This window comes from Coturnix japonica, chromosome 1, assembly GCF_054131305.1.
Source record: "Coturnix japonica strain WE chromosome 1, WE-NBRP24, whole genome shotgun sequence".
NCBI classification, from domain to species: domain Eukaryota; kingdom Metazoa; phylum Chordata; class Aves; order Galliformes; family Phasianidae; genus Coturnix; species Coturnix japonica.
Genome location: NC_140663.1, coordinates 168436093 through 168507583, shown reverse-complemented (window position 1 = coordinate 168507583; position 71491 = coordinate 168436093). Strand labels below are relative to the sequence as shown.

Sequence of the window (71491 nt, the reverse complement as noted above, 5' to 3'; positions counted from 1 at the left end):
TGCCCGTTTCACCTGAATCCTGCTAACAGTAATAGTGAGAATATAGTAGGGGATTCTGATGCTATAAACTGGATTACGCCACCTGCACCTTTCCCCTTAACTGTGACTGCTATCTCTCCCTTCTTTCTGTGGATTATGCTTAAACATAAATTAGGATCAGGCTAACATGAATCACAGGTAAGTTTGCCCTATCAGCTGTCTGCACTGGCTTTCTCATGTTATACTTCAGTAGGATTTTGTAGGGAAAGGGGCTTATGTTTATGGTCCCCTTTGCAGAATGAAACAATCACAGAATGACCCGGGTTGGAAGGGACCTCAAGGATCATGTAGTTCCAACCCCCCTGCCTGGCAGGGCCACCAAACATACACATTTACTAGATCAGGTTGCCCAGGGCCCCGTCCAACCTGGTCTTGAACACCTACAAGTACGGGGCATCCACAACCTCCCTGGGCAGCCTGTTCCAGGGCCTAACCACTCTCCTAGTGAAGAACTTTCCCCTAACATCCAACCTAAATCTTCCCTCTTTTAACTTAAAACCATTTCCCCGTGTCCTGCTATTGTCAGCCCTTTGCAATACAAGCTAACAGCCATCATGTTACCAGCAGGTGGTCTGATGGCAAGGTGATGAGGGTTATGTTACAGCTGCTTTTTTTCTCTGATGGGTATAGTAGAGCTTTAAGCAATTGTTGGAGTAGGGAAGGGAACAGAAGGTGGGGAAGTTGGTTAACACACACCCTCTCTGTGCATTGTAGGCATGAGGGGTATAACAGGTGTAGCAGAGGTATAGCAGGTTAACTGCTTCTTGGGGAGGTATCTGACCTTTATTCTCCTCTGTGGTTATGAATAGGAGTTTTTTCTTCATTCACTTGTGGAGGTATAATAGAACAGAGGCAGAGAAGTCGCTGCTGCTTTAATTGTTCAGCTGTCACGTTTAATTCCCAGTTGATAAGATAGGAGGTGTCCTGTTTGCACTTTATCAACAGGATATTTGCCTGGCTCCTGCTGAGCAATGGGAGCTTCATTCATGGAGGCAATCCTGGCTGGTGGGGGGGAGCACTCTCTTTCTTATGTAGCAAACCTTTCAAGGTAACATCAAACTTGAACCATGCTTATAATAGCAACTAACAAAAGCTACTCGCTCAATTACAGCAATATTTTCTGCTCTGAGGAATCTTCAGGAGAAAATTCGTCGGCTGGAGTTGGAACGGCTTCAGGCAGAGGAGAACGTCAAACACCTCAGCAGAGAAACAGCAGACTACAAGAAAGTACTGAGTGAGCAAATGAAGCACAGAGAGCGTGACAGAACTGAAGTGTCAAAGAAAAATCAAGGTTGGTTGCTGTAGGTAACACTGAATGTTGATGTGGATGAAGTCTGGGCTTCATCAGTGCATGAAGCTGACTTTGTTCGGTCTCTATTTGGTAGCAAAGCATGGAGTTTTGTTGATTTAAAAGCTGACTTTGTTCTGGGGGGGTTTGCATGTGTGTAAGAGTTGATTTGGCTTTATCTGAGTTTTAGATGAGCCTTTCCTTGCTTGTTTTTGAAGCGTCCTGAAGATGTCAAAAAACAACCCCAACGAGCAGCCCTTAATCTCACTTTTTGGCCTTCTGTTACTTGCAGAACTGGCTTCTCAGCTGGCGGCTGCTGAGTCTCGGTACAGCCTGTTAGAGAAACAGCTGGACTACATGAGAAAGATGATCCAGCACGCGGAAAGGGAGAAGACGCAGCTCTTGGAGAAGCAGGTGTGTTCTCAGGATTGAATGGGCAAAAAACTACAATCGTATTAACTCTGTCCTTATATTTTAGAGTTAATGCCTTCAGGTGTGGATGTCTGTTTGAGATGGCCTTTATATTCTTGGCTGTGAATAATTGCCCTGTTTAATTTTCAGTATTGTTAGGACCCTGGTATTTATTTGCTTTTTACCTTTGTACATCTGTCTCTATGGCGATACCAAAGGCTCCGGTATTACTGTGTCATGCACCAGCAAGTAATTCTCACTTGCCTTAGCTCATCCTATGCCTTGGAGTAAAATAACTGACTGTCAATGGACAAACCTTCCCTTTTGTCATTGGCTTTAAAATCTATTGAGATTTTATCAGGGAAAGTACTAATTGAAAGAAATGATGGTGAATTATTTTTCCTGTCATTGGCTATTGTGGGATTTGCCCTATATCAGAAATGAACTTAAACTTTCTCTTGTGGGTGTGTGGATCACCCAGGGCTCTCTGTTCATTAGCTTCTGTGGCTCCCCTATTTCAGACTATTAAACATTTACTGAAGGATTAAAATAAAGAAAATTGCCTCTAATTGCTGAGTAATAGTTTTTTATTTTTGTCATATTTGGTTTGGAAGGAGGAGAGGCTGCAGAATCTTTATCTGATTCTGGCTTGGTGTGAGATTCCCAGCATGGGTGGAGTTCCCAGCTGTGGCAATGCCTTATATTACTGTGCCAATGCTCCTTAGTTGTAGCACCACTTAACACTGGATAGATGAAGTAGTTCTTCTGCAGTCCTTCCTTGTGTTGCAGTTATAAGGCCGAGGTTAACAGCATGAGTTTCAATAGGGCCAAGTGTTGGGTCTTGCATTTCGGTTGCAACAACCCCAGGCAACCCTACAGGCTTGGGGAGGTGTGGCTGGAAAGCTGCCTGATGGAAACAGACCTTGGTGTGCTGATGGACAGCTGGCTGAATATGAGCCAGTGATGTGCCCAGGTGGCCAAGAAAGCCAATGCCATCCTGTCTTGTATCAGGAATGGTGTGGTGAGCAGGACTAGGGAAGTCATCCTGCCCCTGTACTCACCATTCGTGAGGCCTCACCTCGAGTACTGTGTTCAGTTTTTGGCACGTCAGTACAGAAAGGACATGGAGGTGCTGGAGCAGGTCCGGAGGAGGGCAACAAGGCTTGTGAAGGGCTTGGAGAATCAGCCCTAAGAGGCTGAGGGAACTGGAGCTGTTCAGTCTGAGGAAAAAGGAGGCTGAGGGGAGACCTTATCGCTCTCTTCCAGTATCTGAAAGGTTCTTAAAGTGAGAGCGGGACAAGTCTCTTCTCACCGGTGACAGGATGAGGGGAAATGGCCTCAAGTTGTGTCAAGGTAAGTTTAGGTTGGATGTGAGGAAACATATCTTTACAGAAAGCATGGTTACACACTGGAATAGGCTCCCCAGGGAGGTGGTTTAATCACCATCCCTGTATATGTTTAAGAGCCATTTGGATGTGGTGCTCAGATATGATTTAGCAGAGGGTTGTTAGAGTTAGGGTACTATGGTTAGGCTGCGGTTGGACTTGTTGATCTTAAGGTCTTTTCCAACCTGGGTAATTCTCTGATTTTATATGTGTGCTTGTTTTCCTGTGCTTATAATCATTTGCCCTTTTACTTCTCCTTCAAGGATTTGTTGGAGAGAGAACGGCTCGATCAATCACGTGTTCAGTCAAAGCTGGAGAAGCTGGATTTGTTGGAGAAGGAGTACACCAGGCTTACTACAATGCAGTCCATGGCAGAGGTCTGTTGTGTGTGCTGTAACAGATAAAAATCTTGCTTACTGTATGCAGCACTTTGTAGCTATATGACAATAACAGAGCTGTGTGTGTTGTTGGTTCTGTTTTCAGTTGGTTTGGGTTTGTTAGTTCTTTTTTTTTTTTTTTAATTGCCACTTGCCTTAAGAAATGCAGTTATTTTGTGGGCAGAATTCTGCAGTCTGGCATTGCCTGCCCTCCAGCCCTGGTTGGCTGGCAATGCATTTAATCTGCTTTTTCAGGATACATTTTCAACCAATAGCTTTTAAAAGTTCAGCATGGCCATGTTTGGTCATATCTCTTTCTTTGTACCATCTGTGCTGTTGGCTTCTGAAATCCAATCCTCATCCTTTCTACTGCTGGAGAGACACCACAGGACTCTGAAGTATGAGAACTACAAAAGGCTTTAAAGAGGGAGAGGCTTTCACCTGCTGATTTTCTCCCCCCTTTTAGAGCAGGCAGTGTGTTGTTAGAAGGTGGTACTGGGGATAGTTCTGGACTCAAACATGTTCCAGTTTTAACCTTGCTGTGCAAGTGTTATCCAGACTCTGACTGAACAGAGGTTGTGTGTGTGCTTTTTAGTCGTCGAGCTGTTACTCAGTATTGCCTTCAAGCCACATAAAGATGTAAAAAGGAGGTACTGAGATTCACATTCATGTGATGGTCTCCTCATCAGAGCGTGCAACTCCCAAGTGCATTAGTGTAAGAGCAGTGTAATGGTAGTCCTGCAGTGCCTGGACAGCTGACTGAGAGGATCTGAGCATGCCTGTGTCTGATGATGGAGGCTGTTCTCTATAAGCGTGGCATGGGCTCTGGTTTTTGCATATCATCTGTAATTTGAATATATGTGCATGTTGTGTGCTTTAAAGAATTGTTGTTGCTAGTCATCTTGTCTTAATGCTAACCATGAGACAAAACCAGAGCGCTGTTCTGTGAGCAGCAGAAGTGATGAGCTTCCTGTTGTGGCTGTGTGCTGCCTACCCCTCCTGTTTTTCTTATCTCCCCTAATTGCCAGGTGGTGAGAAGCAGCAGCTGCCCTGCTGAAGCCATGCACATGCTGGCTTCTCAGCTGCCAAGCAAATGCTGATTCGCAGGGCACTGAAGCACAGAGGTAGAGCTGTCTTCACACCAGAGATGTTTTCTGCCTTGTAGACCTGGTTGGGTGTTTGTTCTAGCAGCCAGCTACTAGGAAATGAAGGCATGCTGTATCTTTGAGCTCTCGTACCTTTCCATTTCAGGTTGTTTGAGACTTAGTTCAGTGCTTATCTCTTGGTAAGCACAATTCCTGTGTGACATGGTGTAGGGAGCCTGCTTTGGCAGAGGGGTTGGACTCGATGATCTCTAGAGGTCCCTTCCAACCCCTACAATTCTGTGATTCTGTGATTGGTGATAGCTGAGGATTCTACGTTACCTGTGGGATATAACCATTCTGAGAGCTGAGCTTGGAAGGGGGATTTCAGAATACTATTTGATTGCAGGAAAGGAGAAAAATGCTTTGGGAATATCACTGAATTTCCACAGTGTTTCTGTCACTGAAGATGTAGTGAGACACGTTCTTGCTGCACAACTTGAGCTATGCCCTCCAGCTAAAACAACTGACCAAGTGAATGCTTGGTCTGTTTTTGTGCCAAAGCATTGGTTTGGCTTCCTGTCAGTCTTCAGCTCAAACAAAAGGTTTGCTTCAGCATTCGTGTATTAAAGCTGTCATACGCAGCAGGTTAAACAGTAAACTTTGCCCATGTGGGAGTCAAGAACTGACACGCTGTCATGGGTGGACGATGTTAAGTTGCCTTTCCATTCTAATCTTCATTAAGAAAGTGACTGTATGGTCAAAAAAAATCCCTTATCTCAGAGTTCAGCCGCATAAATTACTCTTCCTGTAGGCTGCAACTTGAATTCAAATACCAATTCTGGAAGTAAAAGTGGAGAAATGATTTCTAACTAAAGCATAACCACTGCTCTGTTGCATTTATGCCTGTATAGGTGGCATTGCTTCAGTGATTTTTAGTTCTAAAGTCTTAACGTAGCAAGTTGAGCTGCTAAACTCCCGCTGAACCTCTCGGTATTGTGAGCTTCATAAAGAATTTGCTTTGCTAGTAATGCTTTTGTTTTCGTTCAACTTTGACTAGAAAAAAATGAAAGAGCTGGAACAGAAACTTCAGGAGGAAGAGCACGCGAGGAAGCTTGTCCAGGAAAAAGCAGCTGAGGTAACAGCAGGAGAATTGTGTTGTACTGCTCTGCACTGTAAGAAGCTCTTCTTGATTTATCAGATCTCGACTACATTTGCTGGTTATGTCTTCTCCATACAGAATGCAGGTTGCACCTTCACCCTTAGGTGTCTTCACCCCATCCTCTCACCTGATGTTCTGAGTGCCTTGGAAACCTTTTTCTCACAGCATCTGTGCACTTAAGCCTTATTTTTTTGCAATAAGAGAAGCTGGTTGGAAAAGTAATTCAGACTAATTTGTAGCTGAGGATGAATGAAGATCTCTGCTTTAAATAGATCAATTGGTTAAGAAGTGTGTTCCCTTTATAACTGTAACTAGGAACACTGCATAAGGAGGCAAAGAAAGAGGCTGTGAGTCTGTAAGGAAGGACACTGGCCTCCTTCTGTGGTCATTATGTACTCATCAGTTGTGTGTTGAATAAGTATTTCGGTAACATGGCAGGCTCTGTGACCTCTCCAGTAAGCGATAAGCTCAAGTCAATCATAAATGTTTTGTGATTGCTTGAGAGATGATTTCTAACGCCATAAGAAGGAACAGCAGAGCATATATGCCACAAAATCAATGGAGGAGGGCTCTTCACTTGAATTCCTTACTGTTTTATTAAGTATAAAACACAGCATCTGTTTCGATGCCTGCCTGCATGGGAGTTATTCAGTACAGCTCATTCTTTAACTTACTGGGATTAGCCATGAGAAGTGTTGTTGAAGGAAATGTTCTTATCTGGTGTTTAGATTTAAGCTGCAGGAGCATCTGCGCACTTGCAGCCCTTGCTTTCAGAGAGCTTGTGTTTTAAAAGATGCTCTGTTACCAATCTGAGCACCTCCTGTCTGATAATCCATTATATGATTTTAATCATTTCTCTCATTCCCTTCATTGCAGCTTCAGACAGGCCTGGAAACCAACAGACTGTTAATTCAAGCAGCATCACCACTGCTTTCTCCAAAAGCAAGAAAACCCAGGAAGAAAACTAAGCAGCCAGAGAAGGTAATGGGGAAGAGAAGGGTGGGTACTGAGAAGTGAAATCAACGTGTGCATGCAGTCAGAAAGTAGGCTGCCTCTTATCAGAAAGCTGAGGCACAGTGGGTTTGCTGTAGTGTCATCTTTGATAAACATTTCTCTCTTCTTTCCTTTCAGAAATGCTCTCTTACAAGCCATCTCACTACGCAGCCCCATTACAGACTGTGTCTGGGTGATGTACCCTTTGTAGCTGGGAAGGTGAGCTGCTGAATTCCAAGGCTTAATGCTCAGTAGCTGCAGCTCCTTAAATGGCTTTGGCACGGTGCACTCCTGACACCCAGTGGTCAGATCTTGTTTTCCTTGGCTCTTTTGTCTTCAAAAAGCTTGTTAATCTGGTGTTTTCTAACACGGGTCTTTTGTGCTGCTTTCTGGTCAGGCTCTTCCTGTTATGTATATCCACTCAAAGAAAAAAATACATTGGCAGCAAATAAATTCTCATTTACGTTTTTCACTAAGATGAGTAGGTTGATGACAGTGTCACTTAAAAGAGGTATTTTCCTTCTAGTCTACCAGTCCCAGCCATTCAGTTGGTGCCAATGTACAACACGTCCTACACCTCATGAAACATCACACAAAAGCTTTGTGCAACAGTCGCGTGGTGAATGATGCTCCTCTAGCAAAGCCCATCAGTGCGGGTCATCCTGCCAGCAGAAGCAGAAAGGCACCTCTGTCCAATGACTGTTCTTCATCGCAGGAAGAGCTCTCAGAAGTTCTGCAGACTTTACAGGATGAGTTTGGGCAGATGAGTTTGTAAGTCTGATATATTTAACGCTGCAGACCACAGATGCACGTGCTTTATATTCTTGCTTTGAAGTCGGAAAGTTTTGCTGGGGGAAGCATTTATGTTGGGAAGTCTGTGGCATGTGATCTGGTTGTTGTAGCTGCAGAGATTTTCCTTTCTCATTGCAGTTACAGATTGAGTCTGGTAATCCATTGGGACTCTGTATGTGTGTTTATGTGCAGCAGTGTTGTGTTTCTGGGGGCCTGGGGGGAAGTGTGGTAACAGCCCCCAATGCAATGAACAAATATTCCATTGGAAGACAGCTTGACTAGCTCTCTTGCTCATCCTGGCTAACAGGCGATGAACTGTCTGCCAGCACAACAGCAGTAGAAGCAGATGTATAAAGTAGTAACTGAACAAGTGCTGAGTTCTTTTCCTTAAGGGCTCTTTCATTTAATTTTAAATGTGCATGTAGAAGTTGTTGGTTATGGACAACTTCACGTTGCAGCAGCCTGCTGCCAGGATATGCAAACTCAATGAAGCTACTCACTACCATAAGTGTTCTTACTGGTTCACTATTGCATGCTGAATTTGTTAGGCTGCTACCATGGCTGTGTATGCCAGCACTGAGTCTATTGCAAGCTTTGATCTGCCTATATTTTATGTTAGTGATCACCAGCAGCTGTCTAAGCTTGTCCAGGAAGCTCCAACCGTTGCAGTAAGGGAAGATCTGGAGAGGGAACTGGAGGTGCTAGTGGGAAAGATGGAGGCAAAGGCAGACCAGATCAACAAAGTTCGAAGGCATTGGCTGCAGGTGAGTTACTTGCCTGTGATCATACTTGTGCAAAGGTGCTCTTTGTTTTTTTTCTGTATTGTTTATTCTAATGTAGCAACCATAGTGTGAAGCAGAGATAAGTATTAGATTCCCAGCTTTAGCTTCACATCCCAAAGTCAGTCTGCATGCCTCTGTCTTTCTATTCCAGTATTCCCATAGAAGGATGCTTTCTGCCTTACCATGTTGCCCATGTGCCTGCTCTCTGTTCTGTCCTGGGCACAGCTTTGCATTAGACATTTCATTACATTTTATACTTCTCTCATCTGCAAAACAGGGGAAAGATCACCTACAGTACAGTTGCGTGTTGCACAGCTGTTAAGTCTGTAAACATGCTGTAAGCTGGGTGAGCAGTGTGCAAGTTGAGCATATAGAGTGGGAATGGAATGGGAGAGGTGCTGGGCCCCCAGTGTCCAGTCTGGGAGGTATTTCTGGTCGTGCCTCCTGATGCATTGGGTTGCTGCATGTTTGGATCGGTCCCACTCTCACACCCAGCATACGTAACAGTTGTGGTGAACTCCACCAACTGTTTTGTGTGAGGGCCAGAGTGACAACCAGCTGCACGTGGCCTCACATGATGCTATTTCTTTGCATTGGAGAAAACTCTAAACTTCTGATAACCTCAGCTGATACCCATGGGCTTTCACTGACACTTACCAGCTCTATGTCTCGGTGGTGTCTTGGTGTTCTCCCTAAGGCTCCATTCCTGGCAGTGACGTAGTTGCTAAGATCAGAAGTGTGTATGTGGTGAATCTTTTGTCTGTTTTTAAATCACTGGATTTTAACAGTGACAAACCAACACTTTTATGTTCATGGTTCAGTCCCCTTAAAACCATAATCGACTGCTTGATTTTTAAAGAGTGACATTTGTAATTCACACTGTAAGCTGAGCACTGCTCTGAAGATGTGAATATAGCAATGCCATGTAAGGAAAGTAAAGTGTTTCTTATTCAGGGCAGTGCAGAAGCATCTCTTTGTGTAGCTGATCGAGCTGAGGGGTGGAATTTCTCAGTTGAGTGGAAGAACTGCAGAACTTAAACCAAAGCAATGTTAGTGACTGATGTTCTCATTTGGGCTTTCCTTTCAGCTGGGAAGACTGAAAAGAGAATGCAAGTCCAAGAAGGCTTCTGCTAAACACAAGAAAGGCAGCAAGTTCCCTGTGAGTGAGGTTAAAGTAACAACAAAGATAACCACCAAAGGGAAGGATGCTGGTCCCATCAAAGTGAAACCTGGAGAGAAGAGCCGTAGAAACCTTCAGTTGTTGAGAGACATGCAGACTATACAGACATCACTACAGAAGGATGATATCAGCTGGGACTACTGACTGTTGTGCAGGAGATGCTTTTGAAACCATCCCAGTCACGTTCTGGGTATAAAGCAGCTGCCATTCTTGCCATGTGAGAGACCGTTGTATGCTAAGTGTGGTTTTGAAAAGGAGGTCCTTAATTCCTCCATCTGTGGGTGATTGTGTGGTCTAATCTAAAACTCAGTCCATGTTAAGGTATCTGGCCACTGGATCTAAACGTGGGTTTCTACCATTTCCCTTTGTGTCAGGATTGCAGCAGTCCCTCCCTTTTCTCTGTCAGCACTGTTTATGTGGGCTGGCTTGTGTGAAATGCCACTGTGAATATCCCACTGTTGTGGAACTCCTGTGCTTTGGGAGGCTTCTTCAGATGCATCTTGAAAACAGCAGCAGGTCCTTAAGCCTTGAGGGCTTCTGTCTGTTCTGTTGTGTGCCTACCTGCCATTATTCAAACTGCGATTGTGAAAGGGAGGACAGGTAAACTCCTTCACAAGTGTTTTTCCATAGTTCTCAAAGAGCTTTCCTAGCTCTGCACGTTCCATTAGTCAGCATTAATGGCGATGGATGCTTAAGGATGCAGAAGTGATTTCACAAATCATTTTGCTTTAATGATGGAATTGCTTTCATTCTGAAGGGTGAAATATTTCTCCAGAGCTCATACTTGATGTAAAGGCTATAGGATATGGGGTTAATATCCCTTCTTGTCCATGGCTTTGGGAGGTAAGGGACGGAGATATGTTTTAAATTGCAAATGCCAAGTCTTGCTATTTGGTCCTGGCATCTTGCTTTTAACTTGAAATATGTGCTTTAATGAGAGATCTATTTTTGTTAGTAGTGCAATTTGTTTTGCGCTCGCACAGCTGAGTAAATGTTATTTATTATCTAAATAATGTAAAGAATTTCGTATTAATGCATAGAAGACCCAGGTTATCTGTTTATACAGTTGAGAAATAATAAAGCTGGCTCGTCTGATGAGTGAATTGTGGGAACAAAAGGAGGGTAACCTTCATAGGCAACTTCCTTCTGAGGGGAACAGAGGTTGGATATTTCTTTGAAGAAGCGGTCAGGAGCTGGAATGGGCTGCCCAGTGAATTGGTAGAGCCACTGTCCCTGGAGGTGCTCAACAACCATTTAGACGTACTGAGGGACGTGGTTTAGTGGGGAAATATTGGTGGTGGTTGGATGGTTGGACTGGATGATCTCGGAGGTCTTTAACAATATTTATGATTCTTTGACTTAGCCACCATCACTGAAATATGACTGGAGTGTTGCAATGGATGGCTATAACCTCTTCAGGTGGGATAGGCAAGGAAGGAGCAGCAGTGGAATGGCTCTGTGTCAGAGATTGTTTTGATTTTGCAGAGCTCAATGCTGGTAACAATCAAGTCCTTTCAGGTAAGGATCAGGGGAAGGCTGATGAAGCTGACATCCTCAGTTATAGACCCCACCCAGCCAGGATGAACGGATAGATGAAGCATTCTACTACTGACTGGCAAAAGCCAAACTGTCATTAGCCCTTGTTCTCTTGGGGGGCTTCAACTTACCCAATTGTTTCCTGGAAATAAAATACAGCAGAGAGAAAAGTCTGGGAGGTTCCTGGGGTGTGTGGAAAAAGAGAACAGCCTGACACAGTCGATAAGAGCCTACCAGGGAAGCGCCCAGTTAGAACTGCTGTTCAGTTGTAGAGAGACGTGGTTGGAAGCTGTCTTGAGGATAACAACCATGGAGTAATGGAGTTCCATTTAGAACACTGACTCTCAAAGAACTCTCCCAACCAGTCCTGAAGGTCAAAAGGGGTCCAGGAAGGCTGGATATTGTTCAAGAAGGGAACCTTAAAGGTGCTGGAGCCAGCTGCCATTGTGGGAGAGAAGACTGACCTGGCTGAACAGGGAGATTTGCTGAGACTTCAAGGGGGGAAACAGAGAGTTTACCAACATTGGAAGAAGGGACAGGCAACTCGAGAATACAAGGATGATGATAGGATATATAGAGAGGCATATGGATGTGTTTATAAAGTGTGGCAGGTGGGTTGAGAGTTGTGTTCATCTCCCTCTGCCTTGGTGTAGCTACTAGCTTTAGCTTGTGGTAGCAATGGTAATGGGAGGACAGCTGGACTAGATGATCTTGTAGGTCCTTTCCAACTTTGTGATTCTATTATCCTACATCTGGAGTACTGTGTACAATTCTGGGCTCCTCAGTTTAAAAAAGCAATCAAGGGAGCCCACCAGAGGGCAACAGATGATGAGGGGCAGGGCTTTAAACTGGATATGATGGGGGAAGGGAGGTGCTGGGTGACAGGAAAGAGTGTGGGAACGCTGTCACCTTGGGAGGCAATAAGGGAAAAGGTACCCAATGAGTGCTTTGCTTCAGGCTTCTCATATCTGCCGGGACCCTGAGCCTCTAAGTGAGGGTGTGGGGAGCAGATTCTGTCCCACTGTAACGATGGAACAAGTCTGAGACCTCCTCACACAACTGAACGTAAGTAGGTCCATGGGGCTGGATGATATCCATCCTAGGGCTCAGAGAGAGATGGCTGATGTGGTTACTGAGCTGCTCTCCATCATATTTGAAAAATCCTGGCTGTCTGGTGAAGTCCCAGAGACTGGAAAATGGGAAAATATTACTCCTATTTTTAAGAAAGGGAGAAAAGAAGATGCAGGGAACTACAGGCCAGTGAGCCTCACCTCTATGCCTGGGAAGATCACGGAGCATATCCTCTTAGAAGCTGTGCTAAGGTACATACGAGACAAAAAGGTGATTTGAGACAGCCAGCATGACTTCACCAAGGGCAGATCTTGCCTGACCAATCTGGTGGCCTTCTATGATGGAGTGACGGCTTTGGTGGATGAGGGAAGGGCGATGGATGTCATCTACCTGGACTTCTGTAAAGCCTTTGACGTGGTCCCTCACCACATCCTTCTCTGAATTGGAGAGATGTGGATTTGAATGATGGACAGGATGATAGATTAGGAATTGGCTGGGTGGACATGGCCAAAGGGTTGTGATCAATGGTTCTGTGTCAGGGTGGAGGCTGGTAACAAGCGGTGTCCCTCAGGGGTCAGTGTTGGGACCAGTGCTCTTCAGCATCTTCATCAATGACACAGGCAGTGGCATTAAGTGCAACCTCAGCAAGTCTGTGGATGGCACCAAGCTGGGCAGTGCAGTTGATACACTGGAAGGAATGGAAGCCATCCAGAAAGACCTGGATAAGTGGGACCATAAAAACCTAATGAGGCTCAATAAGGCCAAGTGCAGGGTGTTGCATCTGGGACAACCCCAGGTATTTATACAAACTGGGGGAAGAACTCCTTGAGAGCAGCCCTGCAGAGGAACCTGGGGGTCCTGGTGGATGAGAAGCTGGACATGAGCCAGTAGTGTGCGCTTGCAGCCCAGAAGGCCAACTGTGCATTAAAAAAGGGGTGGCCAGCAGGGAGAGGGAGGTGATTGTCCCCATCTACTCAGCTCTTGTGAAGCCCCATCTGCAGTACTGCATCCAGGCCTGGGGTCCCCAGTACAGAAAGGGCATGGTGCTCTTGGAGTGGGTCCAGAGGAGGGACAGTAAGATGATCAGAGAACTGGAAAGAAGTAAAGGTTGAGGGAACTGGGCTTATTTAGCCTGGAAAAAAGGCGGCTCTGGGGAGGCCTCACTGTGGCCTTCCAATACTTGAAAGGAAGCTTACAAATAGGAGGGGGGAACAGCAGTTTACAAGGATGGATAGTGATAGGACAAGGGGGTTTTCAACTAAGACAGAAAAGGTTTAGATATTAAGAGGAAGTTTTTCACACAGAGGGTGGTGACGCACTGGAACAGGTTGCCCAAGGAGGCTGTGGATGCCCCATCCCTGCAGGCATTCAAGGCCAGGCTGGATGTGGCTCTGGGCAGCCTGGTCTGGTGGTTGGTGACCCTGCACATAACGGGGTTGAAACCAGATGATCTTTGAGGTGCTTTTCAGTCTAGGCCATTCTATAATTAGAGACACAGGAAGTTTTAGCTGTGAGAAGCTGGAAGCTGCCTCCCACACCTGGGGTGACCTGGCTCCATTAAACTGGGGGCACATGCTTTGTGTAGCTGGAGCAACCATTTGGACATCAGCTCATCCTCAAGGGTCCTGACAATCAGTGGCTGATACTATCATCATCACTGGCTTTGCTTGGAAACAATGGATGGGAGATAAGGTTGCTCAAAGGAAGGTTAACGTCAGAATTATGTCAGGCTGTTTTAGATGAACTGAAAACACAGAAGAGGGCTTAAGTTGATTGACTTCCAAGTGAGGTGCCCATGGTGGAATTACTTCTACTAGAAGTGAGCGTCATGGAGCATGCCTCGAGTTGCTGATTCCAAATCATCTCAGTGAAGTTGTGTTTAGCTTGTGTTACATAGAAAAATGTGAACGTTCCTTTCTCACAGAAATGACTGTACTAAAGCACAGCAAACTGCAGAAACTGGTTATTTTTCACTGTAGAAGTATCTTTGTAATGCTGTGCAGCTAAATGCTGTTTGTCCAAAGTTAATCTGCTTTCTTATCATGCTGAATTTCAGAGTTCAAACACCAGCATCTTGCAAGTCAATCTACATGAATAGAAATGAATAAGATGAGCATGTCAAATCCAAAAACCAGTGCTGTTTTATTACGTGTGTACAACTGCTTTGGCTTTGATAACCACAGAGTAGAAAACATGAGCACAGGAAAAGCTTCATCCATTTATCATTATTTATTAGTGTTAAACCAACCAGCCTTAATTCAAAAAACCAAAATATACACACATGGTCAGTTTGCTAACATAGAATAACGCTGTGACCCACCTTATACAATGATTGTACTTAACAGTAGATCTGCCCTTCAACCTTAAAGCAAATCTAAGTCTTTCAGAAGCTATTTTGAGTGGATTCTTTGCACTAATGAGATATGAACTATCAAGGCTTCCCTGTAACAAGTGCAGCAATGTTAATCTTATAAACAGACTGTAGCTGGAAACTGTTCCTCCCTCTGAACGAATGGGAAGATTCTGAAAGAACTGTAGGTAAATTAGTCCACTCTTATATCCTCTCAAAGAAATATTTCTCTTAGGAGAAAGGCTGAGAGAAAAAGCATGATATGTATATTAAGCAGGTGCCCACAGTATGGTTCCTATTGTACAGAAACAATGCTGGAACACCGACCAAGCCATGATCTCAGTACAGAGATGAGCAGCAGCCTGGAGCAAAGCTCCTTGCAGATACACAACTTCACCAGAAGCCCTGCAACCTACAGCCTCTTACTTACGTGTTTGACAAGCAGTGCAGCAGTCGTGGTTTCACTGAATGTTTGTCTACTTCTACAATAAAATCTACAATGAAAGTTCGTATTAAAATTGAATTTATGTTTAGTCAGATGACCTTAATTCTGGAAGGATGCTATGAGGAAAAACTGACTTAAAATGACTTAAAAGCTAGGGCTCAGAAACCACTATGCTTTTTAGTCTACTGGAATATTAAGTACCAGTTGTGATGCAGGCAGAAAGGCTTCTTTGGTTGTTACAGCTGCGTTCAGTAGTTAGCAGAAAGCTAAAATAGCTTAAATACACTGCTATGGTCCTGCACAGAAGCATTAAAATCACAAGTAATGCTTACCCAAGCTAAATGAAATGACTGATCCCAGCAGTTTACATGCATCCCTTGGCGTTCCACTACCTTTCTCCTGATGCGGATGAGGCACTGGAGAACAGAAGAGCTGCAGGAAGCTCAGGAGGAAGCCATGCTCTGCTCCCTCCCTCAGAAATAAAGGTGCTTAATTTACATCCTGGCACACTCACTGTAAACCATAAGCAAAAATCTAAAGTTGCAGAGACGGAAGTAAACATTGTCCTATGAAGTTAAGTCATGTAAGTTGCTCCTCTACCACCGTGTGGCAGTGGTAGAAGATGCCCTTCTTAAGTAAGGCATCATTTTACATGGCTTCCCAAAATCCAGTAGAAGTGGAAACAGTGATATGTTTTCGATTCTAGTGCTACCTCCCTTGATTTGCTGGTAAACATTCTCACGCTGCTAAATGTAAGTTAATGCCGCAAGTTGTGTGACTTCACACGGTGAGATTCTATACTTCTTTTAGCAAAGGGGAGCCTTTTCAAACTCCCGAGGCAACATTTTCCTATATAATAATACTTCAGTCTAGCACACGGTCCCTTTTGTAAAGCAAGGTGGTTTCCAACATGTAAGTGAACAAGGAAAGAGCTCTAGGTTTCTCTTAGGTGGCAAGTGCAATTGGCTTGTGTTATAATCTAGCCACTGAGAAGGTTAATTGCATAGGGGGCTATGTCTGTTTTTGCTTAAGTTTCCGTTAGTGATACAGTACTAATAAATTACCCTGGAGAGAAATAAATAAATAGGTTGGCATCCCCCAGATATTACAAAGGAAATCCAGAGAGATCCAGGAAAGCGGTCCTGATGGTCCTGGGAAGGTACTTGACAAACAAGTCCGGATCATACCACTGTCTGTACAGGGGTGACGCACTGTGCCGGAGATCCAGCTCTCTCTGAGGATGAGGTGGAGCGGTTGGTGATTTCTCTCTGCAGTTCCTCCACTTTCTTCTGCAGCTCGGCCCGCTTGGCAAGAAGCTCCTTGTAGCGGTTGTGGACAGGCTCCTGCAAGAAAACCTGTAGCTGAGTGCTGCAAGGGGAGCGTGCAAGTGTGAACCTCACAATGGTGCCACCCAACTTGCACTTCTACTTCACCCAACACACGTAGGGTAGCAGTGGCTAAACAAAACCCAATGTATGTCTTGATAGGTGACAGAGCTCTAATCAATGCTGCTTCTGGGAGATGCCAGCATTGGCATCTCAGCTTGGCCACAATTTCAGAACTCTGGGGAGAAGAGCGGTATATGTTTCTAGAAACATTTTCACACAGTCAGTTCAACAGTACTGAGAAGCATTTGTTGGGTTCCTGTGTCTGATGCTCCGGATTTGCAAAACACTGCTAACCACAGTTAGACTCTAGGAGAATTTCTATCCCTTCCTACATAAAAGTGATTGAAGCATTTAGAGCCACATTCTGTTTGTCTCAGGTGTCTGCCTTGGGCAAGCCAGTCCTCCTGCTGTCAAATTTCAAAGCCATAAACAAGGGTTGTACCCCTGGGCCTTGGGCAAACAAAGTAAGCAGCAGGTTCCTAATGCCAGGAATCGACTCGCAGCCCCAGAGCTCAGATCTAGAGCCCTACACTCAAAGAAGTCTTTAGGTTCTCAGGTTCTTTTCTGAAGAAGAAACACTTCAGATGATGGTTTTCCTGCCACTCGTGTGGAGCAGCTCCCGCAGGTTTCACAAGGTGGCGATCTCCAGCTAAGCATCATCTGTACATGCCGCTCTTTTCAGCCCCTTGCATATTAACTATGGCTTTTGTTTCTAGATTTAAGCAGGGGCAGCTTAAGTCTGAGCATTACTTCTTGTGCTTTAAAGGCCCTGAGCTCCACAGTGATAATATTAAGTACTAATACAGAGAGAAAGAAAGGCAGGAACTGTGGAAGGGATTGCAACAAGCCCGTACCTGCGGCTTCATCCTGGGGTTCCAGCGGATGTAGTAGCCGACCCACAGCTCCAGGTGCCGCATGCTGGCCACAGGGTACAGGACATGGTTGGAGTAGCTCACATACAAGGGGTTAGTGAAGTCCTCCAGCTGGCTGTTGATGTAAGACCAAAGTGACACGGTCTTTTTTGGAAGGCTCTGTAAGAGAAGGGGTGGAGGAGGCTTTATTCCCCATACTAGCATTTATCTACAAAGCTTTATGAGTACTTAAACAGCATTACATATGCCTGTCATTAATACAGATCTGGTTGCCTTCTTGTAGCTTAAAAAGAATTCTTCTTTTGATGTGGTTATTGGAATGGAAGCACATGGATGCAGGCAGGCAGGCACACACGCACCCTGACATGGAAACTCCCTGTGCTCTCAGCACGGCCCCAAAGTCGCCATCGGCACAAGGGGACACAGCTCAGAGCTGGCACGTGAGCTCTTGGTGCTTTAGTTACACTTTGCCTCTTTAAAGGGGTCCAGGAGGACCTGCTGGAACAAGTAAAGGCTGGGGGGTGGGAAGAAAAAAGAAAAGTCCGTGTAAATCCATGTGACTGAAGTCCTGAAGTGGTGGAGCAATTAGGCTCGTGAATAGTCCCAGCCAAACAGCTGCTGAAGAGTTTTCTAGAGTTTGCTAGACCGAGTCTTTAAGACAAAACAAAACCACCACCCACAAAGAACATGGAGGTTTTCTATTCTGGAAGTTCAGCCACTATGGACTCAAAATAACAGGGACTGGTTTCAGTATAATGCTATCACTCCGTCTTATAGCTTATATGTTGTTTTTTATCCACTCTGCTGTCAAACACAACACTGTCCTCTGGGATGACAGGCTGCAGTGTTTCACCGATAACATCCATCACTCTTAGGGAGGAGAGAGGATGAATGTCACTCTGTCTGCCTCCAGATTGGTGGCGAGCAGGGCAGTGCTGAATGGATCTGAATGTACACATCTATACACAACCCAACTGGAACCGGTCTCAAACAAATCCAGAGCAGAGTGCAGGGCAGAGCTGGCTGATGGAAGGGCCCAGAGGCACATCCTTTCTCTAACTAGAAGCTCTGTCCTCTCCCAGAAAAATGCAAGCACAGCAACAATGCACACTGAAACCCGGGACTCTTTGTAACCTGTGTGTGCAGAATGACAGTGCACTCATTAGTTTAAAGGAAAAGGGAAGGCAAGAAAGGTACCAGCTTCCAGAGATAAGTTTAAGTTAAACTAAAGGTCAAAGAGAAATTGCATTTCCTGCTACCTGGGAGACAGCAGGAGCTGCTGAGCCGCCAGCAAGTAGCTGAAGAACCCGCTGAAAAGCATGTGAGTGCAGAAGGGTATTGATCTGCAATGAAACATCCCCACAGAGAGTGGCTGACACAAAGTGGAGAAGACACAAAGTGGAGAAGGAGGGAAGATTTAGGTTGGATGTTAGGGGCAAGTTCTTTACTAGAAGAGTGGTTAGGTCCTGGAACAGGCTGCCCAGTGAGGTTGTGGATGCCCCGTCCTTGGAGGTGTTCAAGGCCAGGTTGGACGGGGCCCTGGGCAACCTGATCTAGTAAAGGTGTATGTTTGGTGGCCCTGCTAGGCAGGGGGGTTGGAACTACATGATCCTTGAGGTCCCTTCCAACCCGGGTAATTCTGTGATTCTGTGATTCTGTGAAGACTTAACAGTGTCCCAGCTGTTAAGATGGAGGCCTGGCAGTATGAACCACCAGCTGCAATTTCTCTAGCACCATCTGGCCAGCTAAAGCAATCACAGTCCCATACCCATACCTTCAGCTCGGAGAGAAGCCCTTACCTCCTTCACTCTCTGCTGCTCGCTGCTGCACAGGAACGTCCCAAACAAACAGCTGTACAGGTGATCCAGGATGGTTATCAGGAAGTACTCGTTGAACTCAAACGCTGTAGGAAACTTCAGGCAGAAGCAGAAAATGGGTTGGAATTTTACAACAGCGGTTGCAAATAAACTTTCTCCCACAGGGGTGAGGAGTTTGTTTGCCTCTCATTTCTAAGAAAGCATTTGCATCTGTTCTGTGGCTCGTTGGATATTTGGGGTCATAAATGCTCCTCCCGGGGGCAAGAGTTTCCCTCTTGGAAAGCTGCTTTACACGTGCAGAGAGGTATTCTGAGCAAAAGCTGGAAGCATGAAGGGTCTGACCGCTGTGTTTACACACACTCGGTGCTGCTTCAAGTTGAAGCTTGTTCTGCTGTGCCTGCCCCCAATGAAGGATCATTCAACCATACTGCGAACAAAAGGCTGGAGCATATGTGAAATAAAACATAAAGGAATGGAAATTCCCTGGGGCCAAGAGGGAATAATGTGTGTGCTCAGCAGAGCGCTCTGCAGAGGGTACAGCAGAGAGGCACCATGCAATACAGATCAGTGGGATGGATAGGGGTGTACCGATAGGGGCTGTGGCTGCTGCTGCTGATGTACAAATACAGACAGATCCATGACTGGGAAAAGAACTGGAGCTCCACAAAGGGGCAAAAGGAAAACATGCACCAAACTGCAAGGACAGAGAGGACAGCAGGAGGCCTTCCTCCCTTGGAAAACACTTTTCTGACTGCACTGGCTGCAGTTCTCACCTCACCATCAGGATGCTGAGGACAGCAGAATAGAAGTGATTTTAGAGGAAGGTAAAGCCTCCCTCTTTCTCTGCTTGGATACAGTATGGCTTCATATATTGTGGCATCTTTTTCCCCATTTCATCCATCATAGTTCATGATGAGCCTATCTTTTTCAGTGAACTGCCTGACCACTGCTAACATTGACTTTAAAATACAGTACAGAGATCACAGCAGAAATCCCAGGTCCCACATAGCTGTGGGGAAAAACCCCACTAGCCATTGGGGATCTCTTCTAAACTGGGCTTCTGCCAGGCCTGACCTCAACTGAGGAGCAGTTCCAGGCTCCATAATTCAAGCATCAATGAGGAGCAATATATCAGTTTTCAGAAAAAGTCACTTTAGAGCAAACTGAAGTTTTCCCTTCAGGTTTGTTTATGGGATCAGTGTGAGCAAATGTCTGCATCCACAATGCCAGAAACTTAAATTAGTAGCTCAGGTTTCTCATGTTTCTGAAGACACAGCAGGCTACGTAAGGGTGGCTGAGATGTCTGCTTCCCCCCCAGTAAATCTGAAGTTGCTGTCTTTCTTTTTCAGGGTGACATGCTTCTCACAAGCTCACATTTACTATGGCAACATTCATGTAAGCTGTGCCCACTGGCTAGCTAATCTGCAAGGCTACATCACTGCCCTCAGCTGTGCATTCAGGCTCCCCACTAAATTCAGACAGCCAAGAAACTTGTCACAGTCCAACAAAACAAAAGTAGAAGCCCAGAAAGAAGAGCCTGTGTAGGTCAGCTTAGAAATGACTCCTGGGGCCAGACCCTGTGCTGCCTCGTGGTACAGTGGCATTGCAGACATGCTGCTCAGCAATTTACCTGTCTTGTCATTTGCCAGACACAGTCGATGAACTGGAGGAAGACAGGAGAGCGATCTGCATCTGCATGATTCTTATCTCCATGGCCAACTCTCTGGAACAGAGAAGGACAAAGAACAAGAGATGCACAGAGTTTCGTGGGGAAGCTGCTGGGGTCTCATCTCCGTCACTCAAGACTGCAGCAACAGATCTAAACAGGTTCAAATGAATGTTGCTTTTGCTCTGTCCATATTAGTGAGTAAAGCAGTAAAGGACTGCTACTCCCTCAGTCTTTGAAGAGGAATTTTTTTTTATGGGGATATTTTCATGTTAAATTAAAATGAGTTGCTTGAGTAGAGGCTCCAGATGCTACGCTGGCACCGATTTCAGTTAATAGCTAAAGTTCAGAGGAAAAAAAAAATGAGAATGCTTTTTGCTTCAGTTGCAGCTGTCGTCCTGGCTACTTCAGTAGTAGAGTTTGCTGGATCTAAACATTACCTACAGACACAGCATGTGGTGATAACCGTCACACAACACCTCACAGCTTCCAAGCGCTGTACAAACACTAACTCAGCCCATCTCCTGCCACCTCAGGAGATGCAATTAAGAAAGTATCCCCAGAAGTAGGCCTCCAACCCCGACCACACTGTGTGGCCCTGGATAAGAACGTGAGGCATGATTCCTTACTACTATACAGCACATTACTGGTATACATTACCCATGAGCTCTAAGCTCTGTACAAAGACAGAACAAGAGCATGGAGGTAAAGGAGTTACCTCTTCTTGTAACACTGTTGTCCTCTCAGCAGAGGAAATCAGTGTCTTTATATCCTTTGTAAAAATGTTCATAGTTCATACACCAGGTAATGGTTTTGCTGAAGCAGAACCTTAATTACACAGTGCCTCAGTTATCCCACCTTCTTCAGAGGTGGGGAACAGCGTTTATCTACACCAACTACCATCATTGCATATGCTGTAAACAAACCTTGTTCCAGCCTTTGCCAAACTAAACAACCACAAGAGAACAGCTACAAACAAAACACCATAGGAAGGAACAATGACCAAATGGACGCTACTGAAGTGTTCTCCCAGTACAAATCTTAAACAGCCAAGTCACAGGTTTGCAAAGCTGCCCCTCTACACACACCCACAATCTCAGACTGCTGGTCTTTTGCCTGAACATTAAAAGCTTCCCCAAAAGCAAAATGTGCCCAAAGAAAATGTGACCTCAGGGCCACAGCAAAATTCCCCAACCTCTTCAGTACTAAGGCATTTGTTGACAGTGTCCAGGTAGCCTCAGAAAATGGACTGAACTGAAAACACAAAATATCCCAGTCTTTGCCGATTCCCTGCTTATACTGAACCCAGAGCACGCTGCTAGTTTAAGACTGAGCATGGCAGCTGAGAAGGTAAAAATTACCTGTTCCTCCTATCTAACCAGAGCTGTCTCCAAGGAGGTTAAGAGATGACAGCAATTACAGACAGAAAACAGGAGCATTCACCTTTCTTCTGTGAGTTCAGCTAGGAGGCTTCTCACAGAAAAGGCTAAACTCCTTTGAAAATCCCTTCAAGGTGTACAAAAGCTTTCTGCTCAGTGGGCTCATCACTCACCAGCTGAAATCTGTGTCCAAAGCTCAGCCACTCCTTCTCCACTAGCACTTCAAAGCCCCTGATAGTTCGGTAGTAGCCATCTAACATCAGCAGAGAGAGAGAGGTGAGCTGGGCTGTCCGATCCCAGCCATCACTGCAGTGCACAACCACAGACGTCTTCCCCGACTCCACCTTGTCGGCAATCCGCAGGGCTCCAGCAAGAATCAGCTGGGACAAGAAAAAAGATAGTTACAAAAATGTCTTTGGAACAGAAACTGTGCGTGACAAACGGCTCCTGACAACATAGGACAAACCAAGGGCTCTATCTGCCTCAAGGAGAAGGGTAAATCAGTTCCAACTTCTTTGTAACTCGGGCAGCAAATTGGTGAACACATTTTCTGTAACGATGACACATCTAAACCACAATGCAGGCACAACTCTAAAAATGCTCCTGCATTAAGCTCAGCCATCCTTGGACAGGTCAGGATTTCAAGCTCGGAAGCATTTTGTGCCTCAAAATGGCTGCTGCCTTCCAATTAATTCAGAAGCAGAACGAGTTCTTTCTGTATTAACTGACAGACGATGTAACCTGGACATTTTTTAGGACAGAAAGCTTAGTTTGAAGATGAGCATTTGTACAAACTGAAGCGTTTTGCCCCAGTCATTTTGATTCTGCTCCAATTCCTGAAAGGCTGAGAAGGCATCAACTCCCAACACCTGCTGGTCTGGGCCAGGCAGCAGCACCTGGATGGCAAGGATCCCAGAGCTGAGAGCTTGGAAACAGGCTTCTATGTTCTCAGGAGTGCTTTCACGGTTATACATTACCCAGGAATACAATTTACTTCCAAAATACCATCTATCAGTATTTTGTCACCCCCTCTCTGGTACTCTTTGCCATCTCTTCTTAATTCCCCATCCTCAGAAACTGCTTTTTGTTGCTTTTAAATTGGAAATTATTAAATTTTAATCTTAAATAATTAAATTTCTTATTATTTGAGGATCTGTCGCTGGAGTTGGCTCTAGAGGCATTTCCCCTGAGTGCAGACTCAGCTTCTTTACTGTGTTCAGTTTTGGGCACCACAGCACAGGAAAGACATAGAGGTGCTGGAGCAGGTCCAGAGGAGAAGGGCAACGAGGCTTGTGAAGGGCTTGGAGAATCAGCTCTACAAGGAGAGGCTGAGGAAGCTGGGGCTGTTTAGTCTGGGGAAAAGGAGGCTGAGGGGAGACTTTATCACCCTCTTCCAGTACCTGAAAGGTTCTTACAGTGAGAGTGGGGCAGGTCTCTTCTCACTAGTGACAAGTGACAGGAAGAGGAGAAATGGCCTCAAGTTGCGCCAGGGCAAGTTTAGGTTGGATGTTAGGAAACACATCTTTACATAAAGGGTAGTTAAGTACTGGAATAGGCTCCCCAGGGAGGTGGTTGAATCACTGTCCCTGGTTGCATTTAAGAGCTGTTTGGATGTGGTGCTCAGGGATATGATTTAGTGGAAGGTTTTAGAATTAGAGAACTGGTTAGGCTGCGGTTGGACTTGATGATCTTCAAGGTCTTTTCCAGCCTGGGTAATTCTGTGATTCTATGATTCATCCAGTGGATGCAAACATGCCTACCTTAATATGCTCTAGCCAATGAGTTGATTCTAAATTAGACAGCCAGTGAGTCTCTTCGATATTGGGATACACAATTTCTTTCAGTTTTCTCAGTGACTCTCTCATGACATGAATGTTGTGAATGTCCAGGAACACTAATTCTGCGTTCTGATAGGCATCCTCACTCTCGTAGCCTCCTCCTTTAGCCTGAAGTAAAAGAAAAAAGAAATAAAAAATCACTAATTGAAAGTGTATTTGATATTTTATTCCAATACATTGTATGAGCAAATATGAGCTGACAGAATAGCATGGTGTCTATGCTATCTAAAGCACTGGATTTATCTTACAATTGAGAACAAATATATATATGGACACATTTTGTGCCTCTTTCCTACAACAGTAATGAATGCTGTAATTTTCACTGAATAATATCACATTACAAGCTTTCTTTTCTGCAGTAATTATCATTTATCCCCATATAAGCTGCTAGCTCATTAGATTCGCTATTCTGTCATTTACAAATTTACCATACTATTATAGAGGAGTATATCCCACACACTAATTGCCTTTCTTAAGTAGTGAGAAAGACAGATTAAAAAAAAATATCAGTTTTATTGCAGCAAAGTAGTTCTACCATTAAACATGGCTGAGAGTGATGGCATGAGATACAAGAGCAGGAATAACAATGATATTCCTGGGCATTAGAGAACACTAGGTAATGTCCTGAGATTAAAGATCATGATGCCTTATTTTCAGAAGAGATGAGCATTCCCTGCTCCCATTGGGTTTAACAGGGACAAGAGTTGTGATACTCTCAGAGGAGGCAGTTTTCCAATCAAGTGGTTTGAAAAATGGTGATGCATCAGATCCAGCATGCTAGAGTCTCTCTGTCATATACTACTGACCTCAGTATCCCACTCCTCTTTCAGCCACCTTGATTTCTCCCTTTTAATCTCATTTCAAGCTATGTATTAAGGGGGAATGGTTTCAAACTGAGACACGAGAGGTTTAGGTTAGATATTAGGAGGAAGTTTTTCCCACAGAGTGGTGACACAAAGGAACAGGTTGCCCAAGGAGGCTGTGGATGCCCCATCCCTGCAGGCATTCAAGGCCAGGCTGGATGTGGCTCTGGGCAGCCTGGTCTGGTGACTGGTGACCCTGCACACAGCAGGGGGCTGAAACTGGGTGATCACTGTGGTCCTTTTCAACTCAGGCCATTCTGTGATTCCATGATTATGATTCTATGATACCTACTGATATTGGTGCTGCAAAAGTCTGACTAGTTAATCAGATCACTCTGTATGTATTCTTAGTGGAAACCCCTTTCTGATTCTCAGGAATAATTTGAAATGTTGGTGGGATGTATTTTCTGCATGTCTAGATTCCCAGCTCTTGATAAAGGAAACAAAAAAGCTGACCTTATTGGCTACAGCATTCACGCTAGGCCTTGCATCGAATATGAAGATTTTATGGGATTGAGCATTAGAATCCATGATGGCTTGAAGGTACTTTTCATCCTCCTTGCTTCGTTTCCCACTTACTCCCACCATTGGCTGGCTACAGCGAGTAATCGTAGCTTGACTCTCTGGGTGAATCCATGACAATACCTTCAGAAACAAATGAAAAAGCAATGAAGGACAATAAGGATTCATTAAATGAATGATTTACCTGTAATGGCTTGTTCTGGGAACTTCCCATATACTACCTGGTTCCAAAAGGCTGGATTTTATTAAGTCATGATTGAATGAAACAAATGTACTGTATTTATTCATTCTGTACTTATTCATTCTGGTTACATTCCCAAAGTTGAAACAAACAAGAGGTGATTGAATAGGATTAAGTCTGACTGTTTTCTCACCGTTGTGTGAGTCACAAAAACACCTTCACAGTCTGCAGTCACTGGGCTATGTCTTACCTTATGTTACAGCATGTCAAAGTTAAGAACTCTTGGAACAGATTTAATTTTCTGTATGCATGAGAGGCAAAGTACATTTTCAGTTGCTGCTGAAATAGCCATCATACTGCTGTCTTCTGTCTTAATTTGATATAATAAACATTTTCACTAAGAGCACTGTTAAGTATCCCTCTGTCTTGAGTGTCAGAGTAGGCCAGACAACAGTAAACAACCAAATAGGGCTACTCTGTGTTCCAGGAACCGAACTCAGATTCAGTCTGGGCTGTGCTAAGCTATCTCATCTCCTCATTTTCGTTTAGTCTACATCTCTTTCACAACAGTAGTTCCAGCAGATAATGTTGTTTTCTAACTCCTCAGACATGTTGCTGTCACTTTTATTATCCACTGACCATTTATCTGCTCCCTGGAATCCACTCAGCCTGATCTTAGCATTATTTATGGCCCAAAGGTATGTAACAAAACCACATCAAAGTGGCTTCTTTTGTCACACTCACTGGTATTCGTCCTCTTGATCTGAAAGATGCCACTCTCTTTAATTCTTCATCAGGAATGTTTACAGGCACAGCTAGAATGGCAGGGTATGTATCACACAGCTCATAGCGCTCATTAATCTTGCTCAGCCTCCAGCTTTCATTGGGAATACCCTGAAGAGGAAACAACAGCAGGTTAGCAAACAAGTTGCACCGAGGCTTCACAACAGCTAAATTCCAAGACCTGAAATCAAAAGGCAACTTTGGTTAATGAAGGACATTTAGAGCTGGACCCCAGGATTGTGTTATCTTGGTAATTTGCATTTCATGCCTCTTTCCAGAGAGGCAGATGTTTTGCTCAGGTCATTGAAGACAAAAGAGAACTAGAGGACCGCAGGCTGGCTCGCCCAGGGTTAATGAACTATAGAGGCTGCAGATGAAACAAGAACTGAAGTGGTCCCCTAAGAGCTTCTTTAACATCTCTTCTGCTTCCACGATTGGTGCTTACAGGTGAGCAAGAAGCAGTCACTGGGGAGCACCAGTGACTGACAGCCCCCACTCCTCTGACAGCCCTTAGCTCAAACGGGCTGGGTGGCAATTGGAGATGGAAAGCAGAGCTACCAGACAGGATGGAGGAGAGGTCACAGAGTGCACACAGGCACACCACTGAATGCAGCATTCCCTGGGTAGGAAGCAGTTCAGCACCTTCCAAAGCAGTAACCACCATCCCACAGCTGAAGCATAAGAAGGAAGGTCTTGAAAATGTGCAGACTTAGTTTGGCCAATATGCAAAGGCAGCAGATCAAAATGGCGTGGCTCCTACTGTAATGCCTGCAAGGAAAGATCTAAACAGCCACATGCTGCAGCAGGGTGAATGCTGACACTGAGCATCAGTGGAGAAGGCTGTGAGAATACAGATCTACTGCAGGTCCTTTCTGCATATGAGCAGTCAGCTTTAGAGGGAGATTAGCTTTTAAAACAATACCTCCTCTTGTTCTAATAAGCAGTATTTCACTTCAATGAGGGTGGTGGGTGACTGGTTTCCCCTGCCATGGATATAAATGACAAATCTAACACAAGTCAGATGAGCTGTGGTCATTACGGCTGACCCACACAGACTGCATCCAGCTCCCCATCAGAGCCATGAGTCACACTGTCAGAACTGGTCACCCTTAGAAATCTGAGACAGACCTTGTGCCTAGTGCTGTTCACACCCAGCTTGTGAACTGCCCCTGGTCCTGGGGCACACCCTGGGAAGGAAATGCTACTGCAAGGAATTAGCAAAACCAGTAGGATCATGAGTATGCAAAAAACTCAGAGGAAGGTGGGTTTGGTGCTGTCTGAAACCAAAGCTGCAGAAACTACAAATTGTGTATGCACACAGCTCATGCCTACTGATGTGTACAGCATGCTCAGAGCCCCACCTGATGTACATGTGAAGGATGGGATATCCTGGTCCCATTCTAAAACTGTTCTCAGCACTATCCATATATGAGTATATGGCTGTGCTGCAATGTACTCTCTGCATCTTCTACTGAAGCTCACTGAGAAGATTAAGCAACATAAAGCATTTTCTTCACAGCACCAGGCAGAATGGCTTTAGTACACACTGCTTGGTCCAGAACTGGCACCTCCAAAGCTCTTGCAGCCACTTTTTCTGCCAAATGAAATCTTGTGTCTGCAATAACCCAGGCCAAGAAAATCCGTGACAGCCCCCAGAGAAAGAAAAGAGGGTGCATGTCACTGAGGTTTTCATTTCCTTTGAATCACAGGGAATGTCCTGAATCACAGCACCACCCAAAGAGGGCTTTGTATTCAGACTGTGACTTCCTCTAAGGACTCGAAGCAAGCAGAAATAAGCAAAGTAGGCTGGAAGAGAGTTGAACTTGCATCTTCTTAGAACATTTGCTACAAGGCAGTGCATTTATTCATGTTGCTTTAGATTTGTACTTTCTCCAGCTGGAATCGATAGAAAAAGTTAAACACAATATAAAGCACATTGGCATTTTCTCATATAAGATGCATGGCACTTTTTCCTGGTAAGCTGTAAGCCTCCTGGTGATCCTTGGCTTGCAGCAGCCTCTGAATTGTGCCCAAGAATGGTCTGGAGAATGCAGGTTGGCCTTGCAATACTCTCCCATCTTTGCTCCATTGTGACTCAAAGTCACCTCTGCCAGGACACAGTGCACAACTGTAGCTCAGACTGGCAAGGATATTGCAAAGTTATTGAATTGCTGTGAGAAAATCTTTAGAAAGATGAGAAATTATAGATATGGTAAGAAAACTGTTGAGATGGGGATCAGTGGTAACTCATGGTTTCAAGAAATAGAACACTACCACGAAAAGGTGTAAAATCCTAAAGGAGAAAACACAAGTCTTAGTGGGCAGCCATTGTGTGAAAGCCAACAACCCAATCATCCTGTGTGTTGGTGTTGGTATTACAGCTGGGAGAAAGAAACAGCAACTCAACCAAGGAAGATGCAGACAGGCTGATCCCTCTTCTCTCACATATGCCTGCCTGGCCAAAACAGTCCTGCTGATGCCTTCTTTGGGATAAGAATCAATACTCAGCCCAGCAGCTAGTTAAATCCCAGCTGTATTTTCAAGCGCTAGCCAGTATATTTATACTTTCACTCTGCCGGCAGAACATCTTCATGCATGGCAAAAGATGCTCAAACACACTCAGTCGAAGGACTGAAGCCGTGCCTGGAACTTGCAATGAAGGCAGTGCTCAGGAACACTCCTTATGACCACACCATTCAACCACACAGACACAGTCAGTGTGTCATCTCCGTGCACAAAGAAAACTCAATTTCTCTCTGTTTAGTCATTCACACCTCACTTTCATCACCCATGCTCAGTTATCACTTGACCTACATGTTGAACGCCTTCTATAAGATGGAATTCACTTCATCTGCAAGTTACAACTGCTAAGACAAACCAGCACAGCACTGAAATCAGCCCCTTGCAAAGCATACAGGCTTGTTTAAACTTAAACACATTATGATCTTTCATTGATAGAAAAAGACATAATGTCCTTGCAGGACATCTCTCTCTACTGGACCTAGCAGACTGATTCTGAGCTTAGCCCATGCAGCTGCAGCAGGCACAGCAAGAAGGGTCCTGAGTTACCTATCAGTCTCTCAAAGTGGATTTGAGCCAGGAGATATCAAGAAGCTGAACACACTTCAGCTCACACACACACCTGCACTAACACAGGCTACAGCTGCCAGAGCCAAGCTGGTCCCTTCCGCTGTGTGCTCAGCCCACACTGTCTTCCCTTAGCACAAGGGAAGTGACAGCCCTCCCTGCAGCAGAGATATACCTCACACAAGCAGGATTGCCGTTAAACCATGGGACATTTAACAATTCAATTCTCATTTTCCTCTCCTAAATGTACCTAATGTTCCTCCGTAGGTCTCTGTTCTTATGCTTTACGTTCCCTACTCTGGCTTGAACTAATGCTTGGTGCTTCTCTTCTAAGTTATAGCTATATGCTTTCTCAGAAAGCAGCAACCACAGCCCTGTACTGTGGCTCTGTGGTACTTAAGACCAGAACATAGAATTAGACAAGCAAGACTTCTGTAGGGAAACATCACACATTTCCAGCTTCACAACCACTTGTAATATTTTCCAAATCCTCCCCACCTTGTTAAGGAAAATGAAAGCTTTAAGTTACTCCAAAGGCATCTCAAGGCCTTTTGGTTTCAACTGAGCCTTATTCACTTTGCAATTCTGTTTTATACTCTGCCAGCCCGCGTGTAATAAAAATCAGGGAGCAATTTCAGTTTTAAATTTCATTTGCCACATGTGATTCCATTTACTGACTAAATCCCAAACCTCTCTAAGTTCCTTTTGTTCTCCACAGGTTGTTTATTACTCCCCATAGTTTTACACAATCACAGATTTTTAATAAGTTACATATTTCCATCCTTCCCGAGAACACTAGCAGCAAAGTAAGGAAAGACATTCAGAAAGCCCCTAATTGCTACAATCTCTATCATATCAACACACTTCTCTGAAAGAAAAAATGTATACCACACACAGACCTTGCCATGTCTACCAGTGCAGACATAGATCTTACCATGGAGCCTCATCAAAACACTTTTTTCTGGATGCCTTGTGGTTGGCTTCTGCTTTTGCTCTGCTCCCCTCTCTCTGTGTTCCTGCTCCCACAGGGAAATGAGTGGCTTTGCCCAACATGCCCCAAGTTAATGCCTGACTCTTTTGCTGGGCCGCTTTTGCCCCAGGCCAGCTCTTCTGTATTAGTTTTTAAACCAATTCCAAAAGGTCCTGCAGAAAGTGCATATGTCCTGCTTTTCTATTTCTGATCATAATTCATACACTCAGAGACAGGTAATCCCATTATCTGATTAGATGATGCCAGTTTTGTTTCATTGTTAACGAATCCCTGCTGCCATTTCAGGACATAATCCTGATTTACCGTAGTAGCAGTTATTGCTTTAACAGAACCTGCCTGGACAAAGAAAAGAAGGCTAAGACATTCACACAGATAAATCGAGCATCCCTAGTTATAAATGCCAAAATTAAATAAACAGACTGAAATATCTTAAAGTTTTGGAGGGGACATAAAACTTCACGTTGCAGGACTTAAATCAATTATAATGAAAGGGATGAAAGTCTCCTCCTGGCCAGATTACAACACAAACGCCTACTGCAGCATGGTTTGCCTCTTCAGCAGCTGGCGTTGGTCACTTTTGGAGATAAGCTGTTGGGACAGATAGATTGTGTGATCTGGAATGGGAATGATGGTGGTCCAGCATGTGTAAATCTCAGATAGGCCATGGCTGCAAACAAAACTTGTTTGGATTCATTTTCGCAGTTATCAATGTAAGCAAATTATTGATGGTGTTAGCATCTGGACATCAGTTTGGTTTCCTGACATAAAAGTAGTCAGGCTAAACTTTTCTTGCCCACTCAAAAATGATGCAAAAGCAAATCATTACAAAAGCAGCTCACGTTGCAGCAATGTCACAACCATGACATACTAACACACTGTAGTGCTAACTCATCCAACCCGAAACAAAGACTCCAAGACCCCAAGTCTCATCTGCTCTGCAGAGAGACCAAGAAAAGCTGGAAATCACCTACATGTAAATCGCTCTATCATTTCACTGTTCAACCGAGCCTGTGGCAAGTCTAAGGTACTGAGAGTCACAGTATAAAAGGTATTAAGAACAGAAAGCCTACAGTGTACAAACAGCACACCAGAATTGAGAAGCTGGATTAATTTACCTTGAAATTCTTTCTTTCTCTCCAGATATTGTACAAATGTCCTTTGTACCTCATCTTTATTTTATCTGCAGCTTAGCTGAATGAATGCTGGGCTTTTCGGTGGAGATTATTTTGATTGCAAAATCAGGTCTAATAAGTCAAAGTCAACCTGATCACGTGAGAATTTGTTTATTTGAGGGTTTTATATTTTAATGTCTCACTGCAAAACACTTTTCTTCTGCAGTGAAGACAGTGGGGGTAAGATACATCTCACTTTCAAATAGCAGCCTAGAAGACAGTGATCTGTCTTAGGTAGCTATTTTAGAAGGGAACAAATCACCTCCAACAGAGAAGCTCTCTCTCCCCATCTGTTAATGATAGGCCTAGATAAGCAATTTAGAAAGCATGCCCAGATTTCAGAAGGCTAAAGCTAGTAAAATGTGTTCCCTCTTTAGATTTCAGATGTCAGGAATCAGATGAACAACTACACTGGGACAGCGGTCTTGTCTTCTTCTGTTTTACGGGAAAGATCCAAATAAAGCTTTAAGTTATATGTTTGTAAACAACCTCATTTTATACAGGCAAATTGAGATATGGATGAAGATTACTGTATCTAGAACAGAACCATCACCCCATCACCAGATTGTGTTGTTTCCTCAATTTGAGCACTGTAGGAAAAGGACGATTTCATTGTTAAAAATACAAAATTAAAATAATCTCTTTTTTTTTCCCCAGGGAGAAGCACTCAGCTTTTCAGCCTGGTGTTTCTAGTTGACAGCCTGTCACTTTGTGCTCATTAAAACCCTCTGACCAGTCTGTTCTGGACACATTAAAACTGTCTGTTCTCCAGACTTCTTTCAGTCTCCCCAGAAAAATGAAGGCATTCTACACTGAGATTTGTTTCCTTCCAAGTTATTGTTTGAGATATTTTAGAGAAAGCTGAAAACAATCAAAACTAATAGAAGCAAGAATAGAGGTGTGAAACTCAACAATGAGATGCCTACAAGTGCAAAATACCAACATCAGTTCCTTACCATCAGCACTAGCTAATGACAAAGCAACAGTTTTTTTTTCTACCAAATCTTCATCTTTCTGCTGCCTGAATAATCTCTCATCAGTGGATGCCACTATCCCTAAGACTGCCAACATCAATCACTACGCCATGGAGAATAGTGTCCTACTCCAGCCTGTGAGACATTTGTCAGTAGGATCATTCTCTGTCCATACAACCTGTAATTACATTGCCACACAGAGCCTCACTTTTAAATAACAGAGAGGATGAGGAAGGGTACGACACAGTACTCACTTGTCTTCTGTACTCCCATATAGGGTCATACACCTTCCATCCATTTTCTGGAAAAACTTCTTTGTATTCAAATGCGAAAAGTGGCTGAAAAAAAGAAAACGTGCCATTAAAAGCCCACTTAGAGTCCATTTCCATGACACTTAATATCTAAAATAAGAAGCCTTGATGGGTCCTCCGCCCCCCCTCTCCCTCCTCCTGCTTCACTGTATTACTTTTCTATTAAGGTTTTGTTAAAAAGGTCAACACACTTAACTGCAGGAGTTCATTTCTACAACAGTGTATCTACATCAGTACCCCTGTCTTTCTTGTCTATCACCTAGTACTTCATGGTTGAAATAACTTTGTTATAACAGAGAAAGAAAAGAGTACTTGCGCAAGAACACTCTTACATATTAAGAACTAGATCCTTCCAACATGATCACGAACCCAGGCAACATGAGTATCCCTGCCTGAACAGGGAGGTTGGGCCAAATGGATCCAGAGGTGTTCCCTTCCCATCTAAACCATCCAGTGACTGTGTGACTCAATCAGTATTTGAAGCAACAATTGCACAGTCACAAAATGACTGAGCAGATGAACTGCATTCCAGGTTTGGAAGAAGTACAGACACCATTAGCTGTAAACCTCTGATGGATGTCACCGTGTTTGGAATATTTTACATCCACTATGAGGATGATCAGAAAGTTATTCTTCATTAACAAAGTAAACCAGCCCAAGGGTAGTAGACTTTTCCTGTTTTCTATACAATTCTGACTGAGTTAATCTTCAGACAGGCTTAAAACCAGCATTTCATCTTGTTCGACATTAAACACATCATGTGAATATTCTACCAGGTAGGTGAAATTCAACAAAGCAGTTCACTGTCACTATGCACTGTTTGGTAACAAGGGAAGAAAACAAAACAAAACATACTTACAAGATTATTTGAAACTGGGAAAGCATACTTCATTAGGTTCTCAAATATGGATCTTCTAGTTCTCCCCTCAGGCTTATGAGCAAATCTTAAGTTTCTAATGTCCTAAGAAATAAAAGGAAATCAAATTGTAGATTTCTAAGCCACTTCAACATCCAAAAGAACTCCAAAAGTCAGCATTCAAAACAAATCATCATGATGTTCTTTACAGTACTGATTTAGTACTGCACACTGAACAGTGCTGTACAGCAGCTCTGGGTTTGACTTGATAGCCAGCTGTAGCCTCCAACAAAGCCTGCCACAATCACAGGGGAGTAAAAGGACTGAGTGCATGGGTGCTACCTTGCCTCCAAATGAAGCTCCCTAAGTCTAGGGGAGAGACCTAGGGACAACTATCTCAGACTGGCAGGATTTTGTGAGACAGCTCCTAGTGTGCTCCCAGGCTGAGCTGTGCTAGAACACTACTGGAAAGAACTGCCTCACAAAGGATCTCCATAGAGCTACTGCATGTAGGGAGCTGAAGCCAAGCTAGTTCACTGCAACGTATCTAATGCCAGCTCCCTTTAAAACCTCCAACTCAGAGCACCCAAAAGGCTGAGTGAAACTGAGAACTCCTCCACTTTGCATGGTAGCAGTTTCCACAAGGAGGGGGTAACCCAGGACATCTTTTCCATACTCATCTACTAAATCAAATTCAGGGACTAAATAAAGCATCTCTATAGTGCCGTGACTTTCCAGTCAAGCCTACAAACTAAAACATGTGTAGTAAACAATTTAACAGCCACCAGCAGGAAGTGAACCATCAAGGTCAAGTACATGACGATGGTACAGTAAGTCAGAGAATAAGGAAAATGGCAAAGACTGTCTAACAAGACTGAGATGAAGTGACATGGCTGAGGATTAAAAATCCAAAGCAAAACAGGGAATAAACTGGCCTGCCAGCACAGGCACCCCCATGGTAGCCAGGGAGGATTATAACTGCAGAAGGCCAAGGAAGCCGCTCAGTGATCTGGTATAGACTGTAACAACTGCTTGTGACTCAGCATGCCCACAGCTTGGGAGTCTGCTTAGATTCCTGGTGCCTCAAAATCACAGCAGTGACCAGCACTGCTTGGGACTCATCTTCATGCATCCATCTGCTCTCAAGCAGAAAGTAGCATCCTAAGGCCTACCAGGTTCAGAATTTAGCTCTCCCCAAGTTGCCACTGAGAAAAGCAAAGGGGTCGTGCCTTGGTGAACAGAGGAGGTATGGATTTTAGGCCAAGGGATGTTGCCTTTATCTACTTTGGTGTCTACAGTAAATAGACACTACGAGGTGAACTAATAATTTCCACTACAGTTTGCATTTTCAATGACTCAACAGGTCCTGAGAGGCACACTTTAGAAATTCACTACCTTGAAAGAAATGCAAGAATAGCCTCAAAGGGAACTGAAGGTTACTCCAGTTCCTCACCACAAAACACAGCAGCAGGTGGACACAAGCTAATGACCACAAGAGAATCACAACCCCTTTTGTTTTGCTCTTGAAGTGCAATCACATTGAAGACATCCCATATTGCACAATGAGCAGAGTCTTCCCAGGATGTCCTGGTAAGCAGTGTGAAAGTCTCAAGGACTGTACTACTGGGATACAGGCTTAGGTTTCTGCTATGAAAAGATATTACCTAGCACTAAGCCTTAAAAAAGGTTTGGATCTCATCTCTAATGAGTGGAGCTAGAGAGTCCTGGAAGTGACTTTCAAAATCAGACATTTTTGAAGTTCATAAAGTAACACTGACAGGTTTTCCAGAGCTTCTTACAATATTACAGAGAAAATCTTTTAATATATATTTGCCCTTTCTCCCACTGTAAAACAGACATAAAAGTTTACCTTGCACACAATCTCCAGCCCATAAGAATTCTCACCACGACTGGAAGCACCTCCTATTTTCTCCACTCTGTTGATAACACCTAAAGATGCATCTAGGACAAAAGGAGGGTCCTGTAGACAGTTGAAATTTGTGAGTTTAAAAAGGGGAGGGGGGAAAATCCCAGCTCCTGTTCCCTTATGCCTATATTCCCAAACATACAGCTATGATTCACACACAACTACACTAAAAACCACAAACAAACCAAAATACACCTAAGTCCTCAAGACTGAACAGCCCGCAGAAGCAGATGGTTACAAAGGCTTACCCGTTCCATGCTTTTAAAGTACAGTCTGTAATTGGTAACAGTAAGGGTTCCTCTGATGGCTCCGGTGAAGGGGCAGATGTAAGTAACATCTTTAGCTTTAAAAAAGACAGACAGACAGACAGACAGAAAGAAAGAGAGAAAGAAAAGTGAATTTCATGGTTAATTTATGGGAGTATAATTATTACAGCAAATATGTTCAGGGTGTTCTACTCTCCAGACCATGAAATGAAAACAAGCTTAATCGGGTGTGCCAGCCTAGAACTAACACGCCAAGTTTCAGTTCTGTTAAAAAGAGTTTGGTTGTAAATCAAAGTAAAGGCAAGTACAATCACCTGGAATCTCACATTTGCACAGAACACAATTAAAAAGAAAGTGTTTGATGCAAACTATTTACTCTTCCCATCTCACCAGTAGTAACAGAACACCATGCATGAGAAGAGTCAATTCCTGCCTAAATGCATAATATTTGAGACTGACAAATATCTGCATTAAAAAAATGATTGACAGCAAGCTGTTTTGTGCCATCGAGAGCAAGAGAAGACAGTTCTCCTGCAGATGGCTTTTAGGATGCTTAGGTCCCTAAGGGGGACACACCGTTACACATGGAGTCAGCCCTGAGACGCAGTCCCTGCTAATGGCCCTGACTGAAGCCAGCAGAGCTGCAGTGACTTCCAGCAGCCAAAAATCCATATAGCACCCAATTGCCAGTGATGTTAAACCTTAACCCAGTGATCAAGTTACTCTGCAACAATTCAATTATTTCTGAACCTGAGTGACGGTGACTCAAACCAGTCCCCTTCGTAAAAGGCCTCAAACGTTTCTCGCTTGTGCCGGCAAAAGGAAAGAGGTGCTGCTGGTTTTCCACAGCAAACACCTCCTCTAACTGCCCTTCTGTTTTATATCAATTAAAAATACCAACATTCAAGTTGCTCCCCCAACACCAACACCCATCAGTGACCTGTCACACCTTCTGTCACTGAACAGTGGGCTGGCTGTGCCGTGGCGATGCTATTACCGACTGGTAGCAATATTCCTCAAACACAGACATCCTTTCAGGAGACCCACAGGCTGCAGCTGCCAGATCCATGAAATTTGGAAAAGAAAACAAAATCCCCAGCCCATCTTAAATCCTACAAACCCTAAGGGATCCATTTTGCAAGGGCTGCAAGAAGGCAGTAAGAAAGCTCACCTCCCAGCCAGGTGACAGCCACCATGTACAACAGTGGGAGGCTGCTGAAGTGTCACACGGACCCAAATTTCTTCCACCCTCATCCCATAGGTTTCAGTCTGGAAGGAGGGAGGGACACTGCCTTATTCTACAGCACTCATCTTGTCCTCATGTCCGCTTGGCTTCTACAAAGTCATTGTTGACTCTAGATTCAGATACTGAGAGGAATCTTTCAAAATCAATAGTGGGCAGGCAGCCAGACCCAGCTCTGGTCGCCTTCAGAGCCTCAGCTAGAAAGTTCCAGGGAAAAGGGAGGAAGAATGACAAGTCTGGAGCAAAATAAGGAGCAGAAAACTTTTAGTTTAAAATATATATGCTAGCAACCTTACTATTCATTTCTATAAAATGAAATGCCTCTGTTGTAAGGGCTATCAAGCACAAAATGCTTCAGCTGTAATTAAAGCAATGTTTGTTTCATTACTGATGACTATTCATCACGTCTTTCCAAAGAGTAGGTTGACAGGAGCTTAAAAGCAGACTTGTGAAACTCATAATAAGGGTGAGAGCTCCCTGCCTGGTTGTTGCACTGTAGTTCTCATTATTGAAAAAGCAGTTTCTATATGTTCTAAACAAATAAAAAATGAAACCTACTAGTAAGAGGGGTGTGCAAACACATCTGAAAGAGAACAGGAATTCCCAGTAGAGGCAAAAGGTGCTAGACTAAAGTTTTCCAGGTAAAGAATCTTTGGCATAAACACAAGTTGGCAAGACTAGTGTTTGAAAGCCATACCACCGCTCACACTTACACTAGCTTGGTTTCCTAAGGAATCAATTCTACTTAATTACACTGCACATGTACACATGTACATATAATGTCCAGTTGTTTGACCTTAATCCTCACGTTTCTATGATTTCCACAAGTGTATAACTGATAAACAGGGTTCTTCAAGCCATTAAATTCCTCCAGTGTTTGTGCAAATGTAGATACCAGGTATGAAAGAGGTTGTACTAGAGCTGCTACCAAGAGAGTCTTTCTCAGTCTCACTCATCACTCTGAAACCCACCCAGCCTTACAGACTCACGTGGCTCGCTGGGTTATTTGCCAACAGATAAAACACAATTAATGCTGATCTCCAGGAACCCTTCAAAATACAGTCCTGCTGAAACAATCTGCACGGTCTCAAAACATCAGCAATTTGCTATTGTTGGTCAGTGACCACCAAAGTATTTTGCTCTATGGATATTCTATTTGGTCAAGTAAACGGTAAGAAATGTACTCTTTGCTTACCCATGTCTTTAATGGTTTCTCCTGGCAGCAAAGGTGGCTCTTCCATTTCTGCCAATTTATTAGTCTCTCGCAGGACCTACATAAAAGCAGTAGAAAAATAAATCGATAACATTTTCATAAAGTGAGAAGTCTACCCCTACCTCCAACAAGTCAACAACATGAAGAGCAATAAATATTCAAAGATCCTGAGGTACTGTCTCAGCCTCTGAAAGGTCAACACGAAGCACATGAGACCACAGCTCAGTCCTGCAATCTCTGAGCACGTCACTGAGCCATGTAGAAGTACTGAAGAGAGGATGCCTGTGATGGAGAAGCTGCTGGAGCAGGCTGTGCTCTGGCAGCACGCGTATCAGGTTGCTCCTTTGCACACTCCAATCTTCTCCACAACTTATATAATATAACTAGAAGCCAAACTCTCTGCCCACAGTTAGACATAACCAAAGGGACAGGTTAGAATAATCAACTATTACCACAATGCTGTCAATGACAATGTAGAGCAATTGCTTGCTTACACTAAGGAAAGTGATGAAAGATGTCTTATCACATCAGTATCCTCAATGAGGGTCCAACAACAGCAGAGACACACATTTGGCTCAATGGTAATAATCTCTTTAAAATGTCACATTTTTATAGGCATGTAGAGGAGGTTCAGGTAAGCTTTTTTCTGCTGTCTGCCAAACAACTCCTCCTCCACCTTCCCTTGGGATGAAACTTACTTTGCACAGATATAACAGTATTTACACAAGGGTTTTCACTGGAGCAGTGCAGCACAAGGAGGTGGATATTTTCAGAAAGTACATCTCTAACTATAGAAGCATAACAAATTCAACAAATCCAAGTGCGACGTCTTGCATCTGGGTCAAAGCAACATCCATGACCAATATAAGCTGGATGATGAAAGGATTGAGCACAGCCCTGCTGAAGAAGATGTGGGGACACAGGTAGATGGCAAGCTGGACATAAGGCAGCACTGTGCCCTCCCAGTCCAGAAAGCCAATCATAACCTGGGCTGCATCAAAAGCAAGCACAGCCAGCAGGGTGAGGGAGGTGATCCTGCCCTCTGCTCCACGCTGGTGCAGCCTCACCTGGAGAACTGTATCCAGATGTGGAGTCCTCAGTACAGGAGAGACATGGAGCTGTTGGAGAACATCCAAAGAAGGGCCACAAAAATGACCCAAGTGATGGAACATCTCTCCTAAAAGGACAGGCTGAGAGAGCTGGGGCTGTTCAGACTGGAGAAGATTCCAAGATGACCTGAGAGTGGCTTTTCAGTATCTAAAGTGAAGCTACAGGAAAGAAGGGGGCAGACTCTTTAACAAGGTCTGTTGTAAGGGGGAATGGTTCCAAGCTTCAAGAGGGTAGATTTATGTTACATATAAGGAAAAAGTGTTTTACAGTGAGAGTGGTGAGGTACTGGAAAAAGTTGTCTGGAGAATTGATGGATGCCCCATCCCTTGAGACTTTCAAGGCAAGGCTCGATCAGGCCCTGGGCAACCTGATCTAGCTGTGGGTGTCCCTGTTCACAGCATGGGAGTTGGATTAGGTGACTTTTAAAGGTCCCTTCCAACTCTTAAGGATTCTATGATTCCATGATTTTAACCTGATGTCTAAGCTTCCTTCCTATGGCAGGAAGTAGACAGGAAGAGCAGGTATAAGCAACTAAGATTAAGGCTAAGTCTACATGGCCAAATGCAGATGGATCTGCACGATAATGCCCTCGCCCTGAACTGCCTCAATAACCACAATCAGCAGCACCTGTTTGCTCAATCCAATAGCACAGAGAAGAACAGGTAAAACAGTCCAGACTCTGCCTCACGCTGTAGCTGTAGCAACCACAAGACTCTGGGTTTGAAGTTGGAGTGCATCCTTCCTAGTGGAGACAGGCAGAGAGTGCTTATGTCTGCTCACAAAAATGTGCAGACTTGGCCAAGATGCTTTCTTTATCTTAATGTGAGGAAGGAAAAAGAATTGGCTTAATTTAATATCAGGAAATCCCTGCAAAGAAAATTGAAAGACATGGCCTAAAGTGGCACTTACAGCCTGACACATGTGTGGTCAACTTTTATGTAGGATCAAGCCAAAGGGAGACCCTCAGGGATGAAAAAGTCTCTCAACTACACAGAGAAATGAAAACAAAAACTGAAGAAATCCCATGCCACAATAAAAGCACGTTCCAGCATTTTCACACAACAGATTGATGTATAGATGAAAAGATTGCTAAGATCAAAGCCTTCTTGAGAACAAGATGTACGTTACAAAAACTGCATTTAAATGACTAAAAATTACAATAATAAAAAAAGAAAAAGCAAGTGTGGTCCTAATTTCCTAATAGGAACCTCTCAACTGGGGAAATACAGGAATGTGCCAACCTGGGGCAGCTCTTACCTGGGAAGCAGCCAGTGCAGCTGGGACTAATGTGAATGGGGTGGATGAAGGGAGGTCAGCACTGACAGTGAGGAACTTGCAAGACAGTTTCTCCCCCACATCAGCAATACCACTAAAAGCAAAGCTTCACCGGTATAGCAAGCAGAAATCTATGCTGGGGACTTCTTGTCAGCACAGCTGTGCTGGCCAAAGATCACACACCCCATCAAAACCCTGACTGACGGCCTCCCCAGCAAAAGCCTGTGATGTAGACCCAGTCTCAACTCCTCTGTGTCAATTTTTGTGCTTGAATAACAGCCTTGAAATTAGCAGGATAACATCTGGATTATGCCAAATGAGATGGAGGCTTCTAGCTAATTAGTCCTTAAGTGGTGGTCGTCTTTGCTGCCTTTTATCTTGGAAGGACATAAGTGAAAAATACATTCTGTGTTCAGGACGGGATACACAACTTCTTTTGGAAGGTCTGTATTCAAACGGGCAGCAGCTGCTCTTGGATTGCTGGGGCCAGCAGCTGGACTCACTGCTCTCCTGCAGATGTTGATGGGAGCACATCCAGCAGTAAACATTTGGAGGAATGGGTTGTATTTTAAGCCAAAATAAATATGAGGTAAGGTATACAGAAAGCGTTCAGCAGGACAAAGAGCTGCTGTGGTCATTAGGTGGGCATTGCTCAGGTGGGCTTTAAACACTGCACGGAAAGCAGGAGGCAGACGGATGAAGAGGAAAGCAGGAGGCAAGACTAAGATCTCCCTGTCCACACCACTCTGTGAAAGTTGAAAGCCGTTTCTGGTGTAATAAAATCCAGCTGCTCACTCACACTCTTTGAAATATGGAGTCCCCAGGGTCAAAAGCAGGGGTTAACAATCCAAATCTGAGTTCAGTTCAAGACAGGGCAGTGGACAGATGACCTCCAGCAAGCATAGCATTTAAAGGAAATAGAAATGAAAGGCAGAAAAGCCACTGGTTGCCACCCCCCCCCCCCCCCCCCCTTTTTTTTTTTTAAATTTCTTTTTCTTTTTTCGGTACAATTAAGGACTGAACTATTATTATTTTGACCATCCTCCAGCTGACTTCAGCCACGTGACCTAACTTGGGTGACCTAGTACAAGCTGCCTTCCTGATGACTGCAAAGTCAGTGCTTACACATCACCTATGAATAAGACGTTACCCTTCCCCAGGAGGCTGTAACAGGGTCAGAAAGTCCAGCCCAGACACTTCTCTGGTGTGCTGGTCCTTACGGCATCTGCCTGGCTCTAGACCTTGAATGAGCCTCCTAGATGGAACATGAACACTTGAAACTCATCCTGGCAGAAAGCTAGAAATGAACAGCAGGCATTTTGGTGAAATCCACCTCCATCGCTGTCTCCTTAAAATTGATTTGGGGAAATGCAATCTGTGTGCAGCTGACAATGCAAGCAGAGGGCACAGAAGATGACATCTGGGCCAGTGCTAAAGGTCAGCATGTTACAGGAGGGAAGAAAAGTGGGTGGATAAGGAAAGAGAAGTTTTATAAACTGATGTAAGGGAGAGACTGGGAGGGGACAATGAAGTGGTCATGTACATCTCTGGGAGGACACTAGCTTTCTACAAGAACCTTCTGCCCTTTATATGACTAAAGAGATGACATGAAAGCCAGCACATCTTTACTTCCTACCCCCAACAATGGCTCATCAAACTGTCAGAAAAATATTTTTCTGTGCTTAAACCTATATTCAAGACTCTAAAAGTAAGAGTTTTGGACCCTAAAGAAAATCTAAATATATTTAAATATAAAATATAAATAACCCTCTATACGTTCTTGTAATTACAACCTTTATTTCTGTCTTCCACTGAGTGGTGTACTCTACACATCACACCCATCAGCAGCTCTCCAGGATAGCGAGCACGTACCTCAGCACCTAAGCAATTCCTGCCACAGCTCAGGGAGGGTGTGAGGACTTCGTGTCACCACCTACCTGTGTTCTTCATTCAAGCAGCGACTTGGCAGAACAAACCCACACCTGCTACATTTAACAACTGCTTCTCGAGCTCCAGGATCCCATCTTGTGTTCACTTATACCATTTGCCCACAGCTAAAGTTGCAGAGCTCCTTTACACTCTCCTGCTTACAGTGCCCAAAGCAGGAAGAACCTTAATGCAAAACCAACCACAGGGTCTCAAAGGTCTGAGCATCGCTGGACACTGTTGCAGGACATGGTCCCTGAGAGGGTGTTCCTAACTCCGTATTGAGTTTTCTTTTGCCTGTGAACAAAACAGCTGATACGTTTTCCTCTTGCACTTCCTGCAGGCTTTTACCTACCAGCTGAGCTGCACAGCCAGGATCACAACAGACATCCTGCTCTGGCTGATGTTGAGCCAGGATTACCTCCTTCCAGCAAACCTGCCAGCATTATGGCTCATGTAATTGCATCCCAATTGCTCAGTCAAGACTACTGGGTTAAACGAATGTCTTCTTCAACATATATTTTTCTGTAACTTAGGTTGTTTTGATGTGACTAGCTTGGGGTGTGACAACACCAGCAACCATAAAGGCCTATTCACTGGGTGGGGGAACGAGAGCATCTAGGCCTTGACAGGGCCTCGAGCAGCCTGACCTTACAGAAGGCATCCCTGCCTCTGGCATGGGGCTGGGCAAGGCGAGGTTCATGGCAAACCATCCTATGATCCAGCAGCTTTAGCCCTGGACACCAACATCTGCATCTTCCATGAAGCAGACCGCAAGTCTCAGGACACAGAGAGATTCTAAGAGAGCATCTGAGGCCTCTCCCAGTCATCTTCTATTTATTCCCTTCTACTTTCTCCTGAGGACTTGAGTTCTGAAACCCAAACACAGACACAAAAGGAGGTTTTTGTCTTTATGCAGTGTTAGAGGAGGCTACAGGTTCATGTCACTGACTGGCTGTTTTGACCCAATTCTGCATAGATTCTTCTATTATGAAACAACCAGAATTAACAGAAATAATCTGTTCTAGACAAAATTAAAATGAACCTTTTTTGTGTTGCCCCCCTCCAAGTTACTTTCTCCTTGGTAACCTCCTACACACTCCAAATGATGGTGCACATTTTTAAGCACAAAGCCACAGTGCTGGTGCGAGACATGCTGACACTGTGACCACTTTGCTCCTGCATTATTGCCTCCCCCTAACCACGTCGGCTCTGCCTGTTCAAAAGCCAAACTTGGACCTGCTTCTGTTCCAACAACACACAGTTCTGTTCTGTTTCCTATAACAGGAAACGGCTCTCTTAACTGATCCCTTGACATAAACATATATACCCTGTACATAGAGACAAACATTGCACACACACACACATTAAAAAAATGCCCTTGCATCTGCAGCCCTTGAACTCACAGGTTTGGCATGTTTGTCTTGTGACTGCACGCTGGTCAGCAGCAACAGGCAGGATATAACCAAAGGGGACAGGAATTTATGTTTGAGCAAAAGAATACACACACTGAAGTAGTAGATTTTAAAACTAAGACATTTGAGCATCGTAGATTAGAAATTTAACAGCCAAATGAAAAGTTTTATCTTCTACGTGAATACATTTGTCTGATACTTCAAATTTTAATGGACTACCTGAGAACAGTTATCAAATCTAAGCCTTCCTTTTATTTGTTGTCAGTTTTTTTAAGTGCTTTTCTTTCTAGGGCTGGCACATGAGTCAAGTGCCCTTCTGAATCTGCTGTCTTGCAATTCTGCAGGTAAAATGGCCAGCAAACTGCAGGAATATCTATTTCATCTACACCCACAGATCTGCATCTCAGTTAGTCACTATAGCACTGTGTACAGCCAGTAGGAAAAGACGACCTAGGAGGTTATCTTCAGGATGATTGCCTTTCGTCCCACTAATGGCAGAGCATGAGGGTAAATAAATCTAACACAGACATCTGCACCCGATAGGGAAAACCCCAATCCGGTGTCTCTCTGTGCCAAGTGCAGCAGTGCCCAACCTGGATACCCCAGTATGATGGAGTAGTCGAACTACTTTCTCAAGAGAAGTCTGAACTTACTGTGTGCAGAGAGGCAGCAAGAGGTGAGCCCACTCAGATCCAAAATTGCATGAACAGGCATGACTCCAAAGCTCACAGCACACGGCTTATTAGCTGAGTTACCAGAAGCAGCTTTTGGGTAAGAGCTGGCTCCTTTCTTATGTCTTGGAGAACCACAGAAGGGGAAGTCAGCCTTTCTGCAATGGTTCAGTCATAGGATTATTTTTGCACACTTTTTTTTTTTTTCTTTTTTTTTTCTTCTTTTAATCTTCTTTGCAAATCAAAGCAGAACGAAGTAGTAAATCAAAGAAACCTTTTTCTTTCAAGTGTCTTTTGGTTGCCTCGGACCATGCTCATCTACCACTCCCCCTAAATTGCCAACCCCCATCCCTTTCTTCTTTCATGGCTGTTGCCACATATGTCAATCAACAAGGGACAGTACCACTGTGGTACATGAATCAGGGTATACCATTATCCTAACAATAGTGTGAGAACCTCTGAAATAAAATAGATACAAATAACAGCCACCTCAGAAAGTACATGGAGTCCTAATTCTGTCTAGCTGATGTTACCAAAAGCTGCAGAACTTACACAAATATGCACAAAATCAAGACTCATATGCTTATCTTGGATAATTTTTCATCTGTGCATTGATTTCCACTCTTAAGTGGAACATTTCTTACATCAGAGAAGGGGCAAATTTTGAGGGCACATTTTTTTCCTAGCATTTTGCTGCCAAAATGCTTCTGCCCTTCTGTTTCCTAATGCTCAATTAGGAGAGCAGTAAAACAGTAGCTCTGCTTACATGATAAATCCTCCTCTAGACTGCAAATATTGTACTTTGGAGAGATTTTCAGCTGCCATTTAAGGCTATTTTAAGTGCACTCTGAAAAGATTTATGTATTACACATCCTACTGGAAATGTAATAGAACATAAATTGAGCAAGTAAATGGACTCTGTTGATTATTTTTGAATCAGTAAGAATACCATCACAGAAAGAACAACAATATCTCTGCACAACTGAGACACAGGGACGTCTCTGAGGATTATGACCAGATGCACTGGAAAATTAGACATTCAGACCAGCAAGACATTTAATTGCAGGGAAGTCTAATCCTTTTGGGACATCAGAAGTTGAAAAAGGGGAAAAAGGGAAAGATCGTGAGCTCACAGAACATTCCAGAATAGAGCACAGAGAATCAAGCAAACTCTTAAAGACCACACCAAACTGCTAAGAGAACAAATGAGTAAAGAAGGCTTGTTTAAGAAAACAACACAAGAGGAATTTAAGTTATCAATAAAATGTTCTGTCAACACACTAAAACACTACTCCAATAATTACATATAACACATCCTACAACTGAATTTTCAACCGTGTTCCTAGTCCAAAAGTACAAATTGCAAATTGTGATCCAGACCTACCGTGTATGTTTTCAGAAAGAATAAAAAGGCTTGAGAAATCCACTTGCTCTCACTGCCTTAAAAAGAAATCTTGAAACAGAAACTGAAGGCTAGTGTATTTAAAAGAATAATAATAATAATACAGTCAGCAAGGCGAGAGAGGAACTCCCCTGGAGGAGGAAGTAGCCACTCTGCAGAATTTTCCTGGGGTTTTCTGCTCTGTTTCCTCCACGATGAAACTCTCCACTCAGACTCAAGCTTCTAGTGATTAAGAAGTCTCTTTGGGATGGCAAGTCTCGTAGGCCCTTGCCTTCTAAGGCAAAGCTTAGAAGCTCAAAGGAACACATTGTTGAGGGCCACTCGTTCCACCACGGCTGGCTTGTCTCTTCAAGTTTGTATGGCTTGGTGCCTCGAGACAATTCTCTTATTGGGCTCCAGCAGAAAGTCATCATTGACTCAACACAGCAACAGTCCCTGGCACAGAAGGTTGCTGATGTTATCTATTCAGACAAGTCCAACATTTTTTAATGCAGAACCTTCCTCACTGCCAAGGGTTCTTGAAAGACAACAGTTCCGTTCTCCACTGGCTGCTCAAAAACTTTGGAAAGCATGTTAGCCTTACTCCCTCCTTTTTTTGGTTTTTACTCTGTTTTGTTTAGCAAACAGCTGATAGGGAAAAACAGATCACATTTTGTCAAGGAAAGCCTTAAACTAACTCAGCGAAATTCACGGCATCAGTCTGAAGAAATAACAGACAAAGGTTCTGAACAACCAAGAGTTACACATTCTGCCAACCAAAATAAGTCACAGACAAAAGTGTCTCTGATGCCAAGAATTTTGATTAGGAAGCTATTGTTATGTCAGATAAGGAATCGAGGTATAAATAATTATATATTTACAGTCAATAAACAAGCACACCGAGGAGAAGGATGATGTTTTGTTCAGTGCAAAAACATACACAGAAAAATTAAATCTTGGCAAGTGCCTCATAAAGTCAGATATCTGACTGTTCCTTTTAAATACCATGCTTGTTCATTCCTGTCAGATTCCTGCTTCAGAATACAAAACTATAAGAATATGAATAACTCTTACCCAGTTTTCATCAGCAAAAGGAGAATTCTTGTACTTTGTAGCTAGGAAAAATATGGCAGTTGCTTAGGAAGAGCTGAAAATGTTACCGAGTAACATCTGAAGGCCATTTGCTTTTTCTTCTTATTTTCAATTCCTAATAGAAGACAATAATAAATGGTGCCAGATTTCCTTCACTGCACATTACTTCATATTCAGGTACCCCTATAAAATAAAAATTAGCAGTGATTGCTGTCTTTGCTCTCTTTTAACTAGAAGAGCACTTAGGGAGTATTATTTCTGCGTAAAGGAGACAGAAAACTGACTGCATCTGGCTTTTCTTCCCCATCTCATTTGCATGAAATCAATATTTTGCAACCCAGAGCTTGGCTACTCTGTGTTTCTGCTTCCTTGAAAGGGGGAGGTGCAGAAAGGCCTTACTACGAAGAGGTGGGGAGGGACAAAACTTTCCAGTTTAAAAAGAAAAATAATTTTAATTCTCATGAAATATGTAGTATTTACAGCCCTAGAACCCAGAGTCCTGGAAAAACAAGTTAATGGCAGGGGCTGAATTCCAGCCACTCACTGGGCTGTCCTGGAATGACCATGGTTATGGACAAGAGCATTATTCATGCTCAAGAACCTTTGCGCCTTTGTTCATCCACAGCTCCAGCAAAGAAAGGAAACCCATTTCCCACAGACGCACACATGCAATTAGCATAGCCAAAAATCAGAGTTTCTACACAGTCAAAGTTGTTTTCCATAAGATTTTCCTACTTCTCAGACATTTTAAGTCCCTTTGCTTGATCCCTTTGACAGTGTGAAGTTTCAGTCGCTCTTGGATTTGGTCCTGAGCTCAGCCATGCATGCAAAGGGGCCTGCAGGAACACTACATTCATGCACAGAAAGGTTTCTTTCTGCCCATGAAGCTTCTACTCCCGGACATCCACAGTAATGCAAGGTGTGTTCAGAGTAAGTTTATAACGGAGTTCAAATGGTGACAGAGAGAAACACATATGGTTACGTCTTCCCAGGCTGACAGTAAAAAGATGCACTGTTTATTTAATTTCACTGCTGTTTGCATCTAGCCAAGTCTTTTGTGACCACAGGTCAATTATCTTCACCATCTGGTGGCTTAGGCAACATGGTCTGTAATTTAATATAGTCACAGTCCAGTGCACTGGGAAGAACAGTTCACATCACAAGAGACATCTTCGCATTTCCTATAAGCTAGTCTTCATACAGGCAGTCCCACGCAAAGAGTCAAGGGCCAGTACGAAACAGGAGAGCTTATCCCCACACATCTGCTCAGCAAGGGATGGGACGGAGTGGCAGGGTCTTGGACAACCCTAAAGGTGCTTAGGCAGAGCTTTTTCCATGATTTAGTGCTTCGAAGCTAGCATCATTCACTATGCAAAAAGTCCCTTAAAAGCAAAAGTAAAAACACAGCTTACATGAATGCTTAAAGCTTAAGAAGTTATGCCTCTCTCTAAACCCAGCTCTTATTGAACATGTGTTACACATAACCAAGGCCTGACACTTCCTGCATTGGCAGGGAGATAGCAATGGAAAAGCTCACTGAAGCTAGTTTTAGTGATTTACAGCAAAGGATGGGGGAAAAAAGATCACATCTTTCTTCAATATGTTTTTCTACTAACATGCATGCTCTACATAAAGCCAGACTAAGACACTTTGCACTAAAGCTAGAATAAAGTAATAGAAAGGTGGCAAAGTCAGTAACTGGCATTTTGGTTAATCTTGCCCAACATGGCCCGAGAGACAGGATTTACTTGAATTTTAAAGGTTTACATCTGGACAAGTTATCCTGAACTGTCTTTGTAACTGGAGGAGACACAGACTGTTTCCAAATGAGACAAAACTACACCTTTACTGGAGCAAAGCTAAACTCTCTTTGCAACATCCTACATCAAGAGCTTTTATAGCTTAGCTACATGATGTTCTCACCTAGTGAGGACATTTCCTTAAAGCCAAGATAAATCACGTTGTAAACAATGTCTTTCTTTCCATTGACTACAAAGGAATTGTGGTTGACTAGCTTGAATGCAGACTAGCTCAGAAGAATTTAATTCTGGAAACCTATCGAAGACAGCAAGGGCATCCATCTACTATCTTTGAAGGAGAAAACTATTTCATATATCTTCTGTCATGCCTCAGTTATGTATCTTAGAAAAGAAACCACAACGGCTTGCCTAACTCTTCAACAAAGCACGCAATGGATGACAAATGAACGTTACGCAAGCAATTGTGTGTTCCTTTCCTTCCCTAACCTTCAAGCCTTGGGCACGCCACAATAATGTTCTTGCATCGTATCTATAAACCCACTGCAAAACCACTGATTCCTCTTACACTAAAGGAGAAAATTATTACTGTGGATGGGGCAAACAACCACAGAGAAGAGGGCATGTGCTTACACAACGTTTTGCTGGATCTCAGAGGAATATTGGGAACTGTGAATCTCATTGTCACCCTCAAAGAGAAGAATAGCTTAGTGGTACCAAACTGTAGTGGCAAGAACAAAGATTAGAACTACTGTTTCTGAAGGCTGTGCAACTAAGCAGGTGACATACCTGTCTGCCATGCTGGAGGCTTGCTAACAGATTTTCCTCTGTCCACAGAACAGACTGAAAGCAACAAAAAGTCAACATTATGAATTTCTAATATCTGATTCAGGCTGTTACTGTATACTACTCAAAACTAAGCACGATCAACCTTTAACTTTCAGGCAAAGGTTTCATTAAGGAAGTGCGACAGCAGACTCCGCTGGCCGCTTGCATTTCTTTCCATCCGGGGATGGAAGGGATCCAACCCTTTTATGAGGTTTACTCCAAAGCTTTGAATATGGTATGAATATGGTAAACTGCAGGCATTATCCTATAAATCAACAGCCAACTCAAAATGAAAGTCCCAAATGATAAAAGCTAGAGTGTTAGTAACAAAGCTTAAGAGAAGCCCTATAAACTGCACAGGCTGATCCGCCCATAGGCATTGAAGAAAACAACATCTATAATACTTACGAGCAAGAAATCCACTGTACTTGAATACCTGCGTGACGTGGTGTAGGGAGCCTGCTTTGGCAGGGGGGTTGGACTCGATGATCTCTAGAGGTCCCTTCCAACCCCTACAATTCTGTGATTCTGTGAATAATTACGTTCCCAGATCTGTAAGACACACTTACGTACCTTCGGCAACATTGGCTCCAAGGTGTTTTTAAAATCTCATTCCAATTTACAGAGTATCTATGAATTTCCAGTTCGTTCTCACTTCCAGTTACTACTACTCAATCATGTTCTTGCCTGATCTACAACTTATGTTAAAACATATGGTGGTATATTTGTTAAAAAATCCCCCCCAAAAAGTGCATTTCCCAAATCAATTCTAAACAGCTTCAGATATGAGATCAGAAAGGGATGGGGCAGCAGGGAAGTAGAACCTAACTGTTTAGAGACTCTTGGTGGGTATAGGGTGGCATTCTTGTGTTTTTTATTTACAGCCAACTGTAGCAGCCAACATTTACTTAGAGATGTTTCATGAAGTGAAAATTCCATGAATTGTAATGGAAAGACAATTTAATCCCAGCTCTACATACTGAAATGCTCAATATACATTTGAAAAGAAACAAAAACAAAAGCCACAAAAACAACAATACTTCATAAAAGTTAATTATGAAATACTTTGGAGAAAGACTTAGGAAAAATACTGCACATGCATTTAGTAGGAATCCCCAGTGGTTGTCTCATTTACCTCATTACACACACGCACGCACACACACTGAGTGTTAATTGCACTCCAAAAGAAATCTGCAGGCGCAGACTGTAAGAAATGATATGGGTCCTTCCCTTCATTCCCTCCCCCTGATGGACGCCTACTTTTCTTCCAAAAATTCCCCACAGAAGAAGAGAGTGCTAATTGTAGCTATCACAAAGTGTTTTTCCATCACCACAGAAATTTAATTCCTAAATTTGAGTCGATGCACACGCAGAGGCAGAAACTGAGTTGAGGTAGGAGTGATGACGGATCCCTGCAGCAATTCATTCTAGAGGGGAAAATTTAAATACACATCAAGAGCATAATCCCACAATTGGCAGATCCACTTGAAAATCTTGAAATGCTTATTTTCAGCCTCTTAAAGCTAACTGATGCAAGCCCTTCCTGTGAGAACATCGTGTAGCCCAGGCACTTGTCTCACACACCACAGAGCTACCACAAAACGTGTTGCTGTATCCGTTAATGGTACAGCATCATCTGCAGTATCAAGAGGGTGTAAGAAAAGTGTAAGAGCAATCAGGACCTTCAAAAACTTCTCAGTAAACTAGCTTTAAAGAAACAGAACAAAAAACTGTAGAACTGTCACAGGACAGAGATGCTAATTCAGAAGAAACTGGACAAAGAATGATGAGCCCAGAGATTGTGTTTGTTCTCCATGAGAGCTGAAAGAAACTGGTTTTAGCTAATCACTGCAGAATAAGTCTCCCTTTCCCAGCTCATCTCACTAAGCAGCAGACACCAGGCTCCAGGAATCAGCCCAGCAGACATGCAAGCACTGACACTGATCTCAGGCCATGGGACTGCGCCCACTGTGGCAATACCAAAATAAGAGGCTGCACAATGGAAGAGGACAGATCCAAACTTCTTCTCCAGCACCAACCACTCCAAACCACAAGGAGACAAACAGTTATTGCTTGAATTCCTGTAGGAGGGAGAAAGGCAGTCTGTACTAATGGAAATGGCACTTTTCTCACTATATTCCCCTACGAGGAGGACTATGGGAATCAATGCTCTGCGGGCTGCATTGCATCAACAAGCAGCCACCGAGGTGTAAATGCAAGATCCAGCTTTGTGCTCTCATCCGACTGTGCTGCAGACACTCACAGCAGCTCGGCAGCAGCAAGCTGTAGGTGGAGCACAGTGGGTGATGTTGATGCTGCACAGCAGTGTTGATGCAGGTTAACAGGAGGAAGCATTCTGCTAGCAGAGGCATGTGCTCGCACTTGGCTTCAAGTAGCTTTATTCTAGAAAAGTTGTTCTCTACTTTTACCACCTCTCCTAAGCATTATTCTAAAGTAAAAGGGGAACGGTACTTCTTACAATCACAGCGGAAATTTAGGTTGCTTAATAACTTTTTCTTTAAAACAGCAACAAAAAAGGGCAAGCTGTGAAGAAACCATCCCAGAAATTACGGTAACCGTGGCATAGCAAGGAAAGAAGGCTTTCTAATGACCTCCAGCAAACAATATGTATGCATCTTCTGGCTGAAAAATGCATCGTGCTGCTAAGTGAACACTCCTCTGCAAACTTCACTTGACAGGTATCCCCGTCTAATAGGGATTTCATGCAGCCAAGGTAACAAAAAGAAAGGAGAAGACACATCCAGAGTTATAAGGAGGACATGTTGAGCCACGTGAACCACCACAAAGCAAAGAGCCTTGAATCTAGAACAAAAATACTGCTTGGCTCTCTGTATGTAAAGATAATCCTCCACTCTAAAAGAACCTGCAAAACAGCGGCTGATCTGAGCATTAGAAATGTAAAACAAATCCTAGTTATGTAAAATCAAGTTAAAATGAAAAGAGGGGAGGAAATAAGTCAGTGTAAAACTTATGTATGGCATTATATACACGATCACAGCTGTAGAAGTACTTGCAGTCATATATATTTATACCAATTAATTGCTTCATCTCTGCCTAATACTCCTGCTGTGTGTTGGAGAAAACCACCTCATCTTCAAGGAGGAAAAGCTTCTGACCTGCTATAGAGCACTTTATCCCAACAGTTTCTGAGGATTACCTTTCATGCCCATAGGTAAAAACTGTGAACTAACATTTACATATAACCTACTGATTCTTTTACAGATTGCTGCTTAATACTGGCTGGTAATAGTCCTTTAAAAAGGAAACATCAAAATCCTTCTGTTACTGTAACTGCTCACAGGACAAAATACCACCATGACTGTCAGAGAAAGGAATCAGTTTTGTGTTAAGAGTTTCCATGCAATTTTATGGCATTCAGATTTTACAGATCTGCTCAACCACAGTTGAGAAATGCTAGAAGTCACTACCAGAATGTACCGACACCACTGGTTTTACAGACAGACTTTTTTGCAAAGGTGAGGAATATCAGCAAACCCCTTGGTTTCATAAGGGGAACGTACAGATAGTTCTCAAAACTCTTCTGAGCTGAACTCCAACTCTGGATTTGACATTAACAAATCAATAACAGACTTAAAAGAGCCTTGTCTGAGACTTTCATGTGAGAGCCACTTATTTTAGCAGCTTGAAGATAACAATCTTCCTCTGAAAGAAGATACTTCCAAGGACTCCCTGTTTACAAACAAGAAGGAGTTTTCAAAAAAGAACATCTCAGATACACACCAGAGGAAAAAAAAGCACATTATACAACTGGCTGGTTGAGGATCTTCACTTACTTAAAGCACTTAAAAGAAAAAGGAGTTCCTTTGAAAATTCATCTCCAAATGTGGGTTGCAGAGTCAGCTTTTTGAAGATTAAACAACTTTATAAAGAAGGAAATAATATGGTAGAGATTAAAGTTCAATTTCTATTTCACTTGTTTGACTTTAGGACCTTTCATGCTTTGGCTACATGAAATTTGGCATTAACCTGAAAGCTAATATTCATCTTGCTCTATCCAAACTCAGAGGCGCAAGCAATGGTCATTGATGAAGAGCACAACACATACAGATAGGTAGATAGATACGGATTTTCTTTTGTTCAGACAAAGCATACGTACCCTTAAATCTGGAGAAAAGTTGTCTGCTGAGGTGGAGACCGAGTCTGATGATACAAGAGAAGCAGATTTTGTATGAGCAGAATGGTCCGACTGAGAAGTGGAAGCACTGGAAAGAGAAATACCACACTGTCAAAATGGTGCTCAGGACTGCTCAGAAGCCTACAAATAAGGCCGCTTGCTTGCAGCTGTACCAAGCAATTTCCCCTGGTTTCCACCCTTTCTATTCTCATTTACTTAGTTCTCAGCAGTGGTTTCAGAGAACCTGTTTTGCCTTCCGTTACTACGGATCACAAACGCACACGCAATTCATTACCAAATCGCAGCTCAGGCAGAGCCAACGTTGTCACGAACACAAACCCGATCAAATCCTAAATCAACGAAACGAAGGGCCTCCATTTCAGGCTTTCAGATGGGAGAAATTAGCACGCTGCAACTTGATGAAAACAGACAGGATCCTGAATGCACGCCAGCACAACTCCAACCGCAGCTTTACAATGGTGGAATGAATTCAGAATCAAAACCTCTTCCCACCACAGGGAACTTTCCTCTTTCAGGTGTAAGCACAGCCCCAGGAGAACAAAGAGGAGCCTCCCAGCAGACCTCTCTGGTGATACAAAGTGTGATTTGCTAAAAACAAAGCAAAACCAGCTATCATTTTTTCAACCCGGTTTTCTTAGGACGGCTGTAAGCAATTAAAATAAGCTTATTTTATGACATTTTCACGCTGCGAGCTTTTCTAGAATCGTAATTGCTTGAAATTAGCATTTGATAATAATGCTTTTAAAGCCCCACGGGACTGCAAGGAAAGACCTCTGTGGAGCAACGTTCTGCCATGGCACAACAGCAAACGCTGCCTGGAGCAGCTCATTCCCACACTCTCATTGACCCCCAAAAAGATTCACCTGGCTGCTACAACACCCTTAAAGAGCAGCTATCAGGCCAAGGCAGAAAACACACCCGAGCACTATGTCATTAGCTGTATTAATTAGTCATTTGACAACCTTCAAACAGCTTTATCTGAGTTTGCAAAGAGCCTGGAGATCTGTTAATTGTCTGAAAATTGTTTTGCTGCTTAACTGCTGCTAAACAGCCACTGAAAGGCCAGAATGTTCCAGTTTTATTTCTATTCTTCGAGGTTTGGCAAAGCTTTATGCAGGCAGTGTTAAAAACACGAGGTACTATGGTGAAGTTGGGCTCTAGCTGGGAGTCACTCCTCTCTGTCCAAAGATTAAAGAGCACTGGCAACTTTTTAGTTCTGTGATGGAGAAACTTTGAGAACAGCAGAAAACCACGTAAATAAATGATAGCATTGTGCCTACTGAATAGCACGATTCCACTGAATGCATTTATTGTACACAGTTCACCAGCTAACCCTTCTGCTTCCAACTCACTTAACTCTTTGAGTTTACCACGACGTTAAACTTTTCTGAGGGACAAACAGAAAATAATCCCACATTGAAGTAACAAGAACCAACTCAGCAAAACCACCTGCTCTTCCAGTCCCAAAGGTTTCCCAGATACACAGAAGGTTCAAACAGATCCACATTACAACCAAAGTGGTGGGACTACACTGCTGCCGAGTGCTGGTTTGCTCCTACTCTCTTCCTCCTCTCCTCTATTGGGACTGCACCATGCATTTCCATTATGAACATCAGGAGGTGCGGTTTGATTTGTTGATCTGCAGGGGCAGCAAACGATTGCTAAACACAAAGAAAGTCTTCTGCTGGATCACAAGGCTGACTGGATTCATTACAAGGCCACATAAAACAGAGGCAGTGCCCAGGAGAAGAAGGGAATCTGTATCTGGAGATGAGAAGGAGGGCTGAAAACACTTCTGCGTGCAGCAGCCCGCAGGCATGCTGAATGAGGCTTAGCCCTAAACCACATCATTGCATTGCTTTACTTAAACCAGCTCAGAGCCCTGGATGCATTCCCTCAAAACTCCTTTCAGTCTGCTCCCTGTACGTTCAGTCTTTACCTTCCAAGAGTTCACCCTGATGTTTGCAACTGCATAACTGATTGAGGTTCAAAGTCATGTTAAAATCACCCCATCTAATCATTCCACAGTGCAGCACCGCCTTACTGTGCAGCAGCTCATATGGGGATGGCACTAACAGTTTTCAGCTTGGAGCCAGCAGCTCTGCCTTGGTCCCATGAAGTCAGCTCCAGCTGGGGCAACCAAAGCTTCAACAGAAACCTCTTGGTGTATTTAAATGCATTTAAAATCAGTGACACAGCTCAGTGTTGAGAAGTCATTTAGCACAAATGTAAACAGCAAAGCAAGGGATGTACTGGCAGCTAATCCAAGCTCACATGCCTGCATGGAGCAGGCATTTGTGCTGTGCTGTGCAGAGCAGCTTACTTAATGACCAGCACTAAATCACTGAACACAAGAACAGTAACAGAAGCATTTGTATCAAGAATTTCATGTCCTTTCATCACGGAAAATGGAGCTGAAAAGGCCTTTCATGAATAGTGGCAGTCTCCCCCTCTGCCCTCAAGCCAGGACAAGCTATGCCCAAGCAATCCCTGCAGCCTGCCCACCTAACCTGCTCATCACTGCTCCCAGGCAGGGAAAGCAGTAAAAAAAGAGTCAAAATCCACCAGTTGTTCTGCTTGCACAATTCGTCTGCCCTCCTACATCCCCAGCCATTACCAAATAAACAAGCAGTGATTATCTAACCATAACAGATCAAAATTTGTTATGAAATTGTTAGTTAATTTTACTTCAGCAGGCTGAGGGGCCAACTGCTTTGTGCAGGGAAAAAAACAAAACAACAGACAACTGTCTAAGTGTTCTGTGTTTATCAATCATGCCTGGTTTTGAGTGGGTTTCAATGAACTATGCAAGCAGCAGAGCTCCCTCCATAATTGCCACTTGCTCTTCTGCACCCGGTGCAAATCTTGCTGCCACTGCAGTTCCTCCATATTAACCTAGCTTCCTCCAATGCAAAGTTAGAGCTATCGCCCAAGTCTTTTTGGCAGCGGGATGGGGTAGTGCTGATGCTAGTCTAAGGTGCTGAGGACCCCTCTGAGAAATACTCCAAACACCTGACTTTCAGAAGTAAGTACAGGACAAACCTGCGTGACAGCACAAGTACGATGGTCAGATGTCGCTGCTGAGTTTGGTTACAAACATTTGAGAACACAGGTACGTGTGGCCTGATTTCAGCAAGGGTTAAAAATCACTGGAGCTGTGCCCATGACTGCCAGCTTCAAGTCTGGTTTAATGCAACTCAGTAGACAGTGACAGAACAAAGGGGATGGTTTTAAACTAAAAGTGGGGAGATTTAAATTAGATGTCAAGGGGAAATATTTCACTGAGAGGGTGGTGAGGCCCTGGCACAGGCCATCCAGAGAGCTGTGGTGCCCCATCCCTGGAGGTGCTCAAGGCCAGGTTGGATGGGCCCTGGGCAGCCTGAGCTGGTGGGGGGCAACCAGCCCATGGCAGGGGCTTAGAACTGGATGATCTTTGAGGTCCCTTCCAACCCAAGCAATTCTATGACTCATTTTATGATTCATTCTAAATGATTATCATCTCTGAACCTCACTAAGGTTCTAGGAAACAGCATTTATTCAAGTTCACAAAATACTTCGAGTTCTCCCTCCAGGAAAGGAACAGAGCACAGGTGCATCAGAGCTGACCCATGAAGAACAGGGACCTCCAGGAGCAGTTCTCTTCCCATGCTGCACAGGCAGCTCCACAGAATCCATCCTGATGTCTGCACTAATTGTCACAACAGACCCTTACAACAGAAAAACTCCACAGAAAAGCATCTTGCCCCTATTGCTACTATTCCCATTTCTCCTTCTTTGCCCCCCAAGCAGAAGCAGAAAACGGGGTTAGGATGCAATTAGCACTAATACATGTCTTTCAACTTAGTAATTATTGTTTAAACGTATTTTTATGGCCAGATTCTGAATGATAAATGAGTCTAAATGAGATCTGTCAGCACAATTGTCTCATACGGTGTCTGCACGCAGCATTAACCCCTTGGCTATATGGAATACATATATGCAACTAATATGAGAATTAAAATGAAAAACAAGCATAATGACTCAACTCTTGATAAAGCCTTCATTGTTATTATTAGGACCAACCCACAACACTCCAGGTGGTTTTTAAGCATAACTCAGACAGATGCCCTCTGGTGATTCTTGTTCAGGCAGCTGAAAGGTATTGCAGCCTCCATAGCAGCACTGAAGGAACACCAGCATGCTTCGCTTAAGCCATCAACAAAGATGTAAAGAAACTACAAACAGAAGTGTCTGAGACATGCAAACTTATCCTGTTTCACTATGAAGGTGCAGGAAAATAATGTGGGAGAAAGGAGCAGTAAAGTGTGAGGTCACTTCAGAAAGTATCACCAAACAGCCAGAGGCATCTGATGCAATCTCTGCCCTCTGACCCTTTTAATTCAAGTAACATGGTAGATAAACTGGTAAAGGAAAAGAAATCAAAACTTGTGGCTATTCTCTTGCTGTTACGTAAGTGTGAATATGCAGTTACTGCTTTCCTAGAGCAGATAAGCAACAACTTTTCACAGAAGAAGAGACACATCTACAGCAATTTGACCACATGAGGGTCCAAGAGCAGCCCCAGAGGATTCACGTTAGTTAGGAAGAAAGCAAGGAGATGTAAGGGAACAGCCAAAACCAAAGAGTGAAAATCCAAAGCTGAGCTTAAGGGCAGCCTCTTCTCCCAGGCTGTGTGACATGAGAAGAAAAGAGAGACAGCCAGTTTCACTTACAAACCAAAACTGCACAACAACTTCTGGCAAAACACTAAGCAAAGGTCACAGTATTACCATGATTCAGATGAACCTTCCCTCCCTGTACCTGCTGAAAATCGCTACTTCCAAGAAAGCATCTTAAGAGGCCTGACTCTCTGTTCAGCAAGAACGTCAAAATTCCATATAGATATACCTTCCCAGAGACGAGAAAAAAAAAGGGACTGAGTAGCAACTCTCCAAAAATCCACCCACAGTTATTCTTTTTTATACAGTTAATACAGGTTCCTAAAGTTCTTGTTCTAAACCTACAACTGAGAACCTGCGTATGAATTTAACACCCAGAACTCTCAGAATGAATGAGATGGAAGGAAAATACATCTCTGGAAAACACGGCATTCCCACTTAACACCATACACATGGGGCTCTGGGACAGGTTTTTGTTTGATTTTTATTTTATTTATTTATTACACTAGTGAAAATACTAACCTGGCTCACTCCTATAAGTAACACAACTGAGATGCAGTCACAGATGATAAGAATCAGCTCTCCAGCACCTTCTTTATGAATATTCCTTCCTTGCCGCTATAAGTAGCTGCTTCTTTGCTTGCAAAGGTGTGCCAATTACTCAGATGCTAATTGGCATCGGCTGCTCATACAATTTTTTCTCTATCTAATCATATATTTTGTTTCAATGGTCTTCAATGGTCACTGAAATGACACGGAAAACAGGTGATAAAACGCACCACTGTGCGATACAGTTTGAGCCGTAAAGGTCATAAATGAGAGAAGCACTGCAGAGTGCAAATTTCCATTTCCTCTCTTCCTGTTTTTTTGTTAAAACTTTCTCATTATGTACATTCCTGAAAATTAATCAAAGTGGAAACTGCAAATTAATGTTGACTGCTGGCAAATACAATTTCATTTGGAAGCTTTGGATGCCAAGAGAACAGGATCCAAAAGGTTCAGAGTTACAGCAAGATCATAACTAAGAGCACCTGTAGTACTTGGACACTCTTAATAAAGCATAATGATGCAGTTATCGAGCGCTCCCTGCGCACTTCCCAAATTCAAGCTGGCAATTTTCTCTCTTCGATACTTCCAATGTTCCTGCTTCTGTCAGAGAAATACTGAAGAACCTTTTGGGCCACATCAGAGCAACAGGAGACAAAGCGATGTTTGTTTGCCATGAATATCGCTTTGTCCTAGCTGGTACTGCAAGATCTGGCCTGGGAAATCCAGCTGTCACCCACATCAAGGCTCCCACTTCCAGCAGCTCTCTGTGGCTCTAGGGATGCAAAAAGCAGCCCTACAGTTCTTACTGGTACACAGATCCTAAGGTACTCATGTGTCCCTTTCTCCCCCTTGTCCAGGGAAGGGCTTACAGCACGGCTGGTGTTTGATTAACCAAGGGCCTCGCAGCAGGAACTGGGCATTGTGCTGGCATCTGCTTTGCCAGAGCCGCAACAAACCCTGCAGCTGTAAATTAAGTTTTAGAGTCTTTTCGCTCTGTCTGTCCCAAGACAAGAATCCTGCTGTGCTCAGCACTGCACAAGCCCACAACAACTGGCAGTCCTTATTCTGAAGAGTGTACACGGATGGAGAAAGGAGCAGCATCTCCAATAAGCAGGGACTTGATTTTTCACAGAGAGAGGCTCACTGTACATTCTGTACCAAAGGAAACTACCTACAGCATATATAAAACACACTCCTACTCTCCCAGAACACACAGAACACTCTTTTCAGGCATCCCGGATACACACTTGCTACACTTAAGAACTGCAGGAAACACACAATCTTTCTAAACATTTAAACATCCCACCTCAATCCTGCTTGACCTGCAGCTATCGCAGAGACAGCTTAAAGCCACAAGCAAATACGTTCTCACAGGAAAGAAGAGAACCAACTGCCAGGCTTCCACTGGCATCTCGGAGAGGCAGACAGTTAAATGATATAATAATGTACACTTGCCATTCAAAAGGGTTGGCTGTCAGAGCTTAACAACATCTTAAAACGAAGCCATTTCAGTAAACAAGTCATTGTGCATGTGTGTGTGACAGACCTAAAATAGCCCCCCCGTGCCACTTGCCTGAATGGAAAAGATTCACTTCTGCTGCCAAGCAAACCCAGGTCTCAGTCTGACTTCACGTTCCAAGGAAAGAAAATGACTTTGCTTTATATAAAAAAAAAAAAAGTTGATCCTTAAAGTAGCATCCTTAGCTGAATATATGGTACATGTTTTCCCATGAGCCATAAAGAGAATGTCCTATGTTTTGACCGTGAGCAAGCTTTTCTAGGAATGCAAATCCTGCTCTCAGAAGTTACACAATGGACTACAGTGTCACAAGCACCGTTCATGCTCCATTAGTCATTCTTGTATTATTTTTTAACAGAAATTCACAAAAGGCCTGCAGTGTGTGTACAGCACTTGCTAAACAATAGGCTGATTGTCTAAAATATTTGCAAGGTTCCAGGAATAGAAAGCCAACACCCAAAGACAAACCAATATGCAGCATATAATTAATAACAGCAAGCAGCTCACAGTATCATGCTTCCATGAGTCAAACAGCCCAGAAGGTAAAAACAGGAAGAACAGCAGCAATCAGAGGCCTGAACTGATATATCCTGATCAGCAGGTGATTCTGCCCCTCTACTCTGCTCTTATAAGACCCCATCCCAAGTAATGCATACAGCTCTGGGGCCCCCAACACAAGAAGGACATTTGGTGCAGAGAAGAACTCTGGACAGTGTTGTTGTCTCCTATACATGAATAAGGACAAAAGTAATTATGGAAACCCTAAACACAATTCAGAACCACTCCCGTTATTTATGGTATTCGCTATATAAGCTTCCACCTCCTTCTTTTAAAGCATTTTAAATCAGAGTAAAACATGCAAGTAGAAAGTGACCAAGTTCTTGACACAAGTTCAGGCAGTCCCATGCTAAGCTGCAATAACAACAATAAGAGTCTGAGAGCAAAGAGAAACAGAACGGAAAATAGCAAATGTAGTCAAATATTATGTTTGGTTGATTTAAAATGCTGTTGTTTTGAGTACTTTTTGTTTGTTTGTTTTTAAGAAACTTACTAACTTGACCAAGAAACAGAAATAATACCTGTATGAGAAGGCACTGACCTTAGGACAGAAAGGAAATATGGATAAAAAGATTTATTTTACTACTTGTATTCTGGCAGTGCCTTATCTCTATCTACAAACTAAGAGCTGGCTGTGTATGGTTTAAACAATACACATATACTTCCCACAGTTCATGTGCTGTCTCATTTCTTCTTCGGATTCTTTTTTAGCTCCCTGTTTAAAAAACACCTTAGTAAGAAAGCAACGCGTATTGTGAAATGTTCTGATTTTCTTTCAAACACATACCACAGAACCCACTCACCCTAACAAACCAAACACCCACGGGAATTAAAAATACCAGCAATTTACTCATCAATGACAGGAGTTGTTCCCATACTGCAAAATAATGGAAAGGTGGAAAGAACATATAAATACAGCCAATCTGAAGAGTCATGCATTGCCTAGCAAAAATGAGGTGGCGTTAACACCTTGATATGCTTTCAAAGGCACTTTGTAACAGCGTGCTTGGCCAGAGTCAGCTCAAAGAAAGGATCTGGAACAACAGTATTCTGTTAGCAATGCAGCCCCTGCATGAAGTTGGTCCCTGGTGGAGTCACAAAGCTAAAATACTACAAGTATTCAATAACATGGGGGGTTTATTTCCAGAAATTCAAACTAAGACAACACAGGAGGTTTTCATAAATGCTGAGCACCTGTATTCTGTAATGATTTTCAGAGAGCCCAGCATCACTGCAGATTATGATCCTTCTAAGTCCCCTTCTTCCACACCAACACCTGGGTCCAAGTTTCCCGAGAACTCAATCCCATTTATTCTCTAAATAGAAAGCCTGGTTTCCTAAGGGCTCAGCAGCTGTCAGCTTCTGTTACAGTGCAGATTAGCCAAAGTGCTCTGCATGCTCACCCCCCTGGCTAGTCACATATAGGTGCATGTTAAACACAAAGGTCATACATCTTTCAATGATACAAGGTATTAAAAGTTAACAAGCTAATCTGAATTTTTTCTGTACATCAGTTCCAGTGCATCTGAAATGTGGTTTTATTTTCTGTAATCAGTCACTAGCCACTTCTTCCTAAGACTTCCACTTGTAGAAGTCAGTGTATGCAAAAATCTGAGTAACTCGACGAGTAGGAACAACCAAGGTTGGACAGGTTCAGCTCCTTCTGGTGCGTGCTATATAGGTGTCTGTGTACCCAATTATTCAACTGAAATCAAGTCAAGGAAGTCTAGAAAATGATTCATCTGTCAGAGTAGGCATCTATTTTTGCTCAGCTGAGTTATTTGTGAAGTGTACTGACCCTGCTGAGGGCAGAGTGGTTTTTGGTACCTACTAGGAGAGATAAGGGAATCCAAACTAGATCCCACTCTAGTTTCCAGATGATGAGTGTTATGGGGCTGAGAAGTTAGTATATGCTTTGTTTTCAATAGAACACAGAGCCTTTCACAGGGACCAGAGAGAGCATAGGAAAAGAAGGAAATGCAAAAAAATCGGAGACAAAAGGTTATATATTTCTGTATTTCTCCAACTTGACTGAAGTCTGATTCAAGAGAATTTTCCACATGTTCATGACATCTTTCTCATCAAGGTATTTTATTATGTTGTAAAAGAAACAAGCATTTTCACTAATGGAAGAACTGACACAGACACCTTTGCCACCTCCACCTTTGCTTAAATGCAAAATGTGATATTAGCTATTACTTCTACCCCTCTGACAAACGCAGTTAAAACTGTCCAAAGGTTACAGAAACTAACAGTGAACAAAGCAGACAGATGTGTACTGATACATGAGGAAACATGGCTACATGAGAAAACCAGGCTATAAATCTCGGTTCTCTTTTCAGTTGCCAACAGATTTAGTTAACATGGAAAAGAGGGAGAACACGAGTTAATAGCTCCTTCCTTTTTCAGAGTGGAGAACAAGCCAAATTCAGTACACTTTTTGACCCTTACACAAGATGGGGAGAGAGTTCTGTGTAGGTGTTCACATTTGAATTACTGTAGGCTCTCCTTGCAGTTGCTGGGAAGAAAAAGATATGAATCACTTCATTCCCATTGTCTACAAAAAGAAATCCAGAGACTGGCACAGATGTGCGTCAGAGAGGTCTGCAGTGAGATGAGAGAAAGTTTATCCAAGAGGTCTGTATTTTTCTTTATGAGAGATGAAAGCAGACGGTGAAATACACAACGGAACATTGTCAGTGTCAAAATGGAATGTCTGCTACTAGAATGAAGAACATAGCTTGAATTTTCAAGAGAAGCCTACTCCAAAAGCCACTTTGGGTAAAATGGAAGCAGAGGATTCCATGTATTTCTTAATCAGGGATGCTGATCAGTTTTTACTTGTTAAAGGTGTCCCAATTGCTGATTTGGACAATCATCTTTCAGCAGCCTATCTCTGGTAGCACAGGTTTCAGTCACTTCCCTGTGGGACAGCTCCTATAGATGTACACAACCAACTCACTCCTCGGCTTCAGCTCATCCACACGCAGATTTTGCTGAAATAACTGATGAGTTTGGTCCTATCCATCTCTGCAGTCTTTGTCTTTAAGAAGGACTGGTGTGAATCAAAATCAATAAGGCCTCTTAATATAACAAGAATTCTTTATTCTCAGGTAAGGGAAGAGGAACCAACGAGGCTGTGGTTTAGGAGTTCAAATATTATATAATGCACATATTAGTGCCTTTTTGTGCCAGGGAAACTAACAAACAAAAACATGAACAAAAACAACTTGCACAAAAACACATCACGTAAGACATGCAAGAAACCTAAGTTGTATATTCATTCTACCATTATAACTTTTGGAAAGAAACCATCAATGTGAATCTCATTCTTCTTGGCAAAGGACTCCAGATGCTGAGCACTGTGTAAGATCCACCAGGGCCACAGTAACGCCATCAGCCCGGAACCAAGAGGCATTGGAGAGGGGTGAGCCCACCACCAGGAAGAGATGCTGAAACTAAAAACCTGAGTCTATGACACTTGTAACTCATCGTTCTTTCTTTTTCTGTATCAAGTGCATCCAGACTGATAATGATTAGACTTTCAAGATTTCATTTACACTAACAATAAATTTTGGCTATATAAAGACACGCTGCCCTTTCACCAATGAACAATATTTCAAGTGTAACAATTTGTACCAGGACATAGGCTCTTTACTTCACAATGAATTAATCCAAATAAAACTGTTGTTTTATTCTAACCAGATGTTGCCCATCTTCCCAGAATAAAGAAGAAAAAAATACCCTAAGTTTGTGCTCTCTGACAGCAGAAACACGATCGTACCCACACCTGATCCACATCAAATCCGTACCATTGGGTGATGTAACGTTAGTGGTCCCCGAGGCACAGCCAGAAGCCTATAGAAAGGCAAGGTCTGTCAAGTGGGAGCATTTGTGCATAGATAGCAAGATGACTAGAATATCATTTTGAAGGGGTTATGGACTAGAAAACTACTAACAGTTTTTCTTCATTAAATACATCAGGGCTAAGAAAGCAATGGAAAAGAATTCATGGAGCAGAAAGGCAACAGAGGCAAGGAAAAGAGCTACCTTGAAATCACTGGAAAATTACTGAGTGAGAACATTGTCTGGCAAAGGAAACTACAGATGGTAGGAAAAGGAAAAACAAATACTTGAAAAGTTCCACTGATTTTCTGTTGTTGTCTTTCACAGAATTTTTCTTCAATTAGCTCCTACTTACTGGGGCTATAAAACAGCCAGATGTTTTCCAGTTAAAAATGAAGACTCGGGGTAATTACCGTGACAATATCCTTTTTGTACCTTCCCTTTGCTGGGTTATTATCCCTAACACCTCTACAAGCGAAGCACTTCATTACCTTCCCATCACCCTCTTCTTTATGGTGGAATGGGTTTCCCATGGACAAACTACAGCATCGTATTTTTCATGGCCTCTTATACAACTACACCTTGTATATAACACCTGATCACGGCAACCTCTGGAAAGCTACTGATGCATTTCTAATGCATGCTGGCTCTTCGCCCTTCTTCCCCCATCCCAACTAAGTTTTCAGGTAACTTAAGCTCTTTGGGGTATGGATCAGGTCTCTTTTACACCACCTGATACCTTCAACACTGAAAAAACATTCACAGTAAAGCAGGTCATCAGGAAAATGTTAACAAAAAAGAAGCTGCAGGCTATTGATTCTTCTGAGCCATTCCAGAGGTGTTATGAACTTTCTGAATGTACTTCTTACCTTTGGACAAAAACAATAGAAGAAGAGAAGAAATGCAACCATTAAAATATAAGAAACAGATAGTTAACCTGTTGAAGATCAGTATTAACCTGTAAATGAAGTCAGAGCAGGAGAAGAATCAGACAATACATAGGAACGTGTCACTGACATCATTGGGTCATCCCAAGTCTTACAATTCAGGTTCTGTAATTGTGTTCCTGCTGTAAATAGCCTGTAGTTACAGGCCTATGCGTAAGACTCAAAACTGTCTAGCAAACAGACTATTAGTCAACATAATAGCACCATCTCTCTTCAGAAAAGGCAGTGCCTGATAGGACCCCAGAGGGCCGTGTTCTCAGCCTCGCTCTATTCCTCATCAGCTGTCAGATCTGGCCTCATCTCTCCGCAGCAGTTTTTCATCTCATTCTTAGACTTTCTCGCTCTTCGCTCCATCTCTCAGCAAGGAGCCACAGTGCTCTACTGCACGTCCAAGAGCTCAGTACAGCAGCCCGCCAGGCACTGGTAAAAATAGAGCAGCCCTGGCTCTCCAATGCAGAAATCAGCTCTTTCTGTATTTGTATGGCAGCTAAAGCTGTGGCACCCCAAATTCTCATAAGGCCTCTAACCAATAATTTAACATGAATTAGAATGCAAGAAACAGGTGAATGTCAACTGCATTTTGTATTCTCAAATAGAAAACACACATAAAAAAAAGAAAAAGAAAAAGAAAGAACATGTGCACTTATATTGAATGTTTAGAATCTGGACAAAGGAATCTGTGTGTGCCCAAAAGGGAAACTTGTATGGCTGAAGGTCTCATAAGCCAAGAGAAGCAGGAACTGAAATGTGGATGCCAAAGTCTGCTACTAAAAGCAATTCTCGTATTCTTCAAAGGTCAGAGTTTCTCCTCACAAATGCACTGCAAATGTTCACCCAAAAAGACTCCACAGCTTTATTTTATCAGTTTTCTACCTGAATCCTCTGACCCCAACAATAGACTCTCCTCATTCTGCGAGTCACGTAAACAAAACTATTCCTTATCTTCACAATATGCAGTACTTGAGAAAAAAATAATCTATCTCAAAATGGGCCTTAGTTGCAAGTAAGAGTTATAAATTATCACTCCTATATTAAAATTAATAATAATGAGTGTGCTGGGAGCTGCTAATTGCTTCTAGGCATAGCGTTTATTTTCTCAGATACAAAGAATCAGTTCATTATCAGCACTCAGCAAGCAACATGCTTGTTTTCAATGGCAACAACTCTCAGAAATCCTGCTGCATGCATAGAAGAAATCAAAAGCAAGAAGTGCTCTCAAAGTCCAGGAAGAAAAAGACAGCTACTCGCATTTCACTGAATGCCAGAACTGGCAAAAACCCTTCCTTTTCAAACTCTAACTTCAATGACTCATCACAAAACAACTCCATCAGCAAATCACACACATCTGGTAGCAATGTGGTGCTAGCGAGCCCTCCTCAGCCAACAGCTTACAGATCCAACTCCTTCCAGCATCACTCTCATCTGTGGGGAAAGAATTCCTTCAACATAGCCTTAAATCAGAGCAGGTATTGACAGGACCTTATTTGAGATGAACGGAGTTCATACCTCGTGGAGCTATTGCTTCAACAGACCTCGCTGCACTGATTTACACAGAGCTTATGTTTTCTGAGTTACCCCTGCAAACGCTAAGGACAAGGAGCGTGATTGTTTTCATATGCTTCAGCATGAAGCACAGCGCACAGGATTCACTGCGCCCGCAGACCTCTACGGAGCATAACTGCCAGCAGAGAGGTGGTAACAAGCAACCAGAAAGTGGGAACATCAAACATCGCTACAGTCACGCTGGCAGGAAACATCTGCCCACTGCCTTATCTCTGTCTGTCATTTTAGACTGAGGTTGAAAAATCACCGACATCTCCTGCAGCAATTTCCTTCCTGTACAATCACATCCACGCTTCTGCACAGGCAGTACAAATTCACCTTCAGTGGACCTAACAGAGAGACTCCTGGCCATTCTACTTGTCTGTTGTTCAGACTGAGCTTTAATATGTTTTTCAAACGTTTTTTTATGGAAGCACACAGAGATTTGTTCATTTGGAGACTAAGACATGGAATCACAACACAAACAAAATGCCTTATCACCTTTAATGTCACCTACAATTTGATATCACCTTTTAATTTAATTAATTTCACAGAGAGTCTTTCCAAACTATTACTTAGCACAGTGAAAAGGTATTTATCAGTCCCCCAGAAGCCCCAGACCATCACTCAGGTCTACTGAAACATCAAAGCAACCTCCATTATCAGACGTCACCCACATCCCATTTGCACAACCAAATGACAAACATTCTAACACGTGTGTTTTTTAAGGTCCTTATTCATGTGAGCAACCTTTCCAATGGTAAACTCTACCAGCTGTGCCTTACCAAGGGCTCAGAACTCAAAGCTGTCCTACCTTACAGACAACAATAAGAAAGGGATGAAAATAAATACGTCCATACAAATATGTTTCAGGGTATTTGCATCGAGATGTCGGAGCAGAGACTTGAAATTCTGAAGGTTATCGGATAAGCTTCTTAATACCCCAAGAAAACTGTTCAAGTTAAGGCCTTTTCAGGACTTGGAGGTCAGTCCTGTGCATGCTCAGCAGAGACAGATTTACCACCTCCATCTCCCAGTGCTTCCATCTGTACAGGGCATGCTGCTGAGTAAGGTTCTTCCAAGGTAAGCCGTGTTTCCACCTGCAGGTCCCAGTCTCCTGTACAGTGACTGACCTTCAGATGGGTCCAAGCTGCCCCAGCTGATGCAGAGAGTGGAAGAGAATTATACTGGGGAAGTGAGGAAAAAGGGAAAAGGCATCTGGCAGGTAAAGCACACTATGGAAACAGATACAGAAAACAGAAGAGCTTGATGAAGCAGAGTGAAATGAAAAGGTCACAGAGGACATGAGAAGGATGCACTATGGATGCAGAGTGGGCACTACCTGCCTGGGGGTCCTGCTGGGTGGCACAGCAGAGCAGAAGTCAATGTCACCCTGGGATGAAGGGGAAACACCAGGAGATGCAGGGAAAGGTCCGCCTCCTCAACTCAGTGCTCATTGATGTGCTTCTGGGATCTGCATACAGTTTCTATCTCCCTAAAGGCACTGGAGGGGAGCTCAGGAGAGACCACTGAGAGGGTGGGGGCTGGACCACCTCCCCCATAAGGATGGACTGGGTTTGGTCAGCCTCGAGCAGGAAATACTTCAGAAGGACCCACAGGAAGCCCCAGAGGCTACACAGAAGGTATCAAAGGGATGGAGGATGTGCAGTCGCTATCCTTGCACGTTTCCAGTATGACCTGGCCTCCGAGCCATGCCAGCAGGACTGAGAGATCCTTATGGCCATTCAGCCTGGGCACAGAGGGCAGCCAGAACGTGGCAGGACCCCTTACAGCCTCCGGGGCATCGTCCGTCCTCCCTGTGCCCCACCCTCACAGCCTCACACGATATGCTTCTGAGTCACGGCATCCACACCTCTCCCATACCCTGCGAGACGCAGGAAGCCTCGCAGAGGTAATTTCCTCTCGGAAATCACCCACGCAGCATTAAAATGTCATTAAGAGTAAAACAAAAATCAGGCTCTCCTAAAGCTGTCGGGGGACAAAACGACACGGATTCAACAAACCCCACGACCTTCGCTCCTGTTAATAAGACGGCACAGGGCTCAGCCGCCCCGAGCAGCATTCACCACTGATGGAGAACGGCGGCACCGATGTTCTCCCCCCGCCCCGCCACGGCTCCGTGCAGCGGGACGGCCCTTCAGGCCCAGCCCTGAGGAGCTGGAGCTGCCCGCGGGGGCCGTTACCTGGACAGGGAATCGCCGCTGGGCGGCCGCGCTGCCACCGCCCGCCCGGCGCCGAGGCTCTCGCAGCTGGAGCTCTCCTCCATGCCGGGCTGCGGGGCGGCCCCGGGACGGGCGGCCGTCAGCCGAGAGCGGGGATGGAAGCGGCCATGCCGGCCCGGCGTGCTGAGCGGGGAGGGCGGGCCGAGGCGGGGCGATACCGAGCGCTGCCGCTCCCTTTGCCGCAGCCTGCCCGCCTCTCAGCGACCGCAGCCCGGTGAGGTCGGTGAGGGAGAGCGGTTACAGGATCACCGAGAGCCGCCGTGGTGTCAGGGTCAGCGCTGTTTAAGGTCTTTGTCAAAGACACTGACAGTGGGGTCTGCACCCTTAGCAAGTTTGCTGATGATGCTCCAGAGGGATGAGATGCCATCCAAGGAGACCTCGACAGGATCCAGCAGTGGGTCCAGGTGAACCTCATAGGGATCACAGAATCACAGAATCAATGACCCGGATTGGAAGGGACCTCAAGGATCATGTAGTTCCAACCCCCCCTGCCTGGCAGGGCCACCAAACATACACATTTACTAGATCAGGTTGCCCAGGGCCCCGTCCAACCTGGCCTTGAACACCTCCAAGGACGTGGCATCCACAACCTCCCTGGGCAGCCTGTTCCAGGGCCTAACCACTCTCCTAGTGAAGAACTTTGCCCCTAAGGGATCAACAAAGCCGAGTGTAAGGCCTGCAACTGGGCTTTGGCAAGCAAGGGGTATAAGGATTGAGCACAGCCCTGCTGAAAAGGACTTTGGGGTACTGACTGATGGCAAGCTGTGTATGAGCCAGCAATGCACCCTTACAGCCCAGAGAACCAACCATATCCTAGGCTGCATCCAAAGCAGTGTGGCCATCAGGGCGAGGGAGGTGATCCTGCCCCTCTGCTCTGTTCTGTGAGGCCTCATATTGGAGCAGTTTGATGAGCAAGAGAAGAGCTCTTAACATTATTTACAAAGACTCAGGAGGAACTGCAGCTGATGCTTCCCTCTCACAGTGTCTTTTGAACACATTAGCTGTTTTGACAAAAGTTCTATGAGGCAGACAAGAAGCCAAAGCACTGTTAGCAAGCAGGAGGGTTTCAGTAAAGCCTGCTAGTCAGCAGTCTGTTGGTAGAGGCAAGAGAACACCCAGTGTCACAAATATGACTCCCAGGGGACATCCATGCTTGAAACAGTAACTCAAAACGTCATAAATCCTCTACGAATCTGAATGTTCTATGGGTGTAAAATGGTTACTCATCACCCATTTGCTCTCCAAAGAGTAAATCAGTTGATGTACCTCCTCCTGCTGTTTCCCAGTTTGCTCCTGTCACTGGATATAACTCTAAAGCACTTCGAGTCACTTGCAAACTGGTGAGGGCGAGCAGGATGTTGAAGCTGTATTGCAGCAGCCCCGTCTGAGACAGCATTAAGCTGCTGTGAAATTCCCTCCCCTGCTCTTCCCTTTAGTGTCTTTCAGCTGCTGTTGAGCAAGCTCGATGCGGGATGGTTTGAAGCTGGTTTAAACTTGAAAGCACAGCTTTGTCAAAGCAATTTTTTTCGCTGTTTTGGTTTTCTTTTTTAACTTCAGAAAAAGTCCCTAAATTGCCAGATGAGTTTGTCTAGTCCTTTCATTTATTCACTTATTTCTTTATTTTCTTTTTCACCCTAGAACACGGGCTGGCAGGGGCTGCTGAAGCAGCAGCAGCAGCAGATCTGCATCTCTGGTAAGTGGTCACATAACTCCTGGCTGCCTTCTCTCTGCTCTACAGTCTCTTCCCAGTCTCTT

At 43.7% G+C, this 71491-nt stretch overlaps 2 protein-coding genes across 10 annotated transcripts in view; one reads left to right on the top strand and one right to left on the bottom strand.

The window, feature by feature from the left end:
- CEP57 (centrosomal protein 57) overlaps nucleotides 1-10594 on the top strand; it is an 11453-nt gene extending 859 nt beyond the window's left edge. The window contains exons 3-11 of one of the 5 annotated variants that reach the window (XR_014942224.1): nucleotides 1151-1330; nucleotides 1620-1741; nucleotides 3387-3500; nucleotides 5643-5757; nucleotides 6621-6725; nucleotides 6876-6956; nucleotides 7264-7508; nucleotides 8149-8293; nucleotides 9399-10594. Coding sequence is in view for 4 of the 5 variants with exons in the window: in XM_015852288.3 (XP_015707774.2) it covers nucleotides 1151-1330; nucleotides 1620-1741; nucleotides 3387-3500; nucleotides 5643-5720; nucleotides 6621-6725; nucleotides 6876-6956; nucleotides 7264-7508; nucleotides 8149-8293; nucleotides 9399-9635 (1307 nt within the window). In the remaining variant the exon portion in view is untranslated. Of the gene's footprint in view, nucleotides 1-1150; nucleotides 1331-1619; nucleotides 1742-3386; nucleotides 3501-5642; nucleotides 5758-6620; nucleotides 6726-6875; nucleotides 6957-7263; nucleotides 7509-8148; nucleotides 8294-9398 lie in introns of those variants that run through there. The other 4 variants (XM_015852288.3, XM_085536441.1, XM_015852289.3 and 1 more) reach the window with 4 other exon arrangements.
- Nucleotides 10595-14312: 3718 nt separating this feature from the next.
- MTMR2 (myotubularin related protein 2) lies at nucleotides 14313-69853 on the bottom strand. 5 transcript variants are annotated; one of them, XM_015852285.3, is made up of 15 exons: nucleotides 69698-69853; nucleotides 53836-53941; nucleotides 38225-38300; nucleotides 35769-35863; nucleotides 35464-35574; nucleotides 33597-33698; nucleotides 32681-32764; nucleotides 26164-26313; nucleotides 25173-25361; nucleotides 23776-23961; nucleotides 22189-22395; nucleotides 20601-20693; nucleotides 18953-19066; nucleotides 17136-17312; nucleotides 14313-16236 (listed from the first exon to the last, which is right to left on the bottom strand). In XM_015852285.3, exons 1-15 carry the CDS (start codon nucleotides 69778-69780, stop codon nucleotides 16075-16077), a joined length of 1935 nt encoding a protein of 644 aa, XP_015707771.1. In that variant the 5' UTR covers nucleotides 69781-69853; the 3' UTR covers nucleotides 14313-16074. The 5 variants fall into 5 exon arrangements, with proteins under 5 accessions (XP_015707771.1, XP_085392564.1, XP_085392565.1 ...); XM_085536438.1 differs by lacking the exon at nucleotides 69698-69853 and adding an exon at nucleotides 60655-60872; XM_085536439.1 differs by lacking the exon at nucleotides 53836-53941.
- Between the last annotated feature and the right edge of the window lie 1638 nt (nucleotides 69854-71491).

Bases quoted from the DNA above. Each gene is read 5' to 3' on its own strand.
- MTMR2 (XM_015852285.3), bottom strand. From the start codon at position 69,780: ATGGAGGAGAGCTCCAGCTGCGAGAGCCTCGGCGCCGGGCGGGCGGTG. The intron at 23,962-25,172 runs GTCAGCTTTTTT...CTTTTACTTCAG, and splicing joins TGAATGCTGTAGCCAATAAG to GCTAAAGGAGGAGGCTACGA. The intron at 19,067-20,600 runs GTAAATTGCTGA...TTCTGCCTGAAG, and splicing joins TCTGGCAAATGACAAGACAG to TTTCCTACAGCGTTTGAGTT.